General features: G+C 32.3%; 4 protein-coding genes across 5 annotated transcripts; 2 read left to right on the top strand and 2 right to left on the bottom strand.

Annotated features, from left to right (window-relative positions):
- Positions 1-997: 997 nt before the first annotated feature.
- Positions 998-6,165, top strand: LOC131622204 (CDPK-related kinase 7-like). Its single transcript, XM_058893230.1, has 11 exons — positions 998-1,893; positions 2,643-2,773; positions 3,192-3,233; positions 3,372-3,480; positions 4,243-4,321; positions 4,406-4,702; positions 4,799-4,914; positions 5,008-5,115; positions 5,187-5,249; positions 5,341-5,508; positions 5,604-6,165. The coding sequence occupies exons 1-11, from the start codon at positions 1,357-1,359 to the stop codon at positions 5,739-5,741; spliced, it is 1,788 nt and encodes a 595-aa protein (XP_058749213.1). The 5' UTR covers positions 998-1,356; the 3' UTR covers positions 5,742-6,165.
- Positions 6,166-24,949: 18,784 nt separating this feature from the next.
- LOC131622203 (uncharacterized) lies at positions 24,950-29,320 on the top strand. The gene is made up of 6 exons (XM_058893229.1): positions 24,950-25,461; positions 25,573-25,625; positions 26,066-26,130; positions 26,224-26,302; positions 28,177-28,482; positions 28,727-29,320. Exons 1-6 carry the CDS (start codon positions 25,046-25,048, stop codon positions 28,879-28,881), a joined length of 1,074 nt encoding a protein of 357 aa, XP_058749212.1. The 5' UTR covers positions 24,950-25,045; the 3' UTR covers positions 28,882-29,320.
- A 4,662-nt stretch (positions 29,321-33,982) lies between these two features.
- On the bottom strand, positions 33,983-39,779 carry LOC131622202 (rhomboid-like protein 20). Its single transcript, XM_058893228.1, has 8 exons — positions 39,596-39,779; positions 39,358-39,458; positions 38,982-39,122; positions 38,754-38,820; positions 36,637-36,788; positions 36,448-36,549; positions 34,601-34,726; positions 33,983-34,436 (listed from the first exon to the last, which is right to left on the bottom strand). Exons 1-8 carry the CDS (start codon positions 39,618-39,620, stop codon positions 34,269-34,271), a joined length of 882 nt encoding a protein of 293 aa, XP_058749211.1. The 5' UTR covers positions 39,621-39,779; the 3' UTR covers positions 33,983-34,268.
- A 10,179-nt stretch (positions 39,780-49,958) lies between these two features.
- On the bottom strand, positions 49,959-52,796 carry LOC131622149 (F-box protein At2g26850-like). Of its 2 annotated transcripts, none has more exons than XM_058893180.1 (5): positions 51,827-52,796; positions 51,640-51,719; positions 51,258-51,430; positions 50,875-50,949; positions 49,959-50,773 (listed from the first exon to the last, which is right to left on the bottom strand). In XM_058893180.1, the coding sequence occupies exons 1-5, from the start codon at positions 52,454-52,456 to the stop codon at positions 50,586-50,588; spliced, it is 1,146 nt and encodes a 381-aa protein (XP_058749163.1). In that variant the 5' UTR covers positions 52,457-52,796; the 3' UTR covers positions 49,959-50,585. The 2 variants fall into 2 exon arrangements, with proteins under 2 accessions (XP_058749163.1, XP_058749164.1); XM_058893181.1 differs by having other exon boundaries at positions 50,579-50,751.
- Between the last annotated feature and the right edge of the window lie 19,293 nt (positions 52,797-72,089).

Here is a 72,089-nt window from a genome sequence, read left to right as displayed (position 1 = left end):
TTTTATTTCTCTTATAGTAATTACTGTCTTAATAGTTAAGATTAGTAATAGTTATCAAGACAAGATAAATTTATTAGCCAAAATATTATTATTAACCAAAAATAATCCACAAACTTTATTATATCCCACTTACTCCTTTTATCATAACCCAAAAATGTCGGTTGTCTTGCTCTATTAATAATCATAATAATTTGTGAATGGCCACTAGTTTTCTGGCAAATTTCATTCTGTATTTAGAACATTCCATTTGTTGTTTCTTACATATATCAATCTTCAATATAGAAATAATCCAAGAATTATAAAATTTCTGAGACTCAAAAGCATACAATCTGTCTCTGACACATGAATGAATTTTATTTTGCCATCAAAGACAGATCACCTAATTCTTGTCACAATGTTTTCATCTTTAATTTCCATTTCTCAGATCTCAAGTCACTTATTGGCTAGAAAAAAACTGTCCCACCATGAAAAAACTAAAAATCACAAAATCCAAAGCACAAAAAGACAATATCTTAAAGCTTAGGAAAAGAAAAGAGGGTCAAACTCTTCCACAAGACTTGAATATAAAAATACGCACACAACATAAATTTCTCAACGGCATAACACTCATTTGAATGAAAAATTAATATACTCTATCCATTTTAAGAATATAAATTTTATACTATACCTAAAATTATAACAGTTAATTTTTATAGAAGTTGTAATTTTTATTTTTAAAATTATATATAAAATATTATTTCTTAATGATTGTGATCAGGGGCGAGCCAAAACGCAGTTAGTTTGGGCTGACGTCTATACTCAACTCCTATTTTTTTTTTTTACTCTCCCAATTTAATAGTTAATTTTTAGACAAAATTAAAATAGGGAGTATACACTCCTTTGAAGAATACCCTTTTAATTCATATTTTCAGGACTCCAATAAGGACAGGCTGGAAGTATCCAAAACCAACCCTACTCACTATTATTGTTAGAGAAGAAACCAACACTACCCCTCCTCTCCAATTTAACTCTCTTTCTCTACACAAAAACAATCTACTACTACTACCATAACTCAAAAACTCTTACATACATAAAGTAGAATAAAGCAAACATAGTTTCTTTTCTTTTCTTTTCTTCTTTTTTTTCTCAACAAGCATCTTTCTTTCCCTCCCCTCACTTTCCCATCCTTTTTCTCTCTTCTCACTCCTTCTCCTCATTCCTCTCTCTCTCACCTTCTTCTTCTTCTCCATATTTATTTATTCTTTCCTTATTATCCCCTTCTCACAAAAGTTCATATTCTTTCCCTAATTTTTCTTAATTTTCTTCAACTTCTTCAATTCATCTCCAAAATCTCTTCTTTTTCTTCTTCCGTTTTTCATGGGACTCTGTCATGGAAAACCCCTTGAACCTTCACATACAGAACGACAAATTTCAACCTCCGCAAACGATGAAATTCTCCAACTTCCACCACCAACACCACTAACACCCACAATTCATCATGCATCAACTAAATCATCATCAAAATTCCCCTTTTTCAGTCCTAGTCCTTTACCCAGCTTCTTCAAACACTCACCAGCTCATTCTAATTCTAATTCCAATTCGAATAGTGTCAGTTCGACTCCTCTTCGGATCTTTAAGCGGCCCTTTCCGCCACCGTCTCCGGCCAAGCACATTCGGGCTCTGCTTGCGAAAAGACATGGCTCTGTGAAGCCGAATGAGGCTACGATACCGGAAGGGAGTGAGTGTGAAGTTGGGTTGGATAAGAGTTTTGGGTTTTCGAAGCAGTTTGGGGTTAATTTTGAGATTGGTCAAGAAGTGGGGCGTGGGCATTTTGGGTATACTTGTTTTGCTAAGGGGAGAAAAGGAAGCTTTAAGGGGATTGATGTTGCTGTTAAAGTCATTCCTAAATCTAAGGTCTAATTTCATCTTTTTTGTTTTGAATTAGGTTATGTGTTTGTTGTTACTTGTTTGATTTGTGATCTGTGTTTTTATGAAATCATGATGTTGAAGTACTAAAAGATGCAATTTTTAGATTTTTGGTTAATTCACTCATTTGGGTTTTGGTTATTGGAAGCATGGTTTTAAATTGCGGTCATTGCAGTTGCTGCAATGCGTTTTGATGAAAATACTCGAAAACTCGAAGAAACAAGGACAGAATTGTCTTGATGGGGTTCCTAGTATGTGCGACATGTGATTTTAAAATCAGTGCAATTGCGATCTATTTCAGTTGCAAAGGCTACTGCGTCAGCAATATTGCGGCCACAATTGCGGTTGCGGACCGCTATTTAAAACCATGATTGAAAGAAAATAATTTTGTGATTTTTTGTTGGAATGACTTTGCTGTGATTAGGTTCTAAGTCTCTTTAAATAGAGCTGTTGATGATTATTAGGGTACAATGTTTATTTGTATTTCATGCCTAGTGTTCTATGCGGAGAATCAAGCTTTTTTTACTTGGAAAAATCATGAAACTGTGGATAGATATGATTGTGGTATTTTTTTGATGGATTATATGATTTTCTTTTCAAGGAAGTACTTTCTGTGGATTTGTTTACATTAGAGTCTTGTGAAAAGTTATTGTTATGATCAATGATCATCTTTGGTTGTTAATTATTAAATCAGCTATGTGTTCTTAGTTCTTATGAGTTTTGGCAATGTTTGGCAGATGACGACGGCAATTGCTATAGAAGATGTGAGAAGAGAAGTGAAGATATTGCGAGCTCTGACCGGTCATCCGAATCTGGTACAATTCTATGAAGCCTATGAAGACGATGAAAATGTTTATGTAGTTATGGAGTAAGTTCTTATTACCCATATACATTTTGTCACAACTTTTCTTGATACCTTCATAATTCAATGCTGCTGAAAAGTTAGTGCATGACATGTTTGGAAACTCATAAAGCAATCACTATGCAACCGTGAGTTTTAATGAAGCTTCAGTAAAGTCACATTCATAGTGCATAGAAATACGGGATATGTCGACGTGGCACGTAACCAAACATGAACTTAAATTTAGTAATATAATCTCAAGTCCAACGAGCATTATTTTTTATTTAAGTTAACGACTTTCCTTATATCTAGAGTATACTTCCAAAGAAATATATTGTAATATTGATTGTGTGAAGATATCATATTAATTACGCAGAAAAACGAAAGTTGTTAATTGAGTTAATAAATTTGGAGCTAATCTGCTACTATATCTTATGCTATACAGATTATGCAAAGGAGGTGAATTGCTAGATAAGATTCTTTCCAGGTAACAATTTTCTCCAACTTTTATTTTTTCCGTGCTGCAAAGTTGGAACTAACCAAAAGGAGATTTTCTGGTTTCATTATTTTACCGTTGCGTCATTGCAAACATTCTGATCAGCTCATATTTGATTATGGTTTATAGGGGTGGAAAGTACTCAGAAGAGGACGCTAGAGTTGTGTTGATTCAGATATTAAGTGTGGTAGCTTACTGTCATCTACAAGGCGTTGTCCACCGTGATCTCAAGCCAGAGGTAATCTATTCGTACTAAGAAATTAAGTTTTCACATAAACTTCTCAAGCTCATATTCATTCCATTTGATTACCATGTGTCACTCTCCCATAACTCGCACAAAACGACATTATTTTCTTGTACTGTTTCCACACCCTTTCTTTCAAAGACTCATGTTGGCGCTATGGTCTGTGCTACTAGTTGGTTCAGCTATTCATATTAAGAAAGCTAAACTTTAATGATACATGTGGCAAGCTCACATTAATTCCATTTGATTACCATGTGTCGCCCACTCTCCCATCACTCGCATGCAACCACAGTTTGTTGTCTTTTACTGTTTTTGCGCCGTTTTTTTGAAAGACCCGTGTATCCACACATGTCAGTGCTATGAGTTAGTTCATTAAGGTGATCAATGCTAAGCTGGATATTGGCTCTCCGTCATGGTCTGCTATCTGTCATTGACAGAACTGATTTGGTTAGCATGAGCTTCTAACTTGTTTGGAATCTTGTTATTACTCTTTTGGTGATACTCCTAATGATTTTTTCATTAAGTTTGGATTTTCATTTATTTTGTATCATCACTTCATATTGAATATCAAAAGTTAATGAGTGAATGCATGCAATTTGAGTTTATGATTACGCTTCCATTCTAAATGACAAAAGCACATTAATAAATCAATTGATGTTGCGGCTCGGCTACTTTTTACTTAGAACTATGTACTCTTTCATCTTGTCATACTATATTGTTTTGTTCTTAATTAAAAAGATTGGTTTTCTGCTACAGAATTTTCTTTTTAGTTCTGAGGATGAAAATTCGACACTGAAGGCAATTGACTTTGGACTCTCTGACTATGTAAAGCCAGGTCTAGCCTATTGCCTACACTATTTTCCCTCCGATTTTTCGATATAAAATTAAACACAAATGGTAACAATGAGCAGTTTTGCAGATGAGAGATTGAATGATATTGTTGGAAGTGCATATTACGTTGCCCCTGAAGTTTTGCACAGATCTTATGGGACAGAAGCAGATATGTGGAGCATTGGTGTAATTGCTTATATCCTGTTATGCGGAAGCCGACCTTTTTGGGCCAGGACAGAATCTGGCATATTTCGGACTGTACTTAAGGCAGATCCAAGTTTTGACGAAGCTCCTTGGCCTTCTTTATCGGCTGATGCAAAAGATTTTGTAAAGAGGCTGCTGAATAAAGATTTTCGTAAAAGATTAACTGCGTCTCAGGCTCTCAGTATGTATTCTCTTTTCCGTTGATTGTCGTGGTATTGAAATTTCTCATCTTATAATCCGATGAACTTTCTTGATTATAACTTGATTTTATGCTTAGGTCATCCATGGCTGGTAAATCACTTAGAGGATAGAAAGATTCCGTTTGATATGATAATCCACAAGAACGTCAAAGCATACATAGGCTCATCTTCTTTACGTAAATCAGCGTTAGGGGTATGTACTATCATTTTTTACGAAACTAATTGTTAAATTTGTTTGTTGATTTTGCACAAATTGTTGATTATGCTTAAAATGTCATTTTTTCAGGCTGTTGCAAAGACATTGACATTAGTGCAGCTAGCATATCTCAAAGAACAATTTACTATTTTAGGGCCAAACAAAAGTGGGCTCATCTCTATGCAGAACTTCAAGACGGTCAGTACATGTCCGAAGTTCTTCTACTTTTTTCCAAATAACTTTCAAGCCAATAACTTTTAAATTAGCAGGCTATTTTAAGGAGCGCCACTGATGCCTCGAAGGATTCACGGGTCTTAGATTATGTGAACATGGTAAGTCTATGAAGGATTTTAACTTTTCATTTCAAACTTCTACCATAGTTGCTTCCATGGAAAGTTAACTGTTTCTTTACACATGTTGCAGATTAGCTCAATCCAATATCGAAAATTAGATTTTGAGGAATTTTGTGCTGCTGCTATAAGTGTCCATCAACTGGAGGGAATGGAAGTTTGGGAGCGACATGCAAGACGTGCCTACGATCTTTTTGAGAAGGATGGAAATAGACCTATCATGATTGAAGAGCTTGCCTCGGTACGCTTCTTATGCAATACCATTTTGTCTAAACAAATATGCTTCCACTGCATTATAAAATTTTTACTAAGCTTTTGTAACTTGATTTATTTCAGGAACTTGGACTTGGCCCCTCGGTACCTATTCATACGGTACTCCAAGATTGGATAAAACACTTTGACGGAAAGCTTAGTTTCTTAGGGTTTGTCAGACTCCTGCACGGAGTTTCAACTCGCGGACTTCACAAGGCTTGAGAGAAAATACACATGATTGCGACTGTTTTTTCTTGATGAGATTTGAATGCATGACTCGTGGACAAAACTACAACAGCGTATCTCTTCATTATGATTCCAATCAAAGCCAAAAATGCCTATTATAGCTTGTGAGTTGCCTTGTGATGATGCTATATGCAACATCCTTTCTAGCATTTTACAATCCGAAAAACACATTCCTCCACCCTTGTTTTATTGCTCTCTTTAAGTTATAGATCGATGGTGCTGGAGTTAGAGGCTTGTACAGATTAAAGTAGAGCACAAATTGTACTTAGGTCTAGTGGAGCTCTATAAAATGAGTTGTGTTTTCCGGTTTATCTACTGTACCCTATGGTACTTATGAATAAACTCTTTTTAATGTGAACTCCTTGATAGTTGACAGTGCAACTTTTTTTATATGTTTGAATTTGAGTGTTTATTCTTGAATTCAGCTATTGATAATTGCAATGTGAGGTTGCAACAAGGATTTTGATGTTTTTCGCAACAGTATAATGACTGCATACAGCTGGAACTTTTCCTTCAAAGTTTCATTATAAGTTCCAATAGTTCACCAACTATTGTCCTGTAAAGTTAGGCCATGTTTATTTTTGTTTCTTTTCCTTTGTATTATAGTCTAAAGTTGAAAGAAAGAGAGACATTCTCTAACAACTCTTCCTTAGACTTTTCATCCAAGGAGTTTCTTGTCATAATATGATGTCATAGTTTCGTAAAACTCTTTTTTGGTCATATGAAAATGGACTTCAAATTATACAGCTCTCTTCCATAAATTTAAAGTAAATGTTACTTCATACCAAGACTGTACTTTAGGGCGTGCAAGACGAGCTATTACATGACATTAAAAATTTGTTACGATTCAATTTTATTTAAATAGGACTTCATAAATTATTTGTCATGGTTAAACTATGTTTAATTATATCTATATTGATTTTGTTATGATTAAAGTCTTTAAAAATTTGAGACCACTTTAAATCATATCCTCTAATTTGCACTTCTACCTCTAAACACTTAAACTTCTAAAAATATCTTTTATTTAAAACTTTTTTTAGTTCTAAAAGATACATGTCTATGATGTAATTTGACTCATGTGACTTCGCTTAATGGTATAATTCTTGATATTGATTGTTATTGTTGAACAATACATACCTCAAATGATCAAAGATTTGTAAAGAACAAGTTTTTAGGAACAATGGTACGTATTCATGTCAATCAACTATATGATGCAATAATATATGATAGTTAAGGAAAATATGTTGAAACAAAGCATCATAATTCTGCATTTATTCTAACATTCCATGTATGACATCGCTTTATTTTAATGCTTATATACACATATATTTCCTTTTATAAATGAGAGTATTTTGTCTTCTAATACTTTCATATTGCAATCTTTTCATATTCCACATGTTTTATTAATATAAGGGATCTTAAATATATGCTAGCTAAATATATATTTTATTGACTAATATGAAGCTTGTTGATGTATCTTAGTTAAATATATTCTTTTTCGTTTATCAAAACATTTTTTTGAAACCGTATGGACTGTTAGAAAATATAAGAGCAAGTCTTCTCTTTGTAATCATATGGATTGTCCAAGAATAGACATTATTCATATGACTTTTATCCCCAATCTCAAAACTAGTGATGCCTACAGTTTTATCGTGCAAACATTTATATGAAGTTTGAGATAAAATCCACAAATACTTTAATGTATAAATGAAAGAGTTCGTCAATTGAGAATAGAATTGAAGTCAAATAAAAAAAGGTTATCGTTTAATTATAGAATTTGTGTTAAGAATTAAAACTATTGGAAATTATTTTATCGTAACAAACTCTATGTAAAATCGCAAGGTTCTAGGCAAGTTATCCTTGAGGGATTTCTTGAATCCATTGGGCTATTCTGCTTCTCTAATATTATGAAAATTTTACTTTGTACTCCTATAATTATATCTATATCCATACATGAAAAAAATTGGACCGAAATACCCTTATATAAATAGTACATATTTTAAAAATTTTCATTCTTTTTTCACATTTCGGGAAAAAAAATTCAAAACACCCAAAAATATATAAGCCGGAACACCTTTTTAAAGTCTTCCAGTTTAAAAAAAACATACCGTAACACTTAAAAAAAGAGTTCCGATAGTTTTCAAGATATTTAAAGTGGGATTTGAAATTACATACCGAAACACTTATTTAAAGTGTTCCGGTGGTTTAGTTTTTTTAAAAAAAATTCTAGATTTTACACCACGGTTTAGAACCGTTGCTTAAAGTAAATGACAAATAAAAAAAATGCCTAAATGTACGGTAAAAAGGCGTATAGTTACACCATTGGTAACGGTTTAACTCTCTTCCCAGTAACTTTAGGCAACGGTTTTATAACGTTGCCTAAAGTTTAGATTTTTTTAAAGAAGATAAACCACCGGAACATTTTAAAGAAGAAGTGTTTCGGTTTGCACCTTAACTCCCACCGGAAAATTTTGATTACCGGAACCCTTTTTCCAAGTGTTCCGGTGAAATTTTTTTTAAACTGGAACACTTTGAAAAAGTGTTCCGATTTATATATTTTTAGGTGTTTCGAATTTTTTTTGAAATGTAAGGAAAAAATAAAAAAATTAAAATACATACTATTTAAACAAGGGTATTTCGGTCCTAATTTTGTGTGTGTAGGGGTATGGATATAATTGTAGGGATAACATTTTCTAATATTATATTGGACAAATCCAGGCCTGCATCAATCTCTAAAAGCCATGACATATCTTCTATTGTTTCAAACGTACCAAATTCTAGTATAGCTAATGCTAGTGCTTTATGGCATTGTAAACTTGGACATGGTAATTCTTATTTGGTCAAAAGCATTCTCAAATTATGTAATATACCCATCTTGAATAAAAATAACTTTTGAATTTTGAAAGTCATGTTGTTTAGAGAAATCTCATAGATTATATGCTCATTTAATAAATGTACAATAATTCTTTTGATTTAGTCAACACTGATTGGCAAGGATCTTCCATTTTCCCTTCTAAATATGGCTTTAATTAGTGCATATATTTTGTAGATGCCTACACTAGATATCCTTAATCTTAGGTAAGATTTTAAATTGAGTACATCATGCAAGACATAAAGTTGAATCCCTCTAGAGAGACATTAAATTGAGTTCTTCAAGAGAGACTTTAAGTTGAGTCCCTCAAACGAAATATTATGTTGAGTCTCTCAGACAAGACTTTAAGTTGAGTCTCTTAGGTGAGACTTTAACTTAAGTCCCATAAATGTCATTTGAGGCGAGTTCCTTAAAGGTCGCTTGAGGGGAATCCTTAAACGTTAATTGAAATAAGTCATCAAGTGTCATAGGTAATGCACAACAATAAATGCAATTATTGATGAGTTTGTTTCAGGAAGCCAAATCGGCATGAGTTCCTTGAACATGTTAGAGACATGAGAAATCTTTTTGCAACTGTTGATGCACCTAGTGAGAGGTTATTATTACCACTAGGGCTAGCTTTAAAATACCTATAAAAATGGTACTACCTATAACAACAAGATGCGTCTTCATTTCGGTAGCCTAAGAAATAAGAACTCCACCATTAAGGAGGATTGACTTGGAGTAGTATTTGGATGGGAGACCTTCTGGGAAGTTTCTAGGAAAACATGTTAGTGAGGAAAAATCATGATGAAAATACCCGTGTTGGTTTGTGGGGTCAGTCAATAATTCTGAAAGTAGTTTGAGGCATTATAAAAGGTATCGAGCCAGACCTCTCCCAATACGATGTGGTTCGGGGACAAACTACGTGGAAGCTGGTGGGCATGTAACACCCGAGGCCGAAGACAGTGATGAACATGTAACACCTAAGGCCGACGAGTGATCATCAAATTCACATCGGAATGAGAGAGATCCTGAGGCTGGTAGGTATGGGACTGCATAGTTGAAGGATGACCTAACATATATGAACTTCACAGTTAATGAGGCTAGAGTTGGAGTAGTATTTGGATGGGTGAAATTTTGGGAAGTTTCTCGAAAAGCGTGTGAGTGAGGATAAAGCATGTCAAAAAGACATGTGTTGGTTTATGGGGTCAGTCAGTAATCCTGAAAGTAGTTTTGGGTGTTATAAGGAAGATGTTATTTTGGAGGCGTGTGTTGAACAAGAACGGGTTAACATGTACGCCCTACCTGACTCACATGTCCATACTTTTATCTGCTCATCGCATTATTCAAGATTTGGGGGTTATGATCCACTTTAACTTGTTCAAAGCGAAGGTTCTAGTGACTGCCAACGTCGTTCCTTCCCAGGTTTTACCGAACGAATGAGGCTTTATTTGATAATTTGAGATCATATGCTAGTGGTTGGAAGCTAACCATATTGTATGGTTGTTCTTTTCCTTTTACAGTGATATGATTGGTATCAAAAGAAGTTGTGTGAGTTTTGTGGATCTATGTGCTTGCATGTATAAAGTTGATAATCCCACAAAAGATCATATCTGAAGTTTTGATGACCACAACGTCAAACAGTTCCTAATGTTGAAGTCGACAGCAATAGCTTTCAACTATCTGATTATGGTGACCTAAGTAAAGAAATATCTCAAGCCTTATTAAGAAAAGAGACTCAAGATTAAAGTGCTTATATGATCGACATATCTGGCAAAGAATCTTCGAAGATATATAGTAATGAAAGAGATGAAGTGTGAGAGCAATCCAGGATGAAGTAAGGAAGTAACTCCTAAGTTCTAAGACAACTCTCATGCACACTTAAAATTTGTTTTAAAATATTTTTACGTCTTAAAAATGTTTTCAAGACTGAGTCTAGTGATTAAAAAAGTGTCCACTATCTTTTAAAAGGTTTTTTGAACTACCCAATTGACTGGGGACTTACGCCAATTGATTGGAATAACTTTTTTGAACCAGCCAATCGATTGGAGAAGGGGTAAATGTTTAACCAAACAATTAGGACAAGATATTCATGACTTACAATGACTCTATATCAAATATTTCTATATTGGGCAAGGCAATCGATTAAAAACTGTCCATCCAATTGGTTTGAGCATTAAGACAATCGATTGGCTAATCAGTTTTGATCATGGATCATTTCCTTTTCTGATTTTTCCTTCTCCTATACAAAGGAGGCTCGCCTCCTCGTCATTTCACGCCAATTTTTAAAGCTTCATCGCGAGTGTGATGGGATACGTTCCAAGCCCGAGAATTCTAGAAGTTGCAAGATCTCCTTTTTAGCTTTCTTTTGCGAAAAATTTGTCTCAATCCGAGTTACGAAACTCCAGATATGATCAAATTACTGGATAAACGTCATGATGTAAACTGTGCTGAAAAATGCTCGTTTCTTCGTAATTTCTTCACGATTTATTGAGAATTTTTCTAAGTTTTTACTTCTTCCTTGTGATAGATTTTTTTCTCAATTCTTCAAACTTTAGCATGGCTTTTACTTGTTAATCTTCCAATTTTTTTCGTAAAAATCACGTAATGCCGACTGTCTTCACAACCTTAAACTTATTTTGTTGCTTGTCCTCAAGTAAGTTGTATGCACTGAATGTTTCAGCAAAATTAAAATGCTTACCCTTATCGGTGAATGTCACCTTTTTCTAGTCAATACTTTAGTTTCCTCCTTAGATCCGATCAACTCGAAAAAGTTCTTCCCACATACAAATACTCAACATGTTTCTCATCTCATAGTGATGCATTCAATTTGATAGGTTAATCATTCAATCAACATACAAAAGCATGTAACAATGAATTTGAAAATTTTCTAATCGAATCAATCAAAGTCATATTTAAACACACGCTTTTTGAGGTCTTTTATAGGTTTTAACGTGGCTTGTGTTAGAGTAGGATAATTTAGGATATTAGGCTTAAACCTTTGGAGTTAGATACCTAGTTTTTCCAATGTTATAGAATTCCTTCCATCTCGCCCTTGTATTAATCATTTGGTACTAGAGAATTGCATATTCTTGGTCCTATTTTTCACAAATTTTTTTGAAGAAGCTATTTTTACTTCTTGTTTTTCTTTCTTTTTCTTTTTCTTTTTGACCAATTTCTCTAGTACCCCAACCCCAAACTTATTCGTTGCTAACTTCCAAGAGCAACCTCAAACTTCTTCTTTTGCATCAAACAAGTAAAAAAATTATAAAACGAGAATTGTAATTTAACAAGAGAATTACGCGCGAAATTAAGTAATTAAAGGGGGTTGTTTGAAAAGCGGTTATAAAATGATAAATTAAAAGATGAAAATCAAGGCGAGAATGGAAATTAGGTCTTTATTATCGAATTCTCTTATTTTTTTTCTGTTGATGAAATGTGTATCTATTGAGTTTTAAATAACTTATTATCTCACAGCGAATTTACAAAACCACTACATGCAATTCCTTGATGTGTAGCTCACTAATTTATACTATAATCATCTAGTTCCTTAGGTCAATTCAAAGTAAAATTAACCATTCTAAGAGTGTTAATTGATAAGAAAAAACTTTTAATGACCTAAAAAGCATTAAGCACAAGAACACTTTAAATAAGATAATAACATTGAAAGTACTCATCAAATCTCAAACAAACATATGATCCAACAGAGTAAAAATAAGGTTCATCACAAAAAGACTTAATCTAAAGAAAATTAATTACTTATTGATAAATTAACAAATACCATGAGTTAATAAGTCATCATCATCAAAGTCTATGGAAGAATTACTGCCCACTGAATCTAATGTACTCCAAAATTGCCCCTTGAATGTCCCTACCCGTCAATTTATCTCTAAAATTCAGAACCCTTTAAAAATTAGCCTAACAAACCCTAAAATAAAATAAAAACGTGTCACCCAAAAAGCGTTTCACCGCACCGCGATAAGTCAGTATTGCGCCGCGGTGCAAGCCTTATCGCACCATGATGGGATGCATCGCGGGCGCGAGAATTTTTAGATTTATTTTGCAATAAAAAACCTCGTCTCATTCTGAGTTACAAAACTCTATATATGATCAAATTACTAGACAAACATCATGATGCAAATTGTGCTGAAAAAAACTCGTTTCTTTACAATTACTTCATGATTTCTTCATAATTTTTCTAAGTCTTTATTTCTTCCTTGGGATAGATTTTTGCTCAATTATTCATACTTTGGCATGGCTTTTGCTCATTAATCTTCCAATTTCATCTGAATTTTCTCATAAAAATCATGTAATGACGACTGTCATCAATGGTCAGTGAGTTCGCGACTTTGTTGATTCTGCCCTTTGTAGATTTTTTATAACCATGCCCTTAGAGGCTTTATATAATGATTAATTGTTCCCTTAGAGGTTTTTTCCAGGTACTTTTTCCTTTTAGGGCTTAATTAATGAAACTCTTGGCCTTAATATTTTTCTATTTTGCTTATCTTTTCTTAGCAACATGTTGTAAAATACCTCAAAGAAGTTTTACAATACTATATGGCCACTAGATGGAGACAATGGTAATTAGTTGCCTATTAGGAGACAATGAACTTATACTTAATGTAATGATATGACAATGAATGTATAACTATGAGTAACACCTATACGTTGATTGTAATATATTCTCCTATTCATTTTCATGATAACTAACGAGTAACGATTATCTATGACATGTATTGATGAAATTATTCACTAATTAATTTTTGCGAGAATTATTTCTTCCTTGCTTTTGATGTTGAACGGTAAACAAAAACAACACTCACTCTATTTCAACTGTCGTTTAAGATTTTGCATATATATTAAAGAATACAATAATGTTGTTCCAAAACATTACACATTTGATTTACTAATTTAACATTATTGATGTATTGAAAATCGTGTATAAAATAATAATTAAATGACACCATTGAAAAAATATATATAGTAATTATTGATACATTGAAAAATGAGAATGACTGTCATTTTAAAATAAATTGTATTTACTAAAACGATAATTATTTTGAAACGAAGAGATCCTACCCATAGTTTATGAGTTAATGAAAAAGTTAACAATTTTACTAGTTTATGGTTTAAAGTGATTAAAAGCGAATTTATTTGCTATTGTTAACTTTCTGATTAACTCATACAAGTTTACGATTTAAGGTGATAAAAAGCAAATTAATTTACATGTAGATTCTTATGAATTTAAATAATTTCTGATAAATTTAACAAATTATCGATTTTACTTCCAATTTCATCCAAACAAAATAAATGAACTCAAACTCTCAAATTTAACCATCTTGACAAGATCCAACAATCTTGCATGTTGTAGCCAACATGCATGCATAATAGACCATACCTTATTGGAGATTGGATTGGTTAACAAAAAAGTTGTTTATTATCAACCATTGTTTCATTGTTTGATGTTATGGAGCATACAAATACAAATGGAACCCATCCCATGTGTGTTCATTTGCCATTGTTTCTTAATTTCAACTAGCATTTGTACCATACCTCTTGTCTAGAATCAAGTTCTCTAACATCTTTTTCAAAAACGTCTTAAAACTCTTTTTATTATTCCTTTTAAGCTTTTGTTAAGAATTATGCATTATGCATTCTTTGTGGCCCTTCAAATTGAAAAACAACAATCATAGATGAATATCCATTTTAATATATGATCCTTATGAGGTATAGACTGAACATTTCTCATTGTAAACTGATCGCACATATGCTTTATTCTAAAGGAAAAATATTTGTTTTAATGCTCTTGAAATTTAAGATACTAATTTAATTGTTTTTTTTTTTAAATTTTAAAATATTGTTGAATGTTTATATCCAAATCGATTTTAAAAACAAAATAAAACAAAATACTATGTTTGGATCATTTTGTGAAAGCAAACCAAATTTTATATTTATTTTTCAAAATCTAAACAAACAAAATCAAATCAATTTGTGCACGTAATTGTTAAAACTTTTTTTATTAGTATGTATAATGTATTAGAGTGATTTGTTTTTGAAGATATTTTATGTGGTATTCTGAATTTGAATTTTTATTTTATTTTGAAAGTGTTTTTTATAAGTGGGAAAAGGAAAAGAAAAAAAAAAGTAGTTATTTAAAAAATAAAGTCTTGTTAGGATTAGTTAGTAGGAGAGTGGTGATTTTTACGTAATATTATGCAAAAGATTCAGTACGCCGCATCATTATCATCCACATATTTTGCTAGATAGTCAACACAAATATTTTTCTTTTAAAGAGTTAAAATATTTGAACTCGTCATTCATTGAGAGAAACTTTTTAATATTGTGAAGAATCACGACATAGTGATGTCGAATATTAACAGACTATGAGATAAGTTTGATAATAGAGTTGAAGTCAGAATAACTGTTTAGTGTATTTTTAATAAATCAAATCACAAGTTTTTGTGCATTTAATGGATTAAACTCGAAAAAATCTTAGGACAATTTTTACAAAACAATATAATAAAATGGATAAACAATATAACTTGAAAAAAAATCAAGAATTCATACATAAACTATAATTGAAATAATGCATAATTGCTTTGGAAAAAATGAATAAATGAAGAACATAATAAAAGTCATTTAAGTAAGTGCTCGAATTTAGAGAATTAAAAGAAAGTATGCAGATTCATACATATTCTCACAAACTCTTGTCTCTCTTTGACTTGGATGCTTAAGTTCTAAAGAGAATACTTGATGAAATTTGTGACCATTGTTACATGAGTGAACTTGTCTTATATACTATTACAATGTTAATCGTCGATAACAGTTATCTTTGCAGAAATCTACATGTACTCTCTTACGCGGGCTTCAATCTTCTGGTCTGCTTCCACGTGTCTTTGATATTTGAAATGTTTTAAACTATTCTTGTTGTTTTAGAAGCGTATTTCAAACCTTCTAACTGCTTATGTGAAAGTTTCTTTTTGTTGAACCTTGAAACATAATGTCGAAGTGATTGAGCTTCATGCACTTAGCATGTGAATTCATCTCATTCCTACTCTTGTTGAATATACCAAACCACCACAAACCTTTTCGAGATTTTGGACATGTTTTGAAGAAAGAGTGATCCAAATCGTGTGGATCTGTTTCTTAGATTCCTCCAAACCAAGCTTAGTGGGTCTCTAGGTCATCTTTAAGCCCAAGAAAACACTAAGTCTCTAAACCTTTTGTAGGAAAATTGACATCACTACCTCAGTCAAGAGATCACAAAGATGACCTTTTACACTTACCAATCTCACACTTTCGCATCAACCTTTCATATTGAAATGCAAACTTAAAATTTCTAAGCTAAAAAATGCCTTCCAAAAGCCACTTTCAATCAATGTTTGCAATATAGAAGAAATGTCGTCTTCTTTGTGATCTCTTGACACTGTTTAAGGTAATCTGGACACGTTATCATCATCATAACTACTTTTCACTAAACTGTCACATTAAGGACGTGCGTGCAGATTGTCATCATGATTCCAAGTTCCCAAGCCATCGTGGGCCACAAGAATTAACCACTTTTAAAACCTTTTAATTAATTTTAATTCAGAAACAAATCAACCGTTAGTTGGTTTTAATTCAGAGGGAGGAGTTGGAAAGTTTCAGTTTAAAAGCTATATATAGACCTTCATCGCCTCTTTCCTCTTTTCGCCACTTCTTCTTCCATGAACACAAAAAGCTCTTTTATTTTATTTTTGCAAACTTAACTTCAACAATCTTCATCTTCAGTTTCAACTTCTTCCAAGTCTCATAACAATAGCTTCCTCCTTGAAACAACTTCTAATCCCGTCCATTGCTGATGTTATTGCTCTAATTCTCCCTGGCGATCATATCTACATCCCTGAGCCACCCATAGAGAAAAAAAGCCAAAATCTACCCAAGTATTAATCCCTTTTTCTATCTCACCCAATGTTCATGCATTCTTCATTAAATTTCCCAAATCTTCAGAAAATCCTGATAAACTAAAAAATTTCTTCCCTTGGTATCGTCGTTGTAAGTCCCGGTTGTTTGAAGACAAAGATTATGAGTTAGATTTTATGAGTGCACCCTAACATGTTTTTCGTTCTGCTCCTACCACCCATAATGATGCTTATATAAACTAGTTGGACAAAGTAGAGAAGAAGAAAAAAATTTGGAAAAACAAAGGCATATACAACTTGATTAAATTGTTTAGAACTAGTCCTAGATACAATGCCAAGATGCTTATTTCAGCCTTTTTCTTTTGGGAAATATCAACTAACACCTTTCAACTTCGTTATGGAATGATAGCTCACACCATCTTTGACATGGCCATTATTACTACCCTTCTCTAAAAACCAAAACCAAAACCATTTTCTCTTTTACGCATTCCAGCTTTAGCTACTATATCAAAACCAATATGAATACCACCAGGAGGAAGTGTATGACTATGAACACATAACTTTCCTCACTCTTTGGTTATCTTGTTTTTTTTCTTGTTCTAGTTCTCTACAGATAGCTAAGAAGTTTATATCATTGATAACTCATATCCATGAGGGTCAAAACATCTGCCTCAGCAAGTTGATTTTAGGTTCTCTCTATATATCTCTAAGGCTTGCTTCTTACGACCTAAAATGCATAACCACTTCTAAACAAAAAATCTTAATGTCTGGTCCTATGTGCCAATTTTTTTATTGGTATTTTTAGTCAATCAAATCACAAGTTTTAGTGCATTTAATAGTTTAAACTCAAAAAAATCATATGATAGTTTGTTCAACATAATATAATAAAATGCGTTTGCGATTGGAACTTTGATGTTTGAGTATCAAGAATTTGGACATAAACTATAACTGAAATGATGTAGAATTGCTCAGGAAAAAAATGGATAAAAGAAGAACATAATAAAAGTCATTTAATTAAATGCTCAAATTTAGAGAATTAAAAGAAAGGATGCAAATTCATACATCTTCTCAAACTCTTTTGTCTCTCTGACTTGGATACTTAAGTTCTATAGAGAATAATTGATGAAATCTGTGACCATTATTACATGACTGAACTTGTCTTCTAAATTATTACAATGTTAACCATCGATAACAATTATCTTTGCAGAATTCAACATGTACTTCCTTACGTAGGCTTCAGTCTTCTGGTATGCTTCCACGTGTCTTCGATATATGAAATGTTTTGAACAACTCTTGCTATTTCAGAACTGTCTTTTTAACATTCCAATTGCTTTTGTCAAACCTTGGAACATAACATCGAAGTGATTGAGCTTCTTGCACTTAGCCTATAAATTTATCGCATTTATATTCTTGTTGAATATACCAAACCACCACAAACATTTTTCGAGATTCTGGACATATTTGGAAGAGAGAGTGATTATAATCTTGTGGATTTGTTACTAAGATTCCTCCAAACCAGGCTTAGTGGGTCTCTAGGTCATCTTTAAGCCCAAGAAAACACTAGGTCTCTAAACCTTTTGTAGGAAAATTGACATCACTACCTCGATTGAAGTAATCATCATGTCGAAACCGTAGTTAGGCCCTTTTACACTTAGAAATCTCACACTTTCACATCAACCTTTCATGTCGAAATACTAACCTAAGATTCTCATTATAATAATAACACATCAGATTTTTGATGCCAAGTTCTCAGGCCATACACAAAACATGATATTACGTCATCAACTCAACATGAAGGATGTTGGAAAAGCCAATACTACCCACAAAACCATGAACATGAGCACCATTAGCATTTAAATTAATCCAACAAAACCATTGGTGTGGGATTAACGAGTTTACTGCCATCAATATTCAAAATCATATTACTACCTTTGTGTGCATTCCATGTGATCATTCTTGTTGGATGAGACATATTATGCTTGAGAAAAAATTTATCTAACAGATTAGCATAATTCCTTGCGATGAGTTTCAAAGTATAGGAAGATACCACTTCATTCGCAAGGCATAATTTATTCCTAACGCGTCACAACCACCAGGAAGCAACCAAAAAGATAGAGCCACCATTGATGTCATGTTTAATTCATTCATATAAACTATCTCTTTGGAAGAATTGTGGTTCCAAGAAGCCAATAGGTTTTCAAAAGTGAGTTACAAATTTGAAATCGCTTAGGTAGTGTAGAGTCCTCTCACCGTCCTAATTACATCTAGGATAATGATAGCATACCACATTGACACAACATCGATCATGTAGGAAGAAAATTATGTAAATCTGTCCAAAGACAGAATTTCACCTTTTTAGAAGCAGGAATATGTCTCTCCCACTTCCAAGAGTTATTATCTATTGTATGCTGATAAAATTCAAGTATTTATTTCACTAAGTCAGAATTTAAATAAATAATTTGATCAATTTAATCATTCTCGTGTATTAAGGCTAAGTTCTTCTTGTACTCCTCATAATTCAAAATTTTTGTTTGTAAAAAAAATTAAATAATTTCTTTTTGTTTAAACATTTGTCATATGTGTGGGTAAGTTATCCAACTCCCAACGAAAATATTTTTTCTTCAATTGGAGTAAAAATGAGTTTGTGGGTATCACTTGTAAAGTTATTTATGCAACTATTTTTTATTGAGTGTTAGGTAATGGTACTTTGTTATGTGTGTGCATGCATTATACATGATGAAACTATTAATAAATGCAAAGAAAAAAATATTGATCCCACGAGGATTACACTAAACATTTTGATAGATTAATTTAAACTTAGTAAAATAAAGCATGAGCTATGGTAACAAATATATGTCTAGTCGCTACTTTACCAACTTAGCTCTTGAATCCATTTGTTAAATGCTATCACAACTTAACAAACTCTTATCTATTTCTAAGGTGGTCAAATTCAAAAATAAAGATATGCAAAAAAATCACAAGAGCTAAACATAACACAACACCACATTAATTAACATTCAAAAGATTATTATTCCATGAAATTTCATGTTATTCAATAAGTAGGATTTAACTCATGTTGATAAAAACAAATTACAAAATACTGAGAATTGAAATGATAAACCTAACGAAGTCTATCAATCAATTGCAGCCCTCCAACTACAAGTGTAGTTGATTCTTTATCCTTAGTAAATTTACCTAGGATTTCATGCAAATTACTAACTTCATTTTTCAACAAAATACAGTTTTCACATTTGCTGGATTCTAACTATTGACTTTTGACATCAACTAATTCTTCCCCAAGAATTTTCTAACTATTTTCAAGAAATTCTATATAATCTTTAAGCTCTTTGTTGTTTTCTTTCTAATTTTTCACTCTCTTTACTAAGTTTAACACTTAATTTAAACATTTGCTTATAAGTTAGAGATGTTATCTTATTATCATCGTCTTTTTCGTATGTGGCTTTGAAGCAAACATGTTATTCTTCGTCAAATTCATTTGTTGTTCTTCTAGAAGATACTTCATGAGAATCTTCGGACGCTCTATGAGATACATTTCTACATGAATTTCTTGAGGTTTGTCCCATTGATTTTTTAATGTTTATTTTGGATGATGTTTCCTTAAAGCCTAGCTGGTTGAATTGGAAAATATTAAATTGATTTGAACAAGTTTTTCAATTATCTAATTGATTAGATAAAATACTTAATCGATTAGATGAGGGAGGATCAAGTCAATAATCGATTATGACATTCTCTTAATAATTGGTAACAACTCTCTATCGAAACTTTCCTTATTGGATACAAATAAACGATTATTTGTGGAATCTAATCAATTAGACTTAGGACCTAATCGATTAGGCGAGTTAATTGGCCCATGAATTTTTTTCCATAATTTAACACATCTCTTGGCGTATAAATAGATAGGCTCTCTGCCATTTCGAAACATCCAGAAAACGTGAAATATCTAACTTTTTCTACTTCTCTCAATCTCACTAAATCATTTTCTTTTCTCTCACATTTTTTAGATATAGTGTTTTGAGAGCGTTCTTGAGTTTAGTGAGGAAATTGTTTTGGGTGAGGGCTTTACAGTAAATTTACCAAGAGTTATTTTTACTCTTGAGTAAATTATTCTTCCTTAGGAATTATTATTTTGGTTTGGAGCTAAACTAGTGTAAAATCTCTTTTTACGGATTAGTATAAGTCTTTGTTTGGTTTATGAGCTCTGCCATTGAAAAAATATCTCTTCTGGGTTCGTTAATGATAACTAGAGAAAAATCCTCATAACGGTTCTTGAGCTCATGCCGTCAAAAGATCTACAAGTTCAAGATTAGCCTAGTATAAAATTTCACCTGGTTTCTAAGTTCAGGTTGTGCAAAAGCTCACTAGGTTCGAGATCAACCTGAGAATCTCAGTTTGGTTCATGGTCGACCCGTGTAAAACCTCGATTCACTTTAGAGAATATCCTACTAAAAAATTCATCTTGGTTAAAGATCAACATGTGCAAACTCTCAGTTTAGCTTAGAGACTAACTGCTCGAAGATCTATTTGTTGTTTGGCATGAAGAGTAACCATTTCATTCCTAAGTTCGTTGCTTGGTTTGGAAGTTAGCTTGAAACTTCATTTCTTTATATAAGGGGGTTTGTGGGCTTAACCTTCTAAAAGCTTAAAATCATTATAAGATACTCTCAAGATTAGTTAATAGGGAGAGGAGTGTGTCACTTCTTTAAGACCGAATGTTTATTAATTCTTGGTGTTAACTCTCTTCCCTTAACACTTTTTTATTCTCTTAGTTTCTCTACCTTGTTTTTATGTTGGTCATTCAAACGTTTTTACTTTAAACTCTTATTTAGAAAATCATTTTGTTTTAAACTATCATTTTCAAGCCTCCACAATTCATCACCCTCTTGTGTATGAAGTTACATGTTCAACATCTCATACTTCATTGGTTAAATTACAATGAAAAACTAAAAAGAACTCTTTTATGCTTAAAGAACTCATCAAAAAATGTTTAGGTTTAAAACCAAGTTTGATTTTACTCTTATCATCTTTGGTATAAAGAATGTATAATTTATTTAATACTTTAATATTAATACAATAAATAGAGATAAATAAATCATTGATAACAAAATTTCAAAAATCAAACTCATTAGCTTCTAAAATGATTTTCATTCTAGCTTTCTGTTGGTTAAACCTTTCACTATCAAACAGTGGAGGTGTATTCATAAAAAGGCTCTTGTTAAAAAATAGAAGAACTGTTTGAAGTCATCATTCTACCTCTTAAGACGATTAGTCTTATAACATGAGTTAAGCTCTTATGACACTTGTTGTACAAGTGACTCCGAACACAAGAAAGAAGTTAATTGTGTTGGTTTTAAAAAATGATGTCCAATTGTAAAAATCTTGATTTATAAAAAAGTTTAAATTAATTTTATAAATCAAATAGAGAATAGGCAACAATATAATTAGAAAAAGAAAATCAAAGAGATGAATAGATGGAAATAAATAGATAATGAAAGAGACAAATACACCAACAACTTATACAGGTCCGACCTAACCACTTGGCCTACTCTTATCCTCAAAAAAAATTTCTTGAGATTTTCCACTATATGAGATGAGAGCTTTTCATAATTTATGCCCATAAGCCTTCTTATAACCAAACAATAGATTTTACTATCCTTAAGTCAAATGAGAAATTTTACATCGGGCTAATCTCAAAATCAAACAAAGCTTTTATATTAGACTAAACTCAAGAAGAAAACAATGTTTTTGATGGTTAAACTTAATAACCAAACTAAAGCTTTCAACAAGCTTAGCTCACAAACCTAAACAAAGATTTTACCTATCTAATCTCAAGAATCAAACAAAGTTTTTAATAGGTTTAATTTAAGAACCTGACAACAATTTATTTCGAGGATATTACACAAGAGAAAAATCCTTCTTGAGTAAACTAAAATATTCTCACAACACCAAAACAATATATGCCTCACAAATATTTTTCACTCTTAAAACACTAAGACAATTTTGTGAAGAAAAAGAAAAAAAAATGAAGTAGAAATAGTAGAAAATGAGATAGTATGATTGAAATATGTTTTCTGGTGTATTTTTTAATGTTTTTTGGTGTATTTTGTAATGAGGGAAATCTCTCTATTTATAGGAGAAAAGTTTGACTCACAAAGAAAAAATATCCATGGGTCTTTTAATGGTTTAATCGATTAAGTACTATTGTTACTCAATTAAGTGGTTCAAAATGACGACAACCATAATCTCAAAAAGGAAATCCTACAATGTTCATGTGTCTTAATCGATTAAGAATATTTTTGATCAATTAAGAAACCTTTTGCATTGCTATAATTGATTGGCATAAGTCCCTAATCAATTAGGAATGGTACAAATGATTCTTAAATGACTAGGAATACTTTTGGTCAATCTCACATGCACCTTGATGGTTCCTTCATAGCTTTTAAGTTGTTTTTAGCAAAAGAGAGATGTTTAAAACTATTTTTAAGTGTGTGTGTGTGTGTAACTTTAGTAATTTAAGAATTACTCTTACCTTTACAATTCATTGATCACTCAGACACAGACCAAACAAGCTTCCACACGTATTCTCTTTCACAATCTATGAAGCTTCAAAATTCCTTGATTTATTCGTCATTGATTCAACACTTCATATGATACTTGATTCTTCTAACTGATAAGGCTTGACATAACTTCTCTGATAGATGCCCTCATCAGAGACTGTTGAGCATGAGATCATCAAGGATTTAACTCAACGTCATTTGACCTTAAGTGTTTTCCTTATAAATCTGACTTTACATCTTGATCTCAAAGAAACATCTTGATAGAATGTCTTGATCATTACTTCTTCTTGGCAAATCAAAATTTAATTGACATATAATATTGTCATCATTAAAACCAGGAGTAGCAAACGGGCATCTCCGTCCCGTTTATGCTCGCCCGGCAAAAGCCCGCAAAAAATGGGACGGGGCAGGGCGAACATTATTGAGGTTGCGGACCTAAAACCTTATCCCGCCCTGCACAAAAGTGCGGGCGGGAAATGCCCGCGGGCACTTCATCATTTATGCATAAAAAAACATAAAATTGTGTTAATTCACATGTCCGTAAGAACCCACCAAAAAAATAGGACGGGATGAAACAATCACATTAAAAAGTGAGGGCATAAATCCTTCGTGCGTCCCGCACTAAATTACAGGCAAAACAGTCATGTCTAACATACCATGCCTATTTTGTCACCCCAATTAAAACGAAACCATTGTGAATAGGGGTGTTCGCGGTGCGGTTTGGGCGGTTTTGACGAAAAAAATTATCCGAACCACAAAAGAAAAAATAGTGCGGTTTGGTTTGGTTCGGTTGGCTTTTAAAAAAAATCCGAACCAAACCAAACCAAACTAATGCGGTTTGGTTTGGTTCGGTTGGTTCGGTTTTTTACAAATATTTTATTGAGCCATACATACACATATAGATGACAACATAATTTTGTATTTAGACATTCATACACTATCAAATAACAGCAAAACTCGTCATATTTTGACAACAATTTTCCATTTAATATGTAAAAATTAAATTAGACAAAAGTGAAATATTAAACATAAAATAATAGCATAAAATAATATAAAAATTATTATAATGAAACAAAAAATAGAAGAGACGAAAGATTAGTGAAAGTGAAAAAAGAAAAAAAAAGTGTTGAGAGATTAGAGAAGAAGTTGTGCGATAAAAACGAAACTGAAATACAGAACATTTACATAAAAATGAGAAGATGAAAAAGAATGAATATAAGAGAGTAGAGATTATAGAAGTAGAGAGAAGATGTATGTGACAAAGAAGGTGAGATAATGTTATTAGAGATTTGAGAAGATCAGGACTGAAATTATTTGTGTAAGGATGAGAAAATTGTTCGTAATCATAAGGCTAATGTATAATAGGTTTAAGTTTAGGTTGGATGTGAGTTAAGTAAAATTTAGGTTGTAACATAATGCAGTTTGATTCGGTTTGGTTCGATTTACAAAATACAAACCGCAAACCGAACCGAACCGTGCGGTTTTGTTAAAAAATGACCCAAACTAATCCGAACCAAATGCGTTTTTTTGCAGTTTTCATTTGGTTTGATTTAGTTTGCTGTTTTCTATTGAGTTGGTTTGGTTTTTAGCATCCCTAATTGTGAATATATAATGAGTGTATATGTATCTGAAAACATATTGAGCATATAGATTCACACATAATTAATCATATATTTAAATTTTATTAAACATTACATTTGTATGTGGACTGTGTGAAATATATTTTATTAAATTAAACTTTACAAGCGTCAAAATGAAAATGAATCTCATTGAAAGAAAAAAAAAACTAAAATAGTTTATTTATAGTACTTATTTATTATTTTCAAATCGAAATATATATGTTAGTCTAAACTCTAAACGTCACCCAAAGAAAGACGTGGAGTAAGAAGCAGCTTATTTCATTTCACCACATTCACACTTCTCCGAAATTAAACCCAAACTCCCTTTCTAATGCCTTACCAAGTCCGCTCGAATCTCTTCATCAGCAACATCAACGACGCAGCTCAGATTCTCCAAAACGCCGCCGTTCAACACAACATCACCCACATCCTTTCCGTTCTCAGCTCCGCTTCAATCTCCTTCTTCTCCGAATGGCGTTCCAACATCTCCATCCCCGTCAAAGAGATTTCCAAACTTCACGTCTCCGACCTCCCTTCCGCCGCCAAGTCCGCCCTCTCGCCGGACAAACTCCTCTACTCACTCGAGTACGCCGGTAAAGATTTCAAGCTTGTAAGGATGGCGGTTCCTCTTAAGGATACTGAGAGCGAGAATTTGTTGGATTACCTTGAGGTTTGCATCGATTTCATTGATCGGAGTAGGAAGGAAGGTTCTGTATTAGTTCACTGTTTTGCAGGTGTTTCTAGAAGGTTTCAATTCCAATCATCACTCTCACACTTTTCAATTCCGATTTCAATTTTGTTGCTTATAGTGAAATTACTGTGTATTGATTAGGGTTTAACTTGTGTTTTTATATGCAGTGCATCGGTTATTACTGCTTATTTGATGAGAAGCGAGAATCTGTCACTAGAAGGTCTGAAATGAAATCAATAGTTTGTTTAAAGTCTTCACGGACTTCTCTTTTGGTAGTGGCTTTCTTTTTGTTTTTAAAATGATTTTTAGTTTACTTTACCATACAATCATGAATGGATGTTCTGAAAGCTCCGTAGCATCGATACCTCTGAAAAATCGGTGTTCATACTTCATGTCCGAAACCGACATTGACACTTGTGATTACGTTTATTTTTTTTATTTTTCAAATTATTATTGGTGTCAACGTGTGAGTGTCGTGTTTTCGGTGTCCGTCATAGGCTGAAAGTGTCTAATATCACTGTTCATGAGTAGTGTCTTTTCAAAATTAACTCAGGTCAAGACTTTGATTTTAGTATAATTCTAAGAAAAGTAAATTCGAAGATTTTTCTCTGCATCTTGAACTTAAGTGTTTATTTTTCTGTGTTTTTATTTTCTTTGCAGATGCCCTTGAATCATTAAAGCAGAGCTGTGAATTTGTTTGCCCCAATGATGGTTTTCTAGAGCAGGTGTGTATTATGAAGGTCAATCTGTATGCTGAAAATGTTTACACTACTTTACAGTGAGGATTATGACATTCTTTATGTGTTTTATTGTCTTAGTTGAAAATGTTTGAGGAGATGGGTTTCAAGGTTGATCATTCTAGCCCTGTATACAAGCGCTTTCGTCTAAAAGTACTAGGTATGTATGGCTTCAGCTCCATGATTTCCTTTTTATTGTGGGACCTCTTGCTCAGATACTTATTGTAAGTTGATAATAGAGACCAATATTTATTTATTCATTAACACTAACTATAAAAAATATAGGTGGCACTAAATGACACCTTGTATTATTATGGTGGTGTATGATACACATACACCTTTTACTTTTTTTGTCATGTGTCATCACTGGATTGAAAAGAACACACATTCTTCCTTCCTATGTTTTTATATGTCAACTTTGTCGCTGTTTATTCTCCTTTTTGATACACCATGTTCTTTCTTTTAATTAATAAATCAAGAGATATCGTCAATTAATAACAGACCTAAGCTGTCCGATCTCAAATCGGTGGCTGAGATCGTTTTACTGCGTGATAGTGTGTTTGAAGTCTGAACCATTCGATCTCAAATCATGTTGGAATTGTTTTCCTTTCCCAAACCTGTTCCATTGTTGTCAAATAGCTGCTGCAACATAGCGGAAATTTAATCAAAGTGTTTTCCTTTCCCAAACCTGTTCCATTGTTGTCAAATAGCTGCTGCAACATAGCGGAAATTTAATCAAATTGTTATTGTTCCATAATACTCTATTTAGTACACTACTATAGCACTGTAGCTCAGCGCAATTAGAAAAAAACAGATATTTTCCTGATTTGTCATTGACAACACTGATTTGTACACAGAAGATTTAGTTTTACTGAAAAATAGGTGGGATTATTTGTACACAGAAGATTTAGTTTTACTGAAAAATAGGTGGGATTATTTATTCAAAAGAAAAAAAGTTGTGCTTTGGCATCTTGTGTTTTAGTATACTCCCTCTGTCTCATATCATGTGTTGTTTAAGCTTTTGCATACTTTTAAGGTTATGTTTAGGAGTTTGGAGGGAATAGGAGGGGAAGGTTTTGAGGATTGAAGAATGAGTATAGGGAAGGAGAAGGGTGCCTAGTATCTCCACCTTGAATAACAGTTTTTTTTCCCAATGGACTGAAGCCCTGGTATGGAGAAACTAATATAATGCATTGGGGAAGAGCTTTGAAAGATTTTGAATAAATCTTGAAATTCACTACTTCTCTTAATAACATATGAAAAAAAATTACTGTAATTATTTTCATCTCAATCCCTTCAATAACACTCCCCAAAAAGGTGATGGATTCCTCTATCTTTCCATTCCTCCTATACCCTTCAAAGCCTTCCCCTTCCTTTCCCTCGTAACTCCCAAACAAGGCCTTAAAAAATGATCAAGTGTACTAGTTCTCCTTATAAAATAATCTTCCTTGACTAAAATACCTTTACTAATAGTAGCCATTGAAGAAGAAAGATGAAAAATTAATTAATGTAGGTTTGGCTGAGATACAAATAAATAAGGGTATTCTTGAAAAGAAGTGATTAACATTTCCCTTATATTTTAAAATGATGAATAATTTGAGACAAAAATATATTCTAAAGCGGACATTTAATATGAGATGGTGGGGAGTATCAAATTAAATCAGGCCATCTTAATAATAACATACCTTCACTTTTTGCTCCAATCTCAAAATAAAACAACTGTTCAATCTTCATGTTGTTTCTTTCCCAGTTTTGTTCTGTCCTCCTTGTTCTGGTTGAGGAATGGGAGAAAGCCGGGGTTAGATATATGGTAGTGTCTAATTTATTGCAATAGATTCCGGCATCACTATCTGTGTATGGATCAAACTCCTTACCACGGTGGTTATTTATTCAACTTAATAGTTAATTTGTTCCTACTAGTAGCTGTTCTAGTATTATGCATAATCTGCGCCAGCGTGATAACTTTTTCCACTATAGCCATTGGCCATTGAAAAGAATGTCATCTGAGAAAAGAAATATCTCTCGTTTTTTCAGGTGAGAATCATTTTGCAGGGTCAAGGATAGACAGTTCTAAACTTGGTGCAGATCCTGGCATGCCTGTTGAAACATCTTCAGAGCCACCAGAAGCTACTAAAGTAGATAATAACCATAGCCCTACATTCCGTTGTAAGAAGTGCCGTCGGATTGTTGCATTGCAAGAACATGTTATAGATCATATTCCTGGTGAGGGTGAGACATCCTTTGATTGGCACAAGCGAAGAAGTGGCAATCCTTTTAACAAATCTAATGAGTCTGAGTGTTCGTCCATATTTATTGAGCCTCTACGATGGATGAAAGATGGTAAGAAAACGCTCAACTACAATATCAAAATGTGTCTATTTCCAATGAGCATTGAATTTGAATTTACATTGCTCGTTTGTCCAGAAAGCTCTCTTTATTTTGTACAAGACAATAAGAGTCGTAATTTATAGTATTTTGAAGTTTATATTACAAATTTTTCTTGGAGCATGAATATATGAACCGTGCATATAAATATGCATAAAAATGGTAATTTTGTACTTAACTGTTATCTCTTGTCACTCAGTCGAGGAAGGCGCGTTGGAGGGAAAGCTGTCCTGCACTCATTGTGATGCCCGTTTGGGATACTTTAATTGGTCAGGCATACAATGCAGCTGTGGAAGCTGGATAACCCCAGCTTTCCAACTTCACCAAAGTCGGGTAGATATAAGCCCTGTGTAACTTTTGTTGCACCACTTTTATGCATATACTCATTCCTCGACAAGGGATGCCACTATTTTTCCATTGTTCCTCGACTTGCATTCTGCTCAAGTTTTCCAAGCTACTGCAAATGAAGTTACGTAATGAAGGATTGAAGTCTTGTTCCTCAGAACTGCTCAAGATTTCTAGGCTAAACAGATGCAGTTATTGTAGAGAGGATTGTAATCTTGCACCTTTATTGCTTTTTCCAAAATGACTTTTAAGATCTTTAATTGGAGGTTAAGGATTATGCATTTCTAGTACATGGTAAGGTGAGGCATGAGTCGGGTTTCTAACGTTAGTGCTAGTTTTCCCGATGATTTACCTGCCAGTAAAGATGGTGTTTTTATTTTTTTTCCTATGAAAGAACAGTGTTTTGTCCTTGTAACTGGTAATTTTATTTTATACTTTTATCTTTAAAGTTTGTCTTGAGTTGGAAGATACACGCTACAAGATGAAATTGATATAGTATATCTTAATTGGTGGTTTGGAAGAGATATCATGATATGGTTCAACAATAATGAGATAGTGGAGTTCGATAAGATATTATCCTATCTATTGTTTGATACATGTAGAAAGCGTTTAACATACACTTTTAGTTAGACGATTTACATAACAAATATATCAATTTCTGGGTGACATAACTAGTTTAAAAGTTTGACCACCTACACTTTTACATACTAAAAAGATTAATTTATTACAAAATTTGTTTAAAAAGACAATTTAATAGCAAACATCTAACTTCAAAGACTTTATAGTATTGCAATGTAATTGGCCTTTAAAAATCATATTGAAATAGAGATGGTGGCGGGGAAAAGAGATTCAATTGTATTAGATAAGATTTGTTGAGTTTTTTATTGTTGTTTTTGTTGGTATACTAACGTAGAGATTAAATTATAGTTTAAATGTGTATCTTGATCCCTTAAATTAGATATTAGTAATAAAATGATTTTTTTAATAAATTAATCATTTCAGTTGTAAAAGTATTACGTCAACGTCATGTACCTTTGAAATAAATTTTGATATAAAAAAAGTTTGTATCTTAATTAAACTATATGACTGAAACAATATGTTTAGCACATCCTACATGTACACCCTAAACTCCTATGACTAGTCTATATAAACAAGAATATATATTAAAGATCTAATTTGTAGACAAACTTTTAGAGCAACGTTCGTTTCACCCTTAGGACTTATTCCACACCACCGCAAAAAAAATTAGAATGTCTCTAGCATTCAGATATACATCTTCAGACGCATATTTTTTTACATATAATTGAAATAAAAATTGTGAAAAATTCTTAATATTTAAAAAGTTGATTCGGAGACGCATCTCCAAAATGCTCTTAGTTTATTAGTCAGTAAGCAATCCGGATATGCATATTCGGAATTATGTCTGATAGATCAAAGAAGAAACAACTACGACATAAAGAAATTCAAATAACTTAAATTAAATCCAAAGTAAACATTACATAGATTATTATTACATAAATTTAACATTACATGTTATTAAAAATAGGTAGTTCAAAACGTTGCAACATTCTTATAATATCGTCGGTTGATCTTCGAATCGTCGCATCCACTTCAATCGGACCCTTTGTTAAGTAACGACAAAAGGTACTCCATATCACCTTTAAATCATCATCGGTCTTGAGTTCAAGCAATGTGAGTTATAGCTTCTCTTCATTGTCTATCGAGGGTGAACGATACTCGAGCTTGATAACTCTTTGATTTTCTGGATATTGTAGGAGAGTATTCAGTTTGATTTTTAGATCTACGAGAAGTATGTCCTTGCAGATTCAAAATCGAAGTGGAGGTGTTGTGCCATTGAAATACACAAAAGCAAGATAGGATATGTAGACATTTTGGTTTGTGTAAAGAAAATAGATTGTAAAACCCTATTTATAGAATTTGTAGAGCAATAAGGACCTCACGTACATGTGCAAGTTCACCTTTACTATTTTTCAATCAATTCTTCATTCTAGCATGTGCAGATTCAACTCTATTAGTTGTTGTATTGTCAAAATGTCGACTGATCGGTCCATGCACAAACAATCTTCTCTTTAACTTGATCCAGAATTGTCCCTCAACATATTTTAACAAATATGAATATTTCGCAAACACACTTCTGAAATGTAGAACAAATTTGACATACAATTCTTTCTTGAAATAATTTATTATATCATTTCATGCATCCATTATCTTTTCAACAACCATACTAAGTTTGACAATTTTACCATCTTCACCTTTTGACTTGTTTCGTACCAACCGCATGTTTTACTCGACTTCTCACATTTTTAGTTATGTGATACTTACGAAGTAATGCGGAAACAGTAAGAAAAAGTGTTGCAACCGAATTCATCAGTGTGGTATCACGATCGGTGATTATGACTTGTGGCATATTTTTTTGTCCTTCAACATAATCTTCTACATTTCCAAAGCCCATGTAACGTTGTCCTCTTTTTCGAATTCCAAAAATGCAAAAATGACTGAATAAGTCATCTCCGTAGGAGTAACACCAACAATTTTTAAGAGTGGAAGTCTATACTTGTTTGTGTTGTATGTTGAGTCAATTATGAGCACAGAGGGAAAAGTGTTGAACAACTTAACGCAACCGAGATGACTCTAAAATATATCTCGAACGGTGACTTTATCATCACAAACTATGTACCTCGAAACATAGTCGTAATCTTCCAAAAACTTCAACAGTTGTTGCATCTCAGATCTCGGACATCTTACCGCCTTGTTGTCTCGAGCACGAACGTTGTATATTTGCTTGATATTTGAAACATTTAGAGGTTTCTTCCGTTTCAAAGATGCGAGTGTGTTTTTTGGCACCATGTTTAATGTCATGCTCTGACTTAACGATCATTTTTCTAACTTCAACAATGGATTAATGCAAGGAATGAGAGATGATGAATGATTGTTACCTACAGTTCTAGCTTGTTTTACTCCATTTGAAGTGATGAAATACAAGAATAATGTTTTGGTGTTGAAAATAGGGTTGAGAATGAGAGTTTTTTTCAAGGGTTTTTGCAATGGAAACTTGCTTAAGCATGAAGAGGAAACTCGTGTAAGGTGGTATTTTATCAACCTTTCCGCTGGGCATTTCCGGAGATGCATCTCCGAAAATATCATTGAAGTATTTTTAAAATCACGTGTGTAAATAACAAAATTTCACAAATGAGCATAGGGGTATTTCGGAGATGCATCTCCGAATACATCCAAACGACATACCGAGATGCATCTCCAGACTATTTTTTTTTTTTCTTAAAATTGGGGTGGAACTCAGATAGGAGATGATTGATGTGATTTTGGGTGCGTCTGAAGATGTATCTCCGGACACTCAAATGGTAAAATAAAGTTTTCAGGGGTGCGGTATGCTCAGATAAGAGTGGAAAGAGCATTTCCCAACTTATAAGACATTTGACCCCATCTCTAACACTAAGCATCAAACACAAAATTCTATCAAGTTTACTAGAAGTACTCCCATTCGGTTGAAACCAGGTAGACTTCATATCTGATAAGGGAATGTTGATAATGTTCATGTGGGCGATAAAATTAAAAAAAATCCCAATCTATTAGCATGAAAATCATCAACATTAATCCTCTCAGAACTAGAATAAACTGAATTGAAATCCACAGGAACAGACCAAACCTCACATGCTAACCACATTTTGTGGATAATAATATCTTCTCACATGACTTTTTTAGCAAGGTACATCTAGAGTAAATATTAACCATAACCATAAAACACAAGGTTTGAAGTGGTCTCCACTTTAAAGAAACACCAAAGAACCCCAAATCAGAAGAAAAAAAAACAAGAATCTTCTTTTAACACTGCACCAACAGATGAAGAGAAGGCCTTCCCTATGAATAAAACTCTACTCACAAAACGAATTTCCCGAGAGAATGAACCAGAGAGCAGACTGCAGAGACCTCGCAAAGCTTAGTCTCTTAAATCACTACAAACTGAAGAGAATTAGAGGAAATGAGATCCTTCGTCTTATACTTCTTAATACAACTTCCAATAACATCTAAAGGCGGTGTCTTAAAGACCTAGCTGACTTCTAGTGGCAGTCTCTACCTCACTCAACCTAAAGATACACTCAAGTTGTCTATATATCTTTGAGACAATCTTATCATCCTGATCATTAGAACTATAAGGGATTCTAAAACGTAATAGAATATGACACTTCAAATGGGTACCACATGAAAAAGAAACATCTCTACGACTAACGGACAAAGAAAGTTGCAGAGTACTCATGCCTTTAACTAACCTAATAAACTTTAAACTAATACTATGCTAAATTATAATTTTTGTCCTTCTATTTTGGTCTAACTCATGAAATTAGTTCTCCTATTTATTTTTTTATTTTTTAAAAGGTTTTAGTTTGCCATGTGCATTTTTCGTCCAAACAAACTTATGTGTCATTTTTTTTATATATGTGACATACATTCTGAGCGAGAGAGAACATAGAGAGTATTTACTGAAAAATGAAGACAAAAGAACAAGCTGAGAGAAAAAAATAGATGAAAATGATGGTAGTAGAAGATGACTGAAGAAAGAAAACATTATCAAAAATACAATGAATAGTTAATCTTTCGTATGGCAAGTCAATAAAAATATGCCTGATATTTAAAAAGTAGCATACATCATCATTTTTTGAATAAAAATGAGCATGTAATTTAACCTACTAACTAACTTATAACTATATATTTTTCGAATGAAGATTACAGAAACAAAAATTAGTACATCATTTCTAAGAGGACGAGGCATCTGAAGTGCTTCACCTCCTAGTGAAGAGGGCAAAAAAAATAAAAAAATAAATAAAGGGTATCGAAATTATAAATATTTAACCAAAATAAGATATAACGATATAGAGAATAAAAATGTTTATAGTTGTTTTTAAGTGTAGCTTCTTGTTCCTTTGCTTTATTTTTTGGCACCTCCTTGTGCCTTGCTTTTGATCTTTTTAAGAAAAGATTTATTTTGCGTGAAAGGATTGGTTGATAATAGACAGTAAGCAGAACACATCAGAGTGACATTGTTCATGGTTCTGTATGCTTAAAACAAACAGCATAAAGCAATATCTCTAGTAGAATTAAACGCATGTTGTCCATATGTTTCAAGTAATTTGTACAGGCTCCTAATTCTCAATGATCTATTAACACCAGTACTAAAATGGATATATCTAAAGATCAAAGTTAAGGTACGAAAAATGATCCTCAATAGGAGGTGGAATATTTGAGGACGGTGATAAGATGAATGCCTCGATCCTCCCATGAAAATTAGTAAATTTCCAATACTTGTTAAGGAGTAGCCTTCCATCTATCAATCCAGAACAATCCATCTTTTGTTTATGCAATTAGTGAGCCTGTGCTTCCAATAGGATGTTAGTCGCCACATTCACATCATTTCTGGCCTGCACTAAGGCTTGTCTTGCTGAATTCCTGTCAAATCCCATTGAAACAAGGGTCGCAATTGAGTCCTCCGACGGTTCTACTGCAGAATGCATTGGAGCAGGAAAGTTTCTCTGCAAAAAGAATCCACATTAATATTACATAGAAGCTTATTATGTACTCTGGCTGTAGAGGTGGATGTGGATCAAGTCAAGTGGAGCAGGCAAGTTCCATGAGAAAAGAAAGTTAGGAGAACCAAACCATAAAAAAAAAGTTACAAGCATGAAGTAAAACTTGCCTCCATTTGGCGAGCTGGGTAGGATGGCACATTGCCTAAAACATTCCTTGTTGGTGTTGTGCGTGTGGGACTCCCCATTGATGGCAAGGAAATTCGTGAAAAGAATGATGAAATAAACTCTGGAAACTGTAATTGTAAGATCAAATAAGCACAAAAGTAATAACAAAAAACTTCCACTAATCACTTGAAATTAATAATATATGCTGCAGTTGTTTAAAGTAATAATTAATAATAATATGTACATGGAAAAGTTGAGCAAACTAGAAAATGAAAATAACAAACAACACCAGTCTAAACATAAACATACAGACTTCTTCCATGGTTATTAGATTTCATAATAATAGATGATTGAAGGTAATATAAAGAACGCATGTAGACAAGTAGGAAGAACACAGTCGAGTCCTATTGATAGCTAGATGCAATTGTAATTATTATAACTTATCTCAAATAAGAACATGATTCCCCACCTTGCATTTGATTTTACAGCTAAAAGGGAAGCCATCACCTAGTATATGTATAAATCTATGTAGTATCGATAAAGAATGAAGATAGATTGTGAAGTTACAAAATGCATTGCAAGAATTAATTGGCAAGTAGGTCTTAGAGGCAGACAATCAATGCACTCACGAGAAGGAAACGTAGTATCTACTAATGTTATAAAAAACGGATTGCAAGAAATAGCGGAACACCAAAAATTTGTTATGTGAAATAGCATATAGCGTTCAGGACTCAAATAGGGGACGCCAGTTGAAATAAGTCAATCATATATATGAAAAGGCTTGTTGCATACAAATAATATAGGAAATGGAGGTAGAGCATAGCTTACATTTGGATAGGTCTACATTTAACAGGGAATATGCGAGCTGAGCTCATTGACTCTTCAGTTTTTCTATTTTAAAAAATAGGTCTTATCTCCTTTTTTGTTTGTTTGTGGACTCTTCAGTTTTTCTAATAAAAAAATAGGTCCTATCTCCTTTTCTTACTATTGCCACTATATCAGCTAGCAGAAACTGGAACAGTGGCCGCTAATAGCAAAACTAGGATAGCGGCACAGTTTTCATAGTGGATTCATAATTCATCAAAATCCACTATGTGTTAGTGCTATAGTGCCACTATCGCTGCTACATGACAACACTCCACTGATATCTTAAAGATATCAAATTTGGTTTTACCTCTAAGCGACAATGTTCAATCGAACTGATTATAAAGTCATGGGGTAATTTTTATTTTGACTTTTGCATGTTAAACTTTAAAAGTTCAACACCTACAATTATGTGATCAAATAGTTTGCAATTAGCATGCAAGATGCATGATGTGTGTAATTCCATACATAAGGTAGCTTAAAAGAATATGCACCTTTGCATTTGCATTAATATGTTGATATTGTTTAAGTATGAATATATGTATAAAACTTGATATAGGAAATGACTTGAATCAATTTGACCAGTGAATTATAAGTAATTGATAAGTTGATCTTACCAAACTATTTTAGTTCTAACAACCTTAAGTGTGGCATCAAATAGTTGGCACAGGCTTTAGAGTAATTTTCATTTTAATCTAAATTTTGAAGCATATTAATTAATGGAATACAAAATTATCTTGAATAATATGAAATTATAGAAGCCTGATATGAACGATTGAAACTTCCAACCCAACAGTGATGTTTATGAAATATTCATCCTATAAGTTGATATTAACTCGCGAAAGATTGATTTTGATTTACACTTGTCAACGAATTCTGACTATATATCTATATATGAATATTCCTTTGGGAAAGTTTGTATCCATAAAAACATAGTTGCAAAGAACTAAGATAACAAAACCTCAAACATCAAACATAAAATTACCTTTGCTTTGCGGATATAAAAGACATTCAAACGGTATAAGGAACCAGCAAGGATGCCACACACCCCTGGTAAGATGGACCTTTTCCATGATGACAGTAGAAGCTGCAATAAAATAAATCAGTTTACATTAGTTGAATGGTTCCAGACATGCCTAAGTTATACAAGCACCCATGAATAAGTTCTACTAACCTGAAGACCAGCTAGATATATGAATGATTTATCTGAGAAGTGGAAACCAAATAAACGGAACCGTGTTGAAACAGGAATGTCAAAGAAAAAGGGTACAAACGAAGCAAATATAAGGCCATAAGGTCCAGGAGTGACTGGGGTTGCTGAAGGATCTGCAAAGAGTGAACGTAAAAAATTCAAGTAAGAATAAAATATTACTGCATTAAAAATAACAAATGACGTAACTGACTGCATTATAAAATATGGAGCAACAAATTGCTTCATCAAATTTATAAAAAAAAAAAAAAATCAGTATCCCCAGTTTGCAACGTAAGCTATGCCATCAAATTCGTACATAATCTGCATGGGCTATTTGGCGCTGTATAATAAGGCAGTCATTCATATACCATTCAAACTTGTTGATGGAATGATTTCATAAGTTGTTGTTTGGATTTGAATACAAAAACAAGCACACACTTGAAGATTGAAGGTAAGACTGGGCTGGGAAGATTTGAAGCTTAAGTTTATAGTACTTGTATCATCACTAAACAAATAACCTTTCATACATTCAAAAGAACTACTTTCCAGATGAAGATGGTTTGGTAGGGAGTTGTCAATTGTGGGTCGCAGAAAATAGTGATTTATTTGAATTCCACTACTCAACAATGCTATAGCACTACTACAACTGCGATTTGACAATACTTTATACTAAATAGAATATCATGGAACAATAGCAATTCGTTCAAATTCCACTATAGCGATAAAGCCGCCATTCAACAACACTAATTAGGTATTTACAATATTGTCAACTGTCATGTCAGTTCTGACTTCAGAGCCAGATGAATAATGTTAGCCATTGCGATAAATGGGGGTGCGGCAGTCTAAAGATGTTAGTCAGGAGAATGCCTAAGAGTTGTTTTATCTCCAAGAAATTCCATCATGTGAAAAACTTTTGGCATAAAGAATGCATAAGGTATGTGTATACACTGCCTAACGTGCCTGAATCCAATTTAACAGAGAAGAATAGGAGCAGCAAAAAACAAAATCTTGGCCTTTGGTCAAAAATAGGGTGAAGCCCCATGTCAAGGAACTATAAGAATACAACAATAAATAAACAGAAGTACTTTCCCACTGAATCTTGTTGTCTTGTTTGTGCACTCATCCATCACAACATTTGCATCTTCGCAATTAGCTTTGTACTGGCTAGCATTCAGTTTTGTACAACATCTCAGGTCTTAAACTGTAGTCCTATACTAAGAGGAAAGAAGGAATGATTCAATCCCAGTAATGTGTTCTCAAACTAGTCAAGATCCTATTTACCGTACCTTTGATTGCTTGTATATAATCAAATAATCAATACGAATACTTTATTTTTCTGAGCCTTCCATAATAGCTCTCTTGGTAGAAAAAGAGCGAAGATATAAAACAGAAAAAAGAAAACAGAAGGAAAGATGTAAAATTCTATTTACTCTCCAATGGAATTTTCCTTCACACACACTGTTGCTACAATTTCAACAAAACTATTCCTACCATAACTTCTTCTCCCTATTTGCACTCAGTATTTTAAGTATTACAGTTTTCAATCCCCCCTCCTTTTCTTTCTGTAGTACACTTTTAACAATAGTTCATGGGCCTCTTGATCCCTAACAACAACTTACTGTTTGCTTATTACAAATATTAAAAAATAGGGCTTGACCCATGTTAGATAGGTCTTTTTTATTTGTTTAATATCTCTATCACTCTTCACGGCAAGTAAATTATTCTTGTGGTCAACCTCCTCGGCATAAAATCAAATCAAGATTATGCAGTGTACTTGTCATAATCTCTACTAATTACCCTTTTCCACAACATTTTTTTTTTCATTTAAAGGTAAGTTCCTCATAAACATATAACCATTTATCCTCCCATATGGATTCCTCGCTAAATCAGCATTTGAAAAGGCTCGCCAAATGCAAAAACAAAACAAAAAAGTCATAAAGAAAAGATCAAAAAATGATACCAAGAAAACTCGGCACACTAACAGAACATAAGTGATATGTACAACTAAATGTATCAAAATAAAATAACAAACATATAAAGAGATTGATCAAAGTTTAAGAGGTGAAAGACATTATAAAAACCAGTACCGAGAAGAATACCTTTTAAAAATGCTACAGCAAAAACCTCAAACAGTAGTGAAGCCAATACAGAGAACACAATAAACACCTGCATAAAGGGCGCATAAGAGATTTCAAAACCTCATACAAATTACATTCAGAATAGTAATTACAAACATAAAAGAACCATTACATCAGCCTGAACTTTGTTCTGAAAATATATATAGAGATAGCAATTAAACCCGAAATATAAACTAACAAGTTACTAACCGAGTATTTATTGGAACCGATTTGTCTCTCAAACACCCTGAAGTAATACAGTAGATATAGTCCAAACATCAACTCCGGCGTTGATGTGAAGGAAAATATCGACATAATCAACTTCCAAATGCGAAGCTTTCCAAAAATATCCTGCCAAAACCCCAAAAACACAATTCAAATATATAGTAAATCTGTAAATGCATAATACATCCAGGTTAGAGATTCAGTTCATGGTAACATCATCCCTACTACAACTCGAAGCGAAAAAGTCACATAAATCCAAAGCTCAAATCCACGCCAAACGAAATTTCACCTAAGATTAACCCGATACAATTAACCTAAACCTAATTACAAGAAAATAAATCGAAAAAACTCAAATCGGCACCTGATACGACAAGCCCAGAGTGTTGAAACGACCCTGGATCCCAAAGAAGATTGAGAAAAGCGCTGAAGCGATGATGAAAGCCCTTGTAACAGGAGCATTTGCTGTGAAACACAAACATAATAAAGCATTTGAATTTGAGTTTGAATGCAAATCGAAAAACAACTTAAAAAATTGCGACAAAAAGTGAAAAAGAGAAGTGAAAATCGGAAATTGAAGTAAGGGAAGAAGATTCACGCACTGAAACCAGATGGACCTCCGTTCATCTTGGCAGTGAAGCAGAAAGCGAGGAACTTTTCTTCTTCGGAATTTTCTGGGTTTTTTTTTTCTCTCTTCTGTTGAAACTTGCGTCTGTTCAATTTGTTTGGTTCTTTCTTTCTAAGTTTTGGGTTTTTTTTTTTCTCATTCAAGAAAATTACTCTCAGCTTAGATATACTTTTCTCCTTTCTCTTTTATTAATTTTTTTTTTCAATCAAGTATTTTGATTTTGATTTAAGTTGTTGTTTTTATTTATTTGATTTGATTTAATGTTTTTTATATTAAAAAACTATGAAGAAGAATAAATATACTTGTGTTTTTTTCAATTTTATATAATTCATTAGTTGATGTGTGCATAATATTAGTGGCAAGAACCAATGAAAAAAGGACACATAAGATATGATTGCTTGTTTAGAATCTTCAAAGCTGGACTTTTAATTGTAGCTACCTATAAATGATTTCTAATGAGTAGCTATCAAATACCAATGTATGATATGATGTGGCGGGTATCTATTTGATGTGGGAATAGGTCGGGTCGAGTTAGGCTTTGTCAAGTCTGAGTCTGATCTGTTAAAAATTTTAAAGTCTGAGTCTGACCTGTATCTATCATAGCTTTATATTTTTAGCCTGAGTCTGACCTTTTTGAAAGTCTGATCAGCCTTTTAGCCTACTTAAAAGTCTATTTCATTTGAACATTTGTAAATAAGTCATTCAACTCAATTTTATATAGACTAACAAATTGAAATATCAGGGAGATTAAATGTTTGTTTGCATTTACTTTTTTGAGTTTACCTAGTAGCATAAAGTTTGTGATACTATTTGTTTGAAAGAACTTATGGAAACAACTTGTGACATTGTTCATACATTTTTTTTCATCTTATTTTCTTAATTTTTTAAAATAACTAATATTTATTTTTATATTTTAATTAAAAATACAAAATATAATATAATAATAATAAAATTATTCATATTTATTTAAATAAGTCGGCCTCATAAAATTAAAAGGTTTTTTATATGGCCATGGCCTAGCCTTTTTAGCTAAATAAACTTATAAAAAAGCCTAGGTATTTTCCATTTATATAAAAGTCAAGCCTAGACTTATGTAGGCTGCGTCGTAGGTCCCTGTTAGTCGGTCGGGCCTATTTCCACCCCTATGGATAAACAAAAAATTATTTTTATTAAATTTATTTTAGGGTATATTTTTGTTTAAATTTTAGAGAATTAAAGTTTTTATTTTGTCCATCCTTATTTAAATTATTATCGTTGTTTTGATTGTAAGCAGTGATTGATATTTCTCTATCTAGAGCGGTAGCTATTATGATACTTGATTTATAAGTTAGGGTAATGCTAACTTGTGCCCCAATGACACAAGTTAAGAGATAAATATAGTAAAATTTTCTTGAAAATTGTGTAATGAATTTAATATAATTTATAATTAATGATTTTATTTTTATTTTTAATACAAAATTTCTATTTATGGGTTTATTAACTTGTGCCCTTGGGACACAAGTTAGCATTACCCTATAAGTTATAGTAAGGAATAATGTTACCATGAAAATTGAGGAACTGTGCTAGAGGCACAAAAATTAATTAATGGTGATTGATAGGAATTCAAAGAACAATTTCACAAGTATTGCACACACAAGTGAGCCATAAGCATGGAAATATAAGGAAATTCAAGAAAAAATAAAAAGGAAAATTCAAGAATTCAAATTTGTCCTATAATTCAAAACACAGGAGGAAGATGTTGGGCGAGAATATGAGAATGCAACGGTTTAGAAGGGGATTGAATTAACCTCCTTAAAATTTTGACCGATTAAAAATTTGTTAATTTCATAAAGATTAGAGTTTAAAAATTGTTTGTGCGGCAGAAAATGTGCGTGCAAAATATATGATTTTGTATGGAATATACACATGACTCAATAGATATACAAAATTAAAAGTACATGAAATGGGTAACCAAAGACAATCAATCGACTTATTGAACTACAATCGTTTTACACGAGTTGTGTAAGCGAACAATTTCAATATATTAAGAATTCTAGAATTATTATTTCAAGGTTTAATCCACATGAAGAACGATTCAAAGTCCCAAGCTAACAAAACCTACACTTACGAACGAAGTCGCTATTAGAACAATAAACCTAACCACATGCAAATCTAAGAAAACGATAAACCTTACATGTAACTATAAGAAAATTAAAAAGTGCTACACAAGAGTGTCACGCTTCAGCAAAACATAACTTATCGTGCTTCATAACACGAATATCTCAAGCTTCATCAAGAAAACTCAAAATATCTTGTGTGATTTTAAAGTCAAATATAATGATGTCAAGACTTGAAGCTTTAGAGTTTGAAAGAGATGAAGTGTAAAAGTTCGCCTGGTTATGTCTGTCTGAGTAACCAGTGTCTTGTAAAGACACAAGGGCATTTCTAGAAACACTATGGCTAAATCATACACACACAAAAACCCTTGAGAAGCCTCTCATCTTTTCATTAAATCACAAAAATATTTTTAAGGTCTAGCCAATTGATTAGGGGAATGTCTAACTGATTGGGGGACTTTTTCTAACTGTCTAATTGATTAGATTATAAGCCTACTTTATTATAGCATGCTTGTTTGAGTCTAAAATTAATTGAGATAATCTCTTAGTGATTGGTAATGATTCTATATCTAAACCTTCCATTTGAGGCCTTAGCAACCAATTACTTAAGTTGCCTAATCAATTAGCCTAACCGATTATAGAATTCATTTGACCCATGAATTGTTTCCAAATTCATATCACGCCTTAGCCTATAAATAGAAAGTGTCTCTATTACTTTTCACATCAAGGAAACGTGAAAAACCTCAATTTTCACTTCTCCCATCACCTATTTAAATCTCTCATATTTTCTTATATATTTTAGTCATAGTGTTTCAAGAGTGTTCTTGAGTCTAAGTGACTATAGTTGTTCAGGGTGAGGTTAAAGTTGTAAATGTACCAAAAGTGTTTTTTCCTTGTGTAAATAATTCTTCCTTAAGAAATAATTTTTTGGTTGCGAGTTAAACTTGTTAAAAAGTCTTAATTGTATTAGGGTATTGTCTTAGAAAGTATCAGTTTGGTTCGTGAGCTCCGACTTGAAGAAAAAGCTCTCTTCTGATTCATGAAGATCAACCAATGAAAACGCCCACACTGATTCTTGAGCTCGGCCCGGTTAAAAGCCCTATCGGTTCGAGATCTTCCTGGTTAAAATCTCTCATGGATTGTGAGTTTAGCTTGGTGTAAAAACTCAAAAGGTTCGAGATTATCTCGGTAAAAATAACAGTTTGGTTCATGTTCAACCTGTTTAAAACCCCAATTTGGTTTTGAGGATAGCAACACAAAACTCCATATTGATTTGAGATCATCTTGTGCAAAAGCTATGTCTGGTTTGGAGACTAACCGCTCTAAGCCTTATTCATTGTTTGGTTGAAAGTTGAACTGAAAACTTCATTTCCTTGTATATATATATATATATATATATATATATATATATATATATATATATATATATATATATATATATATATATATATATATATATATATATATATATATATATATATATATATATATATATATATGGAGGTTAAACTGAAAACTTCTCATTCAAGTTCCCCTCTTGTTGGTTAAAATATGTTGGCCCTATTAAGATTAAAAGATGGTGACTACTTTGTAAACACAATTGTGAACTCATGGCCCAATTTCCAGCCCCAATCCAATTTCTCTCACCATTTACCATTCTTTGAATAATCTAATCCTTCAAATCTTCACATTTACATTTTAGGAATTAGGATTAGTAGATTAACAAAGTTCTAAAGCTATTATTAATCATGCTATTCCATAATTTTTATTGACCTAAGATTCTCCCACTTTGTAATTTCCTCCTTGTTATGTAACTTTCTGATCCCTCCATAAAAACCTTCAACCCCATTCCCTTATTCTCTATGATTCTTTCTGTTTATCATTGTTTATCTCCATCTTAAACCAACTGTGTACTGTCTGAACTCCAAAATCACTGTATTTGTTAATCAACACTCTTAGTTTAGTGCTAGAAAGATACAATAAAGTGAAAATCAAAAGCAGAAGAATTAAAATGGGAGCTAGCGGATATTACCTTTATTGTGACATTGACAATGGTTTCCTTGTCCTTGATATGTTTCCAAATGACCAATCACACTATACCACCAACCAATAACAATACATTTTTTTAAAAATTAGTGCATGATGATGATAATCAAACATAACCTATGCAAAAGCACTTTGATAGGTGCTTTTGTTATAAGTACTTAATTAAATTGTTTATTCAATGAAAAAATTAGTTTGAACTCATCCTTTTGCACGCAGTAGTGTTGACTTCTCTTGACGGAGAATTTTGCTGTTCATTGTAGTTCTTCGTGATTCGAGGGATTAGTCTCTACAGTTGCGTATAAAATATACCCGATTTCTATGAGTTTTATGATCATTTTTAAAGAAATTACTTGATATTTTTTGCCCAACAATCATTAGGGACAACTATTCTGGTCGGCCAAAGACCCAAAGCCAAGACCCAACCCAGTGCAAGTCTAATCAAAACAACCTAACATATAAAAGAAAGCACACGTGATATTCAAGGTGCATTTTACTAATCTCCAAATTTACTACACTCAACTTGAATTTTGAACTAACTTGAGTTTTGGAGTGCTAATCTTGCAAGTTCATCTCACGCCTCTGTATCGTAGATCAGCGCTGTCATACCCCAAAATTTGCCCATCTCATTTCTCATATTCAAGCCCATACCAAAGTTCAAGGCTCAAAGATACATCCTCCTAGACAATGGCTCAATGAACTAAGGTTTTGACTTCCCTGAAGAAAATCAATGAATCAAAGTCTCCAATGGATCATATACGCATCATGAGCATGTTTGATTCATATATTCATAACCGTGATAACCTGTGGGATGTTTATGGATATTTTATTTGAGTTTTGGACGCAGGTTTAGTGTTGCGCCATGGTTAGGTTTTCAAACCTTCAATTGGGGCTTTTACGATTGAGGCAAAATCAGGGCATAACAAGGGCACCATCGTGCTCAGGGGATCGAACCCAGTTGATTTGTGGCTTTACCTTTTATTTTTATGGCATATTCTGTTGTTTTCATGTTGCAGGAGCTATGGCGACGCTTTGACATCCGTAGATAAAAGTACAGGCTAAAACGACGGTTGGGGAAGAAGACGATGAGGTGTCAATCTGCCACTGGCCTGTTTGAATCGCGCGCTTCTTTTTTTTTTATTCCCATTATTTCTTTTATTTATGTATATTCTGTTTTATGTTGGTTTTATATAAACCATTGTTGGTTGATGGAGTGGTGTGTGACGCGCTGGTGACCTTTGGGGTGGGGGTTCGATCCCTCACGCCCACATTCTTTTTATTGAAATAACCTGCTTCTCAATCCCATGCGCGTTGTCATCAAGTGGACTACCATGAACCTTCATCCAACAACCATCAGATCATCCTCCAAGTGAATCCAACGCATCTGGATATGCAAGCATATCGTAGTCCTTCACCAACGCGTCACACCTAATCAGAGCTAAGTTTTCCAATTTTTTTATTTTTATTTATTCAATAACTATTTTCTATTTAATTGTTTTTTTTGTTTATTTTAATAAAACTTCCTTTAATTTTTCTTTTTTTATAAAATCATAATAATTTCTGTTGATAATATTTATTTAATTTAAATAATTAAATAATTAATTTAATTTAGTTGTTGATAAAGATGTTTAATTATTTAATTAGGTTAATATTTTTATTTAATTGATTAAGTTAATTATTAGGGTTAGGTAATTTAATCGAAAACGTACTTTTGTCGATTTAATTAATTAGGTTGAAAACCAATAATTAATTAACTTGGTTTTTTATTATATTAACCATGGTTAACTTATGCCCTAACTAGGGTTGCGAGGTTTGTCATTAGATCATTCATATACTAACCCTTATTATTTTTCTTTCGTTAATTTTCAGGGTTAACCAACCGATTAAAGCTCAAACATTGTGGTAACCCTAAATTTATTCTCATTTAATTATTGTTCTTTCTAACCCAATATTATTACTTGTGGCTAACCCATTTTTTTATCACTGTGATTTCCCCCTCCCCATGGTTAACATATTTTTGTAACTGCTTCTGGTTTGTATTGTTTGGCCTTGAAGGCACTTAAACTGTTACGCCTTACATTATAACTGCGTGGTTAGTAATTCTAGGGAGTGCAATTCTGAACAGAATTAGAATAACTAATTTACAAGATAATATATATGAATCAATCACGTGATTATGCACCCACACACCTTTAAAGGTAACCCCTCTTGTTGCCTGTTGCCTGTTGCCTTGTTGCCTTTTCATTACAGAATAGCCAAGTCCCTCGGATTCTGAGGATGCCTCAGCAAATGTTGCCCTCAGTTCATTCTCATCACAAAGATCATGAGTCCCTTCGATGTTGCCTTCGGTTATATGATCTCGTCCCTCGAGGTTGCTTACAATGTGATATGATAGTCCCTTTCGATTGCTGAGGCGTCCTCTTTGGTTGCCTAAAATGACTATTCTATCTTTCCCTTAGACTACCTGCCCTCTTTATGGCAGGACAGTCTTATGGCGAACGATAATTTTAACGACCCTTCAACCTCCAATAAAAGGACTTCCTACCCTCTTATGGTATGGATAGCTCTGAAAGGCTAAAAGAACCTTTTTAATAGGGGTAATTACCTCCTAATTGATTGCTCTGGTCTGAATCTTTTTCTTACCCTTTATCAAAAACCTTCAAAAAGGCTACACTTATTTTACAAGCTAAAGTCCTTATTCAAATCTTTTTCTTTATTCACTGCAAACATTTTCAAACATTTCAAAGTGAGCTAAGCAATTAAGAGCCCATGGAAAACTATGGATGCAAAGGGTGCCTTACACCTTCCCTTTGTATAAATTACCCCCCGAACTCAAAATTTCTTTTAAAGGTTTTTTCTATTCTTTTAGCCTTTCTTTAAATTGGATAAAATAAAAGTCGGTGGCGACTCTTGCTTACCGCGACATTTTTTTAAAGTCAGTTCACCGTATTACAAGCGCCACCATTTCAGGATACATACCAATTTTAATTCCACAATGAAACAGTGACGCCTTTTGTGGGAATTGATGTCTAATTCACATAAATTTATCAACTAATGAATCACTAATTTTATCAAACACTCTAATTAGCTTATTAGCTATAAGTAATCAGGCATCAATTATAAGTCATTATCCATCAGTTATAATTTATAAGTTATAAACTAGCTTATCAGTCAACTGCTATTTTTATCAAACATAGCCGTAATATCTCATCTTTTTAATTTATTATTCATTATATCATATAGATCTATTTGCTTCCAGGTACTGTTAAGGAGATCCAAGGTGGTAAAGTCTGCTGATAGAAAAGCTGCAATCAACTAATTGGTTGTTTGGTTTTAATGATGACAACACTTGATATCAAATGATATCTAGAGAATTCCTTATCTATTGAATATAGCTTAAGCAGTCAAAGACACTCAAGATGTTTTATCAAGCCATCCTTCTGAAGATGCTCTTGAAGATCAAGTCATCTCTTTGAAGTTAACACCTGATATCCAATGATGTTAAAGTTAAGACTTCTAGTTCTATGGTGGTTTTCTCTGCCATCTCTTTGATGATGGTAACCAACTAAAATACATCTCAAGCCTCATCAATCTAGAAGATTCAAGGTTCTTGTGTGATGCTAAAGTTTAAGATAATGATGCCAAAACTTGAAGCTTCAAAGTTATGAAAAAGAGTAAGTATGAAAGTTCGCCCGGTCGTGTCTGTTTGAGTGACTAGTGTCTTGTAAAGGAAAAAGGACACTTCTATAAATACTATGGAAAAATCATACACACACTAAAAAACTTTGAGAAGCCTCTCCTTATTTGTGAAAAGCACTTGAAAATATTTTTAAGGGCTAATTAGTCAATTAGGGAACTGTCTGGTCAACTGGAAGGTTTTTTTACAAATGAATAATCGATTATCCCTAATCATCTAATCAATTATTTTCACTTTGTACAGTCTAAAATAGATTAGGATAATCTCTTAATGATTGACAACTGTCAAATATTAAAACCTATCATTTGTGGCTTGAACAATTGATTATTGAGGTGCAATAATCGATTGGTCTAATCGATTATGGAAGTTAATTTGCCCATGGATTGTTTCTAAATTTAAATAAAAATTTGGCATATGAATAGAGAGTTTCTCTATCTCTCCATTTAATCCAGAAAATAATCTTTGATCCTACTTTCTTACTCTCTCATATTTTTCAATAATTCTATCATTTTCTCACATATATTTTACCTTTGTGCTTCGACAATATTCTTGTGTTTAAGTGAGGATCATTATTCTGGGTGAGGATTTAATTGTAATTTAACATGAGTGTATTATCTCTTGAATAAAAGTATTCTTCTATAAGAAGTTTTCTGGTTGGGAATTAAACCAGTAAAAATTCTTTTTTGGTTTGGGGATAGTCTTAGAAAGTCTCTGTTTGGTTCGCGAGTTTCGCCTGTATCAAAATCTTTCTTTTGGTTCGTAAAGACCAAACATCAAAATCTCCACAATGGTTCACGAGCTTAAATTGGTATAAAAGCTCGCTTGGTTCGAGATTAACATGTATACAATCTCATCTTGGTGTAAAAACTTAGTGGGTTTAAGATTAACCTGTGTAAAATCTCATCTTGGTTTGAGATTAGCCCGTGTAAAATCTCATCTCAGTTCAGAGGTTAGCCCATATAAAAACTAGGTTCGACTCTAAGGATAGCTAGTGTAAAACTCCATATTGGTTCAAGATCATCCCATGCAAAATCTTTGTTTAATTTGGAGGATAGTTGCTCTAAACTAATTTTGTTATTTTGGTTGGAAGTTAGCCATTGGAAAACTTCATATCCTTTTAAGATAATATTCATTGGGCATATCCTATTAAAATCTCCTAAGATATTGGATACTCTCAATAAGAATTCTTGAGGACAAAAGTAGCTCGAGTTATCAAGCAGAACATGTATAAATCTTTGATGTTTTTCTCTTTCCCTTATCTCTTTTACTTTATTTTCTTTCCTTTGCTTTTCCATCTATTCTTTTTCTACTGCCTATTTACTTGTTTGTTTGCAAATGTTTTCAAATTCTGATTTTCTAAATGATTTTGTTTTCGATCAACATTATTCAAACCTCAACAATTCACTCTCCCTCTTGTGTATGGAGTCCCATGTCCAACAATGATTAGTGTTTGATAAGTTGCAACAAAATTGTATAGGTTAAATTACTCCCAAGATCTTTTAAGTTATGTAATTGTAACAGTTTGGTCCTTCAAGTTTTTTTTGTAACAACTTGATCCTATTTTGGGTGATATCTGCCTCCTTTTTTTTCTCGTTTTAATCATTTAGAAATGTTAATTGTTGTGTTTTTGGAAGCACTTCATCATTTTTACATCCCTCAAAATAATTGCATCCACAATTAGCACATTTTTTCGGTTAAAAAGGGATAATGGTGCACACATTTGATAACATGAAGGACCTAGTTGTAGTGAAAATAACATGAAGGACCAAACTATTATGATTAAATAACTTAAAGGACCTTGGGAGTAATTTAACCAATTTTATATGATTGGATTAAAAGTTCTAGCCATCTTCTTCGTTAACATTTTCATTATTTCATGAATATTGTTACACATTTACGATTTTCGGATTGCAGGGCTGTGTTAGTAATCGAATGTTGTATGGAATTGTCCAAACTATTTTATAAGAATCCGTTATTACTTGTCCCTGTGTGATTAAAACATATTCCTTTTCTATTCATACGAGGCCCACAAATATTCATAATTATAGGTGTAGTGTAAGAAAATTGTGATGGAGGGACAAAACCTTAGGGTTAACCATAAAGAGTCTGATTAGCATGTGAGATCTTTGAACATGAGGATTCCTACAAGGTTAGGTTGTATTTGACTGATAATGGGAATCAAAGTTAAGTTGTTATTAGATATTCCATCATGCCTAAGCTTCTTAACTTCCTCTTCATTCAAATTATTATTGTTGTTTTGATTACCATTGTAATTGGCATTTCTTTTTCTGTTAGAGGCTATTATAAAATTTTATATCACTAATTATATAAACTTTCACATAAACTATCTCAAGTTATGTCTCATTTAACGTACCAATTTGTCAAGAATAAAATGTTTTACTTCCAACAAATGGACTCGATGATCAATCTAGAATTCGAGTTAGAATCTATTGAATTTTTAGTTGATAGATTTGGTGGGCTCAACTCTTGTTAACATTTGGATTACTCATTAATGACATGTAATTCCAGCAATCACTTGAATTAAAAACTAAACCAATAAAAATGTCGTAAAGACTAAACAGTTAGAAAAAAAATATGTATATATATATTAATAGTAAGGAGGAAATCGAGATTGTTATCCTTTCGGTGTGTAAATATGTAATTTATATTTTGGATAGACATTTGATTGAAAAATGAAACTCCCCAATAATAGAGGTTTTTTCCTGAATTATAGACAATAAAAAATTAACTCTCTCATTAAACCCTAAGAATTGATCTGTTAATGAAGACTTAGACTTGAGAGTATGCTCTTCTCAATGTCCCAATTCAAATTCCGCCATGTACTAACATCTCCGTGATTGGCCAATTTATCAAATGAGCTTCCACAAATAGCCGAAAACTTCTTATTCAAGTCCCCCTCTTGTTGGTTAAAATATATTGGCCCTATTAAGATTAAAAGATGATGACTACTTTGTAATTGTCAACTCATGGGCCAATTTCCACCTCCAATCCATTTTCCCTCACCATTTACCATTCTTTGAAAAAACTAATCCTTCAATCCTTCACATTCACATTTTAGGAATTTGGATTAGTAGATTTACATAGTTCTAAAGCTATTATTAATCATGCTATTCCACAATTTTTATGGGCCTAAGATTCTTCCACTTTGTGATTTCCTCCTTGCTATGTAACTTTCTGATCCCTCCATAAAAACCTTCAATCCCATTCCCTTCTTCTCTATGATTCTTTCTGTTTATCATTGTTTGTCTCCATCTTGAACCAACTTTGTATTGTCTGAACTCCAAAATCACTATATCTGTTAATTAATACTTTTAATTATAAGTGCTACAAAGATACAATAAAGTGAAAAATCAAAAGCACAAGAACTAAAATATGTGCTAGTGGATGGATTCTTACCTTTATTGTGACATTGACAATGGTTTCCTTGTATTTGACATGTTTCCAAATGACCAATCACACTATACCACCAACCTATAACAATACATTTTTTAAAAATTAGTGCATGATGATGTTAATCAAACATAACCTATGCAAAAGCACTTATTTTGACAAGTGTGTATGTTATAAGCACTTAAATAAACGGTTTATTCAAAGAATGACTAAGTTCGAACCCAGTCCCAGGCCCACAATCATATTAAATTCTCTTGAGACAGAGATTTGCCGTCCATTGTTATCCTCCTCGAGTCGGGGGAATTGGTCTCTAGATTTTGTGCGCAGAGGATATCCGATTTTTATCGAAAGAATGACTTAGTTAAAAATGTGAGAAGGATGAAACATACCATAAGGGAACTCCTTGTTTTTTCTCCACTGGATTTCAACATGATCACCAGGCCTTAAATCATCCAAGCAATCAGAGACATGAAGAACATATGAACAAGAGTCAATAGGTGGCACTCTTAGCCTCTCCCATTTTATGTTTTCCTCAGTTGTCCATCTACCATGAGGTGAATACCTATAACAAAAGAATTCAATGTCAAAAATTTATCATAGTTGAACTGATTGAACCATAATCAAAACGATTTAATCTTCGGTTTGATTTTTAAAACATTGGTTATAAGTTCAAAAGTTAAAACAAAAGGACAATAATACGACTTGTAGAAAGACAATTAGATTGTCACCTAAACTCAACTAACAATTGAATGAGTCAACATTTTCACATACCTTGCTTGAAAAGTATCACTTCTAGAGTCATAACAAAGTTGAGCATCATAACATGAGAGCATAAACCCAGCATGACCATTCTGAAAAAAGTAATTAAAGTGTCAAACAATTAGCACTAATTTTTATTCAGAGATTAATTAAGAAAATCATAACTAATAAAAAGTATCTTCATGCAACCAATTATTACCTCACGGTTATAAACTTGAGCAGGGAACCAAAAACTTCCACTCTCAAGAGAAAGATAAAGAGAAGCAATAGAATCATCAAGCTTTAACTTCACATATTTTTCTGCTTTAGATTTAATCCAAAACAAGTGAAGAAAATCATGAAGTATGTTTTTCTGATTCTTGTGATGATTTTTTGAACTCTTCTCTATGTTTCTTGAAGCTACATAACATTTCCATTCTCTATAAGCAGCATCACCAAACACTTTACCCCATTTCATCTTCATATGTTTCTCCCATAAATAATCACTTCTACAACTTTTTCTAAGAGATTTACACACTTTTCCCACATTGCATAACTCACTTGGTGAAAGCTTTTCAAGGATGCAATCTAATGGCAAATCATGCAAATCCAAGAGAGAAACTTTGCTTTGATCCTCTTCAAGTTTGGATAGTACCAAACTCTTGTTTGGTGATTGAATGAAAAGAGAAAGTTGAAAAAAACTAGTTCTTGTTTTGATCCTAGAAGCTAGAAAACTAAAAAGCTTTCCACAAAACACATAAAAAACATGTTTTGTCCCATTTGATTTATTTGTAAAGGATTTTGAAAGGATCATAAGAAAGGAGAGAAAAGATATAAGAAAATAAAGCATTTTGATTGATTTTTTGAAGAAAAGATGGAAGTTATTATATATGTATTTACTAAGAAGTGATTTTTTTGGAGAGGAAAATAAGATCCACCAATGGAAGATGAGAGTAGTGGTTTGGCCAAAGCAATGGTTTTTGTGTTTGAGAAAGACTTGTGTAAACTATACAACCGACAAGGTTATATAATAGGTGGTTTGTTAAAGCGATTTTGTTTATATTGAAAATGAAACAAACATCATTAAACGATGATTCTTAAATATATGTTTTTAAGGATCCACGCATAGTGATTTTTTTCACAAAACAACCAAGAGAAGAAAAGAAATGTGTGTGTGGTTAGTGGAAGGTAGCTTTTATGTGGTTGATAATATTGAGGAGGGAGGAGGATACAAAGTACTATATATTTGGTTAGATTATTATAGTGATTATGACATTTAATAGAGACGTGGTGGGTAAAATTAATTTAAAAGCAAATTAGATTGAGACTTGCATGCATTCTTAATTAGTTTTAGTTTATTTTATATTAAATTTTTTAATGTTTTTGATAAATATGATAAGTAAATTTATATTATAGTACTATTATGACATATATTTGAGACAAAATATAAATTAATCATAAATATTATATTTTTAAAAAATATGTTTGTAAACTGAGAGGGTCATCTAATATTTAGTTTTGCAAATTTTGAAAAAATATAAAGATATTATAGTTGTATACTTTTATTGTGATTCCCGTGTTTTTTTAATATTTATTTATGTTTTAAATATTTTATTTTGAACTCTTACATATACTACTCATATATTCGTGCGGTCACATGAGTAAATTAATTTGATACAATATAAAATATACAATGTATTTAAATATGTACCTAAATTTAAAATCAACAATAATTATATAAACTCAATTATATTAAAATATAAAAAAAGAGACTCGTGAGTTGAAAAAAATTAATATTTGAAAATAAAAATTTTATCTTTAAAATTAAGGCAATTATTGATTAAAATAATATGTATTATGTTGATAGTAACCCGTGAAATAAAAAATTTATTTGATATAATATAAAATTTATTTATATACAAATATAAATTTGAAATGAGTTATTTAAGTGTAAAAAGAAAAATAATTATATAAACTTAATTCTATTAAATAATGATTGAAAATGGGCCTAGCGTCCTCCCTCTTATAAAAAAACAAATAATCGTGCAAAAAAACTCATGAGATGAAGAAATACAAATTATTATTATTATTTATTTTTTGATATTTTGAAATAAGGATTTGTCTTTCAAATTAAAACAAATTGTTGATTAAATAAAATAGACATTGGGTTAATAATGACCCGTAAGATAAAAAAAATTATTTGATGCTATATATATATATATATATATATATATATATATATATATATGTAAAATTTGAAATGATTTATTTAATTGTAAAATGAACAATATTTATATAAATTTAATTATATTAAATAATCATTAAAAAAAGGAAATGTGAAATGGAGAAAGAAAAAATTAATATTTAAAAATTATCTCTCAAATTAAGACAATAGTTGATTAAAATAAAATATATATTGTGTTGATAGTGACCCGTGAGATAAATAGATTTTTAATTTTATTAAAATTAAAAATATATTAATATTGTTTTTAGTGATAATAAATAAATAGAGAGAAAAAAATCAAAATAAAAGTGCGGAAAAAAGAAATGTTGGAAAAATTTAAAATTTTTATTAAAAATTATAATTTAATTGATAAATATTGAAAAATGAATGTCACATGTCATCTTGTAATGGAAGATGAGAATAAAAAAAAAGTAAGACTATAGCATAGACCTGTTAAATGGGCCGACCCGACCCAGCCTGCCCCGGCCTGGTAGGCCAATATGTTTAAATGGGCTAGCCCGGCCCGGCCCGATTACTTAATGGGCTACATAAAATGAGTCTGTCCCATTTCTCAAAAGCTTGTGTAGTCGGATGGGGCAGCCCGACCCGTATTTTTATATTATAGTTTTAATTTTATAAAAATAATGTAATGTATAAATGCAACATAATATAATAGAGAGTCATCATAAACGTATAAACGTACATAAGTGATGTTTAAAATATTTATCCATAAATATATATGAATACCATAAACGTCCATGTAAAAGTACAAAGTAACTTAATAATATCACTCATACTTATCAAATTTTCTCTTCATCTCATAACCATTTCCTTGATCACATCATCTTGAAAATATATATTCATCCTCTTTAACTTTTCTTTATTACTTGAAAACATATTTATGCAATCATATCTTATCTCAATCTATTTTTCTTAAAATTTACCAAAATCTTTTTTTAATGGGTCAGCTCGAAGCCCGCTTGGCCCGACCCAGTCCGGCCCATGAAAAACATAGGCCCGATAGACCAGCCCAAAAAAACAGAGTCGTGTTTTTTTAAAGTATTTTACAGTCCGGTCTTGCTAAATTGTTGGGTTTATAGGCCGAGCCTATTTTGATAGGTCTAAGCGGTAACAAGTTAGTAAGACCCATTAATTTAATAGCAATATGAAAATTTTGAGTATCTTGCTGAAATCTAGGAGATAAAAGGACAAATAGGCCACGTGGGTACATTTACACAACAATGTCAATGGACAAATTAGAAACAATAAAAGCTTAGAAAGAAAGAAAGAAACATAGATGTATGTGAATCAACTTCAAGGGGTCCCCATGGATTTGTATTAAAGTCAGAAACTATAGCATGAGTTGTGTTACGTGTAATCTTTATGGTATGGTTGTGTGAAGAAGAAAAGAAAGGGACAGTTATCTGAAAATGAATGATGTGTTTTCAAGAATTTATTATATTAAACATGGGTGCAATTAATTGGTTCACCTATTCACTTTGCCTAACTTACCAAACTCTTGTGGTTGCACCTTCCACCTATAAGAGATATTATTATAGGATTCATAATCACTCACTACTCAACAACCAAGACTTCTCTTTTGTCCTTCTATTTAATTATTGTTTCAAAATTTACTTGAGTTGGTCCTTTAATCACTCTCAAAATGGTTTGTTTCAAAAATTTCGTATAGTAAAGGTTGCTTTTAAGTTTTTGAAGCTCTATTTAGATTATTATATTGGTTTAAGATTTAGTAATAGTTTAATCGTAAAAAATTTGTAAGAAAAATATGTAGGAACAATTTATAGGAACGTTCTATTTAAAATTTAAAATTTTATGTTTAATGCCACTTTGTATTAGAGATAACATTGCATGTTATGTTCAGTTTGTTAGAAAAAACTTTTTTCCGTACTTTTTTAAAAGAGGGATTAAATTTTTAGACCTTTAGCCTCTAATATGTCATCCCAATTTTATTTTTTTGGGACAAGAGAATTAACCTATTTTTTTAATTGTAATTTTTTAGGTCTAAAAGGTGTCGTGCACGTAGATCTGTCTTACTTACATCACCCTCATTTGTTGTGGTACAAACCAAACTTTTAGACCGGTGCTCTCAACAAAATCCATCTCATTTCGTACTATTTTTTGTAAACTTGTATAGAGTGGACATGTTGTTTGCCACCCTACCTTACACATACTCAAAGACTAGTAGACTACACGACTTTGACTTTATTAACTAACCCCATATTAATATAAACTCTTTTCCTACAAAAATAGACAAGATTAAGATTAGAAATAAAATTACCAACAAATATGTAAAAAGGATGTGATAATTAAGGATCACTATGTAGTACATGCAACTAAACCAACATTTATTGGCATGTCTCTTGTTCCTTGCTTTATTTTGATATGTGATATTTCCAATGTCATTCAGCTTTGTTTTTCACTTCACTAACAATTATGCTCATGTTCCTAGCATAAATCGCTTTCCATGTTTACAATAATGTTTGTCTTGGATTAATATATCCTTGTCACAATGCTCATGTTTGTTTTTTTGTTTGTACTGATTGGCATTCCTTGTGCCTTAGTTTAATGCATATACAATTTTTTGCTGTTAAAAAAAAAACTATATATCCTTGTCACACAATTTTTTAACACCATATTATTATTATTATCTAAAATTTGATCATTTTTAAAGATTATTTAAGAGTTAAAAAATACTTCTAAACATCTTAAAATTAAATGATTTATGTATTGAGATGAGGAGAGACAGAGTCAAAAGTTGGATGAAAAATATGATATGTTCTTATTATTATTATTATTATTATTTGGAGAATTATTTTTATTGTAATTTATTTGTAATTTCTTGTTAAAAACTCTTGAATAATAATGGCTCAGAGTGTTGATGTTAGTATAATATACTATCTTTGGATTGAATTGGATGAATAATTCGAAAATTTTAGCTTATACCCCTACTATTATTCCTCTACTCCTGCATTTTTTAATATTTTAATTCTACCTTTTTAATTTATCAAATAATTTTATTATTTAATATTTATCATTTCACACCCCTACCAAAGTGTACCGGATAACTTGTAATCAAGTTTTTTGGTTTGTAATTTTTCTTCACCGGATAACTTGCAGTCAAGTTTTCCGGTTTATAATTTTTCTTCACCGGATAACTTGCAGTCAAGTTTTCCGGTTTATAATTTTTCTTCACCGGATAACTTGCAGTCAAGTTTTTCGATTTGTAATTTTTTTTCACTGAATAACTTGCAGTCAAGTTTTTCAGTTTGTAATTTTTATTCACCGGATAACTTGCAATCAAGTTTTTCGGTATGTAATTTTTCTTCATCGAATAACTTGCAATCAAGTTTTTTTGTATGTAATTTTTCTTCATCGAATAACTTATGCAACAGTGAAAAACCATATCCTAAAGTAAATAAAACGGTTGCCTATTCTAATAGACACAGTTTTTGCAACTTATGAAAAATTGTATATCTCACGCTTGAGAACCGTTGCCTAATATTGTAGATAACGATTTTATTTATTTTTTGCCACGGTTTTTCGTTGTTGCCTAATTTTTTTTTCAAGTTAGTTAAAAATTATGCACCATCATCATTTCTAAATGGTTTTAGATATTTTTTCTAACAACCCTTTTCATGTTTCCATCATATTTTGACTTCATCAAGATTAAATAGTGTCTGTAACGTCCCAAACTACTTTCAAGATTACTGACTGACCACATAAACCAACACGAGTCTTTTCATCATGTTTTTTCCTCACTCACACGGTTCCTATAGTTAAGCGTGCATGACTCGGAATAATATTTGGATGGATTACATACCGGAAAACTTGATTGCAAGTTATCCGGTGAACAAAAATTACATACTTGAAAACTTGACTGCAAGTTATCCGGTGAAGAAAAATTACAAAACGGAAAACTTGATTGCAAGTTATCCGGTGCACTTTAGTAGGGGTGTGAAATGGTAAATATTAAATAATAAAATTATTTGATAAATTAAAAGGTGTAGAATTGGAATATTTTAAAAAATGTAGGGGTAGAGGGATAATAGTAGGGGTATGAGGTAAAATTTTTGAATAATTTTTATATGTTGGTTATCATCTTTCTATTTTGTTCTTGTTACTGTGGATTAATAAAACATCAAGAAAGTTTTCAAAGACAACGATTTTGAACAGTGGAAAGTAAAGATGCAGCCAATATTGATCAAACAAAAGTGCGTGAAAGCATTGAAAGGCGAGAATTTGATGTCGGCAAGTTTGGAATAAGCATAAAAGACCGAGATTGTGGATAAGGCTAGAGGTGTCATTATCTTATTATGCCTTAGAGATAAAGCGCTAGAGGATGTTGCAAGGGAGAAGATTGCGACATAAATGTGTGTAATGCTTGAATCATTATATATGATGAAGTCCTTGGCTCATAGGTTATATATGAAACAACAACTTTACTCATTTCGAATGGCGGAGAACAAATTTATCATTGAGTTATTGACATGATTTCAAATAGTTACTAATGACTTCCAAATATTAAAGTGAAACTAATGATGAGTACAAGGTTCTAATCTTGCTGAACTCGTTACCTAAATAATTTGAGTATTTAAAGGATTTTTTGGTATGGAAAGGAAAACATGATCCCTTCGGAAGAGCGCCTATCGACTATAAGAAGCAAAAAAGCTATCCAAGACAGAACAGTTGAAGGTTAAAGATGATGGATAAGACTTGAATGCTTTAAGAGGGAAGAGTGAGAGTATGGAAAACCAAAAGGAAAAAAAATCTAAGTTTAACACACCAAGTTCAAGGGTTCAACAAGTTGAAGAACAATTGTTTCATTTGTCATAAAATTGTCCACTTCAAGAAAGATTGTCCCGAGTAGGGAAGAAATAATGATTATGTTCGGATTGTGGTTGTCTTATATGAGTATGGTCATGAGAGTTCCATTGCACTAGTGATAAAGACTTTGGAAACAGAGAATAGTTAGCCATAGAATCAAAATGATTTTATAACATGTGTTCACAAAATGAATACTTTGAGACTTTGGAGGTAAAATAAGGTAGATCGATTTGACTCAATAATAATAAGACCTGCAAGGTTCATGGTATTTAGATGATTTGGATCAAGATGTTTGATAGTCGGGAGCTCTTTTTATGCAAAGTGAGGTATTTTCCAAATTTAAGCGGAATTAGTTATTTATAAGTATATTTGATCATTTAGGTTATTGTAACATCGTCATTTTTTTAACTTGATAGAATTAATTTCACTTAAATTTTTGGTATTTTATTATTTTATTTTATGATAGTTTCTGTTTTTGTTAAACTTTTTGAAGTTTTTCATTTTGGAAGAGTTTGAAAAGAAATAATTATTTAAAAATATTATTATTATTATTATTATTATTATTATTATTATTATTATTATTATTATTATTATTATTTTCTCTCAAAACATGAGAAAGTATTTACACTATTTTATAGAATTAATATCCTAGTTTAATTAAAACTTTGTGTAAATAACAAGGATTATATTTAATTAAAACTAAGACCACTTGCAATAGGGTGTTAAATAATTTTTTCTATATTGAATGTTTCCAATTAGATGTTGAACATGATGTGGATTAATTGGTGTTGAATATATTCAACATGTTGAATGAGAAGAGAGCGGGGACCACGTTATATATTTTGCAAAATCTTATTGATTGTTTTGATTATTTAGATTTTTATTTCATCATAGTTATTTGGGACAATTATTTTATAATAAATTAATTATTTATTTATTTTTTATTTTCACCAAAATCCATATTTTTTTGTCTATAAATAGAGACTTGGTTAATTTGATTTGGACACAAAAAAAATTGACTTTTTTCCCTATAGTTTTTCTATTTAGTCTCCAATAAATTTTTGTTTGTAGTTCTAAATATCTTTTTAGTGAAATGATCCCAACAATAACCCTTTTAACATCTAAAATTCTATTTTACTGTATTGAATTGTATTTTAAGCTTTGTAACTTTATTTGTTTAATAATGACTATTCATATATCTCGTCTTTATTACTTGCAAAAAAATCAATTAAAGTATAAAATTATAAAAATAAAATTCAAATAAGTTATTAAATTTGATAAAAATTAAAATAAATTATTTAACTCTTAATTATTTTAATTTAATTTCAATCAAGAATCGTTATTAATATATAATCACAAAAACAAAAATATAAAATAAAATAAGAATATGAAATAAAAGTAGTTGGGTAGGGTGTTGAATTTTATTAAACAAAATCATTGTAGTAAGTTAAAGTTGAATGAGGATTACCGACAGTGGTATTTCTAGAGAGAGATGCTCCTCCTTCTCTCTAGAAATTTTTTCCCCAATCCTCTAGGGTTTTGTGGCTCTTCTCCACCTTCATGGTGATCCTCTCCTTCCACCTCTATGGTGGCACCGTCCCTCTCTTTTGAGAGCACTTTCTTCTCCATCCCTCTTCCTTCTCATTCCCTCACCATAACCAAACTTCTCACCGGAATCTCCCTCTCTCAACCACTACCAACCGTCAAGTTTTCTTTTCTTCTTTTACGGCCGCCACCGGAACCACCACCGCCAAGAAGAAATGACAAGTTAGTTGTGATTTTTCTGCACACCTCAAACACAACAACAATGGATGCTTCTCTCCCTCAAGAAGCTGCTCATACAACTCTGTTGTCTGAAATTTGTCGTCCACCACCGAAGCCGCCATGGTTATGCAGTATGAAAATTCTAACAAAGATGTTTAACTTTGGTTTATTAATTTATGTTTTGTGTTTTTGTGTTTTAGTGGTAAATGATGCATTCTTGGTGTTTGACAAAATGCCTCAAAAGAGTTTTGTGTCTTGTATCATGTTTATGTGTGTCTATTGGAATTTCATAGTGATTGAGAAAGCTTATGAGTTCAACATCTATTCTATAATTATCTCTAGTCATATATTAATTTGTGAACACTAAAAAAATTGGGGCAATTTTGAAACCAAAGAAAGTCGAAATATGCAAACACAAGTCAAAGAAATCATCCTTAATTGGATTTGGAAAAAGACTGTGGATTCTCACTTCTACATTGCCATTGATGGTGTTTGCAAGAGAGTGGATTGCTCGATGATATATTGTTGGTTTTGCTTTGGTTGTGCCTTAGCTTTTGAAAATTCTATGTATAATGTCTCTTATGACTATATAGTGTTTTATGTTAGAAGTGCTTTTAGGCTATGTATGGAGTATGTTCCATTTCAATTGTCTCATAACATTTGTAATTCTTGCTTGATTGAATATTAATAAAGCTGGATTTGCTATCCAAAAAAAAAAAGTTAAAGTTGAATGAGTGTTGAATTATTAGGTGGAAGATAGAGAAGATGATGTGGAGTATAAAAAGTAAAAAAGAAGGGTGTTGAATCCATCAACCATTGTAGATAATCTAATAATAATTAATATTGTTGTTTGTATAAGCATTTAACATAGTGAATGGAATGATGCTTCAAAAAAAACATAGTGAATGGAATGTAGCATTGATACTGTTATGTATCATATGGGTATAATGATCTTTACAAAATTAAAGTTTGTAACTTAATAACAATAGCTTAATATATATGACTCAAGCCCTACTAGAGATAAATAAGTAAGGAGAGCTTATTATCGGATAGTGATGTTCACGAATCACTAAACGGGTTTATGCCAGCCTTAATTATTTATCATAGAATAATCTATGACAATATTAGGTTATGTTGTGCTTGCACTATTTGATTAATTGTTTAAATATTTATTCATTGATATTTGAATGATTGTGATTGTTAGATTAAGAAAAGGATTTGTTACTCTTTGAGGTGAGAAATAACAACTTCGTAAGATAGTAAGTGTTAGATCCCAATAACAGAATGAAAGTTAGATACATTGAATAGTTACATTCGGTTGGATTCAGGCTAAGGAAAGACTTGACCAACTATGTCCTTAACAGATCACCTCTGTTTCCTGGAAAGTTAACCATACAATATTCATTGTACGAACATAACTTATTGTGTAGATGTAAGGTATGTGAGAGGAAAGAATAATAAAGACACCCTGAGGTTGTTTATGGTAATTGGCACTTAAATTATGTGCCTAACATATGTGATAACTGAAATGATTGATTCTTGAAGATTAAAATTACTACTTGGGGTTTGAGTTTCCATTATCTGATTGAGAGTGCATAGATATTTCATTTAGGAATGTATAAGTCCACTGCCATATGTACGAGCGCGTGAGATTGATTAGCTTCCTGAAACCTAATGAGGATTATTAATGCGCACTTGGCAAGATAATAAGATCTTGGACTGTTTTTTTAAGGGGTGATCGACTTATAACACTTGGACTCCACGTGAAGTCAGGTGGCATTGTTCTTGGTAAATGGGAGAACATTGTGACATGTGGTCTCGAGATATTTGATATTGGTAACAAGGAGGATATCCTTGATAGTGTTTAGTGGCCTGGGTGATCATATAGTTTAGAAATACATCAGGATATATAGACTTTATATTTGAAGAAAAAACATAGGAGTAATGTAAGCTTGAATGTTTACTTGTGTTTGATATGTATACACCTCATCCCAATTTTCTACGCTTGTAGAAAAATCTTAACCCTATGTTTTATATGTTTTGTATTTGTCATACAACCTTACAGATGGAAGGTCATTTCTTGACCAATATCAAGATAGCCGAGGGTCAAAGGTTATGGATCACCCTTTAAATTAAGTACCATGAAGGTGAATAGAGCAAAGAAGTATGGAGAATAGATTTTGCAACTAATATTGTGACAATCACTTGCCTAGTGACATACACATATTGAAGTCTTGGGATGTATGCCGCTTTCTTTATCGCTCCCGTCTAAATTACCCAAAGGTTACCATTCCACCATATATGGGATAGGCATCACCATTTCCATGAAATCGCACCATAGAACCTGTGCAAAAGACATGTAGGTGGGGATGCTCGCACTTATTGTTATCTGTTTGGATAAGTTTATTGTGGGTGAGTTCGTGGACATGGAATGCGACAAGTTTCAAGGGATCAACCGACCTCAACTGAGGATTCATGTGTTTCATCTTATCATCCATCTGATCAATAGATGTTTGTTTTGATGGAGGTAGAATAATGACTTTTTTGGGCACAGGAGCATTTTTTTTGTACAATCAGTATAATGTTCATCTTTTTGTTTAATCAGTCGTCATCTTTTGTGGGTGTTTTTGTTTAGCTTTGTACTATTTAGTTCTGTTTCTTTCTGCGTGGGAATGCCATAAAGAAACAAAACTAAATAGTACAAAGCTAAATGATAACACCCACAAAAAGAGGACCGATTAAACAAAATACAGACATTATACTGGTTGTACAAACAAAATGCTCCCATGTCCGAAGAGTTGCTATTCTACCTCCATCGAAACAAACATCTAGGGATGAGATGGGTGATAAGATACAACATTTGAATCCTCGGCAGAGGACGGTTGATCCCTTGACACACGTCACATTCCATGACCACAGACTCACCCACGGTAAACTTGACCAAACACCTCCACCTACATGTTTTCTGCCCAGGTTTTGTGGTGCAGGTTCATGGAAATGACGTTGGCTATCTTAGATACGGTGGAACGGTAACCTTTGGGTAATTTGGACGAGAGCAATAAAGAATGTGTCATACATCTCATGGCTTCGATATGTTTAAGTCACTATGACTGTGAACGTCAGAGTATAAGTAGCAACATCTATTTTCCATCCTTTTTCGCCCTCGTTGCCTTCATGCTACTTAATTTCAAGGGTGCTCCATAACTTTTGACCCTTGGATATCCTCATATGTGTAGGGAAGTGACCTTGCATCTCTAACAAGGCCTTCACAATTTTTTGAGGCCTTGTGTAGGTTACTCATTATTTAACCATTGAAAAAAATAATTAGAGGCCCTATTTAATCAAATTTTAAAAATGACAAAGATTTATGAGACCTTATTTAAATACAATTTAACTGTGAAAATTTTGAGATCATGTACAATAGCCCGCCTTGCACGCCCTCAAAGACAGCCCCGATCTCTAAAGTTGTATGACAAATACAACACATAGAGAACATAATGCTAAGATCTTCTCACAAGTGTAGAAAATTGGGATGAGGTGTAAAATATGAATAAAAATGAATATATATATATATATATATATATATATATATATATATATATATATATATATATATATATATATATATATATATATATATATATATATATATATATATATATATATATATATATATATATATATATATATATATATATATATATATGAGGTGTAACCAAAGCTAATCCACTATTGAAATAATGAACTGTGAAGGTTCCATTTTTTAAGTCTGCAATCAATTAAGATGAATTGGTTGGATTCTTCAAGCCGGGCATTTATAACACATATATGAAATAATGAAATTGTTTGTGTTGTGTCACAGAAATTAAATGAAGTTGTTGAAATTATATTCAACCTTAAGTGAGTTAAGTCAACATTGGTTTAGCTAAGTTTTGGTGGCTGTGCTTTCTTCATATTTTTTATAAATTTTATGATGCTGAGCCATTTATCTTCTATCCATCGTGGTTTATAAAAGAGATGTCAATTTATATATTTTTTAAAGTTGAAGTCTAACTTATGTCTATAAAATTTAAGGGTTTAAAATTTTAAAAATAACTGAACTATAAAATAAATACGTTTTTTAAATTAAAGTTGAGCTTTAAGATTTCAACCTTTTATATATATATATATATATTCTTTTTATTTTTTTAATTTAAAAAAAAAATAAAAGATTTCGAATATGTTTTTTTACAAAGAAAAAAATAAAATAAAATATTTTTATACTTTTTTATTTTGTAGAAGACAATGCTCATGCATTAAAAGAAATAACATCGATGGCTAATTTTTAATTTTCTACCACTGAGGTAATTTTTTACGACGTTGTGAGTCATTAAACTGTATCAACTAGTAAAAAAATTGTGAAGCTGTTTTAACACAATGAACCATGAATTCAAAATATCATACACTCAGGGCCGACCTTTAGCAGGCGCAGCAAGAGCTATCATTCTTGACCCCAAAATTTAGGGGACCATTTTTTTTAATTATTAAAAAAATATATTTTACACCTATTTTTTAAATATTGGTATCAAATAATTACTTTCAAAAACATTTTACACCTTCTTTTTAAATATAGGTGTAAAATCATGTTTTTTTTCAAAACTTCTAAATCTTTTCAAAATTTATGTATAAATTTTTATTTAATTTAAAACTGGGCCTCCAGATTGATTGGGCCGGCCCTGCATACACTCTTAGAGAGTTCTTCAACCATGGTTGTAACAGTATCGCTTCACGCCTAGCTTGTAGACCTGGGTCAAATACCCACATTGGAGTCCTTAACCCAGCTCTGATACCATGTTAAATATACTTGGATCTCAACCCCAAAAACTAGCTTAAGAGGTGAGGTTGCCCTCACATATTTATACGCCAACAGTCTGGAAACCTTAGCAATGTAGGACTTCAAACAAACTCTAACAAACACAAATAAAACTTCAACCATTACAACAAAACAAATAGAACAGACTCCTTCACCAACCACCTGTTAACAACCTGATTCTTTCAGTAACAGCAAATTGCACTCTTGTGACAGTATCACAACAATAACAGAAAATAGAAGTAAAAATATTCTAATCCAGTTTCAATAGCAGACACGACAACCACAATAACAAACTGAACACTAGAGTATATATTGTCACCATGATCCTTTTTTTGTAAGACTTAATAACTCACATTATATTTGAATGACATCTTAACCAAACACATTCCAGCTTTCTCCCCTCGCACATCTTTTAATCAAATCCATCAAAAATGACTCCAAATGAGGTTACGCCACTTTTGAGTCTCCTCATCATTAAGTTTTCTGATTCCCTTGAGAAAGTATAAATCTTCATATTCCACTGTGTCTATCATTCTTTTACTCAATGAATACTGGTGGAAGCAGTTGCATTTTTCGATCAATATATCCAAAAGGTCTGAAAATAAAAAATAATTCTTTTAATAATCTCCTTTTTAATTTTATAAGTAAAAGTCCATTTTATGAACATTACCATTGCTTTGGCAAGAGCAGTGATTGATATTCCTGTCACATGATCTCAAATGGCAAATTATACCATACGCCCAATCTATATAGCTCATTCAAAAAAAAGTTAGTTTATATTTTTATGCATTCTAAAGTATAATTCACAAATAAATAAATGTTGTGTGTGTATTGTATTGAAAAGATAATTTTCATTGATGTGTTTATAAGAAAAAAAAATTGAATTCACATAAACTAATAATTTTCTTACCATGATAAGGGGATGCCCTCCTTCTCTTCTTTTGAATCTCAATACGATCTCCAGGTTTCAAATCATTGAGATTGTTATGTTCGTAACGATCCACAAGAAAAGTTTTAGGTGGTGGAATTCTCAACATATCCCAGTCAATATCTCGCTCAACTAATCGTTGTCCCGCATTTGTAGACCTATAAATTGATAAGATTTTACATATAATTAAAAACAAAAAATACAATTAGATGATAAGTTTTATACTTTCTTTCACAATCTCACAAATGTGCGTCGTGCTAGTGACAGTGTCATTTTATTCACTTCCCGCTCAAAATTAAATCCCTAAAAAAATAACAGGAGTTTGATAGTTATTATAAATGAGTATATGATACCTTGCTCGAAAGGTGTTTGTTCTAGAATCATAACTCACAAGAGCGTCATAGCAGTATAATGTTCTCTGCGTAGCCTGCAAGCAAAGTTCTATATAATTATAATAGTGTTTAAATCAAAACGATAAAATAATGTGACGTGTTACAATTTTTTCACAAATATGTTTCATTAATCTCTATGATTATGCACTAACAATATATTATGGACCAATGTGATGGATTTAAGAAAACATTATAGAAATCTTGTATTCATGAATGGTTTGCTTACCTTGTAAACTTGAACAGGAAACCGAAAGCGACCAGTCTCAAGGCAAATATACAAAGCCATTTGTGAATGTTTTTTAATCAAAACATCCAATGCCCTATTACTTCTCAAATAAGAATGAAGGCGTTGATAGGGATAATCACCACTAACATTTCCACATGACTTACTCAGATTTTGGTGCAAGAACAAACTTTCTCCATTTTTAATTTTTTCAGTATGATATTTCCACTCATTGTGAAAGTCTTCTCCTACCAACTTACCCCATTTATGTTCAATTTGATGATTCCATAAATAATCACTTCTACTAATATTCCTCAGGTGAGTACACACATGTGCTACCATGAGCATATCTTTTGGTGAAAGTTGCATAAGAATGCAACCCAATATCTCATGAGGCAAATTTAAGAAAGAACTCTTGCAATCCTCTTGCTTATCCAATCTTGGTGTTGATGTTTTCTTTGACGACATTGTGATTTCTGAGAAATCCTAATTCAACAACAACCAAAAGATTGAAATAAAATCAAATTTTACATTACATAAGAGCCCATAGGTTATAAGACAAAGAGTAAACAATGATAAAATGTAAATATTAAAGAGAATAATTAAGAATCTATGAACAATCTTAAAGTATATATGTTTTAATTATATTATTTTATTTTTAACAATATATAATTTTGATTTTTATTAATTAATAATTGTTATATAAGAGTATTATATGATTTTAAAGAATGATAAATAAATGAATTATACTACCTATAAGGCAAATTATCTTAGGTAATATAGATAATTGGTTTCTACCAGACTTAATTAGTAATTGTTCTTTTATTAATTCATGTGCAGTGTTGTTGTGGTGATAACATAAGCTAGGTAACTGGATTTTTCTCATGGATTCCATTCTTAGCGCAAACTTTTTTAATTTTAACAAATATGATTAATATAAAAAAATTTAATACCAATAAACACATTATATATAAATATTTTATTATAAGAGGTTGTAGTTTTTTTACACAAAACAAATATTATAGTGGCAACAAACGCATCAAATTGCTCTCTCTATCTTGTCACATGATGTAGCATAGACAAACACACTAATTTCTTATGTCTATGCTTTGTCACTTATAAAAACTTTATGTAAGTAAATCTATAGCAGCGGCTTTTATGTTCAAAGCAGATACAACAGTAGTGTGGTGCAAACCGTGAAAAGTGAGGGGGTGCAAGGTTTCAAATAGCACCATTTCTAGTAAAAAAAATTCAAAACTCGGGGGTTCACTTGCATCTCTCAATGATATGTAGGTCCGCCCCTAACTATAGCTATGAGTTATTAACAGTTTTGTGTGTGACAACTCTCGCAATTTTTTCCTAAAGAAAAGAAGACTCATTTCATTGAGGAGTGTATGTAATGTATAAAAAATATCATTAGCCTCGATTCTCAAACAATGTGGGACTAATTTGACTAGTCTGAAACAATTACTAAAAGATTTATCCTTGGGAGATCTAAATTTCATAGGAGAACATGTCACTATTGTGGTGGAATTGATATGAGATAAAATATGGAGGAGTCTCGTGTCAGATAATGTGTCACATCATAGTCTCTAATTAACAATAAAAGTTATGAATGACTATTTTGAATGTCGTTTTACAAAATCAAAGATATATTTGTCAATTTTCAAAAGTCATGAGCTATTTAGATCTATTCTTAAAATTGTGATGTTTAATTTACTCATTAACACTATTTTCATATGCACTAAATAAGATTAAATTTATCAACTTTCACAAAATCTAAATATAAACTATTAATTATTCCAAAATTCAAAATCTACAAAATTTTTAGAATCTCCTTACCTGTTTTTTTCGGGAAATATTACCTTTGTCCACAATTAGATCTCAGTATGTCTAGAAAACCTGCAACAACGATGACATCTTGCAAAATAAAGAAGATAATTTAGTGTCAATTAATAATAAATTATACAGTATCTCGTCAGATCTGAAATTTTACATCAAAAAGTAAAGATCATACTTACCAGTACGTTTTTCACAATTGATAAGGTTAAGATACGATTCCAAAAGTTACTCTAATTTTTTATAAAAGGATGAATTTCAACGGATCTATACTAGAATAAAATTAAGCAGAATAGATGGATGAGTTAGATGGTTGTATTCTAAAATACTCAGAGAAATGAAAGACGAGGTAAAAGGAATAGATCGGAGAAGGACAAGGAAAAGATAAAAGAGGGATATGGAGGAATAATAGGGGGAAATCGAGGTTTATGATATCTTGATCATCTTTAAAAAATTTCAAAGAACTTTGCAAGATATGCAAGGGTGGAAGGGATGAAGAATTGGAAAATTAAGTATTTTAGAGATCTAGGGTTTCAAAGGCGGAGATGATGAAATAATCGGAAAAATGTCGAGATTAGTGATATATTGACCTTTAAACCTTTTTGACAAACTGAGTAAGATATATGAGGGTAGAATGGAAGTATTTTAAAGATCTAGGGTTTTAAAGGTAAATTTCTTAAGGATGACTTATTGTAGAAGAGAAATACAAAAAATAAGTATATTTTATTTCTTGCTCTCTTTTTATTTAATAATTGTAACTAAATATAATTATTAGATATTATTCTAATTAAATAATAGTGATATTCAATTGTATTTTTTTCCATTTTGGATCTCATCAATTTGGGGAGTTCTTTCCTTATGGTGGCCAGATTTCTAAAGGTTGGGCTAGATCGCCGAGGATATGGTCAACCCATAATAGTTACCTCCCAAGCGCTCACAATTAAGGAATAAGTGCGGGGGTATGAAGGATTCTCATACCTCGGTCACCAGATATATTTTATTTGCTTCAACTACCCTATAACTTCAAATGCCTTTAGAGGGGTGATTATGATCTTTCTAGGGAACGGAAATACTCAAGTACTACGTGCAAGAGAAGGGATTTTTGATAAGACACTTTTCTTTTTGTAAAGCTAGTTTATAAATGTGGGAAGAACTAGACTTTCTTCTTTATTCTAGATTTTTCTTTCCCATTGTTTCTGAATTGTTTGTCTCTTTTTCTCCTCTGAAACATTTATTTCTTTTTCTTGAATTTGCTATCGTAATATGGCGAAGAGACCTCGAAAAAACATGTAAAAGAATACGTTGAACCCATCTTCTCCATGGGAAGGTTCCGTATTTCTTCAATCGTCTCAATCTTCACCAAAGAGATGAGCTTCGATGGGACCCTTTCCGATGTCGGTGAACCGTCGCTTTGGGGGCCATTTCTATGAGTATCTCATTTCGCCTCTATGGATCCTTTTTCCTTCTAATTATTTTGAGGTGGATGTTCTTGACTATTTGATGGTGGCTCCATATCAACTTCATCCCATAAGTTGGGCGTACGTCAAAGCTTATCACCTTTGGTGTGAGTATCTGAAGGGAAAATCCTCCACTATCTTGTTCTTTTATCTCTTTCACTACGACTGAAGCACTTCGGCATGACCAAAAAGGAGAGGTTTGGTTCTTTAGGTGCTGACGATACAGACTTTTGAAGCTTTCCTTGAACCACCTACTTTCACGGACCGGTTATTTTTTGTCACCCCTCTTCATTCTGAGGCTTACACGACTGTTTGTGCGGCTGAGCTGGGAGTGGAAGGTAAATGTAAGCCGCTATTTCCCCATTATTGGTCGGTGAAGAACTTTCTTTTGAATGATGACTCCTACCTTTATAAAGAAAATGACTTTATCGCGTAGGATTTTATTCAGAAGAAGAAGTTGTTAGAGTTTTTCAACCGTTTGGGTTATTTCAGGGGTGTGGTCCCCTTGGTCAGGCTAAGAAGATGCACTGGAAGTTTCTGATATGTGTTTCCTTGTTGATGGAGTCCCGCTTTCGTGAAGATCGTCAAGTTGCATTTGGTAAGTTCGGGGTTCTCTATATTCTTCACTATTTACTTCCTTTTGTTTTGTTTGTCTTGGAATAACAATTGCATTTTTTGCACATGTAATGGAGGATGAAGTAATGGTCCGGGTCTTAAAGTGGGAGATATAACCACCTAGCCCTGCTGCAAATATTCTCCCTCTTTCGGGTTTTCTTGTGAATCACGACTATAAACCCGACTCATCTCATGATCATCGCGATTTTCCATTTGATGAAGATTGAGAACTTTCTTGTCGGCCTCTTCAGGAAATCCTTACGGGAAGAATTGCATGCTTTGGCTCGTTCTTCTAAGTGGACTTGTGTTGCTTTGTCCCTAGGAGGATCTGGTTGTTAGGAAGATCTTTTGTCCGAACAGGCGCGTGAGAACGGGTCCGACTGGAGAGGAGTGTGAACAGTTTTGTATCCTAATTGGATACTTATTTGATTCCCACTACCAATTGAGTTACTAGCTCAATTGGTAGTGGGAATGGATTGAAAATGTACTTGAACTCTAGGGTACATGGTTCGATTCCTACGAAAGGCAGAAACTTTACTAGAGAGAGGGGTAAAGAAAATTGTTAGGTGACAGTGCCGGGAGCGCAGAATGCTCGGGCTGTTACACGAGGCGCTGTGGGGAACTGATTATTGTAGTCGGACACTCGAAGTGGATTCGACAGTACCCTTGAATTCTTAAGGCGCACGAGGCTCTGTGGGGAATTGATTGTTATACCTGAGTGCTAAAAGCATATCTGACATCACCCATACTTTTCGAAGGCGCACGAGGCGTTGAGGGGAATTGATTGATGTAGCCGGGCTCTCAAAGTTTATCATACAACACCCTGTTAGCTGAAGTTTTCGGCACCATGATTATTAGTGAAAGAAAATATTTGTTAAAGATATTATGATTTTTCAAAGAAATAACATGTTTGCTAAAAGCCTATCAAAGTCGCCTCTAATAGGAGAAAGTGTTGGACTTGGACTTAGAAATATTTTCTGTTTTATAGTTGGTTCGACAAAAAGGAGCGTTTGACAGGGCAGTTTGAGTTTGAATGAAGATGTAACTACCTTTTGTCCTTGTCCGTTTTTACCTGAGGACTCGTGGAGCTTCAGAGCGAAAGGAAGACATGTCGAGCGAAACGTGACATGTTTTGAACGAAGAACCATTGGAAATGGTTATCTTTGATTTAGTGTATATAAATAAGGCTTAGTATTTAGGATTTGTGTGTTCATTTGTATACAAAATCTCATTAAAAAAACTCAAAGTATATGCGTGTTGAGAAACGAGTCATCCGGCAATGTATGTGTAAACACCATTTTGCAACTTTTTTACAGTTTTATGCAACTTATCATTTCCAGAATT

The sequence above is a fragment of the Vicia villosa genome, unplaced genomic scaffold (genome assembly GCF_029867415.1).
Source record: "Vicia villosa cultivar HV-30 ecotype Madison, WI unplaced genomic scaffold, Vvil1.0 ctg.000025F_1_1, whole genome shotgun sequence".
Lineage (NCBI taxonomy): Eukaryota > Viridiplantae > Streptophyta > Magnoliopsida > Fabales > Fabaceae > Vicia > Vicia villosa.
The sequence above is the reverse complement of the archived record's forward strand: the minus strand, read 5'-3'. Positions and strand labels throughout refer to the sequence as shown.

Bases quoted from the DNA above. Each gene is read 5' to 3' on its own strand.
- LOC131622204 (XM_058893230.1), top strand. From the start codon at position 1,357: ATGGGACTCTGTCATGGAAAACCCCTTGAACCTTCACATACAGAACGA. The intron at 4,915-5,007 runs GTATGTACTATC...TCATTTTTTCAG, and splicing joins TACGTAAATCAGCGTTAGGG to GCTGTTGCAAAGACATTGAC. The intron at 5,509-5,603 runs GTACGCTTCTTA...GATTTATTTCAG, and splicing joins TGATTGAAGAGCTTGCCTCG to GAACTTGGACTTGGCCCCTC.
- LOC131622203 (XM_058893229.1), top strand. From the start codon at position 25,046: ATGCCTTACCAAGTCCGCTCGAATCTCTTCATCAGCAACATCAACGAC. The intron at 26,131-26,223 runs GTGTGTATTATG...TTATTGTCTTAG, and splicing joins ATGATGGTTTTCTAGAGCAG to TTGAAAATGTTTGAGGAGAT. The intron at 26,303-28,176 runs GTATGTATGGCT...TCGTTTTTTCAG, and splicing joins CTTTCGTCTAAAAGTACTAG to GTGAGAATCATTTTGCAGGG.
- LOC131622202 (XM_058893228.1), bottom strand. From the start codon at position 39,620: ATGAACGGAGGTCCATCTGGTTTCA. The intron at 38,821-38,981 runs GTTAGTAACTTG...CCCTTTATGCAG, and splicing joins TCGGTTCCAATAAATACTCG to GTGTTTATTGTGTTCTCTGT. The intron at 34,437-34,600 runs GCAAGTTTTACT...TTCTTTTTGCAG, and splicing joins ACCCAGCTCGCCAAATGGAG to AGAAACTTTCCTGCTCCAAT.
- LOC131622149 (XM_058893180.1), bottom strand. From the start codon at position 52,456: ATGCTTTATTTTCTTATATCTTTTCTCTCCTTTCTTATGATCCTTTCA. The intron at 50,950-51,257 runs GTATGTTTCATC...GTATTGTTATAG, and splicing joins AAACAAGGAGTTCCCTTATG to GTTGGTGGTATAGTGTGATT. The intron at 50,774-50,874 runs GTAAGAATCCAT...ATTAATTAACAG, and splicing joins TTGTCAATGTCACAATAAAG to ATATAGTGATTTTGGAGTTC.